This window comes from Physella acuta, unplaced genomic scaffold (genome assembly GCF_028476545.2).
Source record: "Physella acuta isolate Inbredline_101_S28 unplaced genomic scaffold, ASM2847654v3 ptg000822l, whole genome shotgun sequence".
Classification (NCBI taxonomy): Eukaryota; Metazoa; Mollusca; class Gastropoda; family Physidae; genus Physella; species Physella acuta.
The window spans coordinates 235632-307720 of record NW_026732340.1 but is presented as its reverse complement, the minus strand read 5'-3'; the positions used below and the strand labels follow the sequence as shown (position 1 = coordinate 307720).

General features: G+C 33.6%; 3 protein-coding genes across 3 annotated transcripts; all 3 read left to right on the top strand.

Annotated features, from left to right (window-relative positions):
- The first annotated feature begins 11054 nt into the window (after positions 1-11054).
- LOC131951688 (kelch-like protein 8) lies at positions 11055-17167 on the top strand. Its single transcript, XM_059314047.1, has 2 exons — positions 11055-11134; positions 14916-17167. Exon 2 carries the CDS (start codon positions 14929-14931, stop codon positions 16729-16731), a length of 1803 nt encoding a protein of 600 aa, XP_059170030.1. The 5' UTR covers positions 11055-11134; positions 14916-14928; the 3' UTR covers positions 16732-17167.
- A 20699-nt stretch (positions 17168-37866) lies between these two features.
- On the top strand, positions 37867-39684 carry LOC131951708 (kelch-like protein 41). Its single transcript, XM_059314066.1, has one exon. It carries the CDS (start codon positions 37867-37869, stop codon positions 39682-39684), a length of 1818 nt encoding a protein of 605 aa, XP_059170049.1.
- A 10511-nt stretch (positions 39685-50195) lies between these two features.
- Positions 50196-53840, top strand: LOC131951690 (kelch-like protein 2). The gene is made up of 2 exons (XM_059314049.1): positions 50196-50327; positions 51777-53840. Exon 2 carries the CDS (start codon positions 51790-51792, stop codon positions 53560-53562), a length of 1773 nt encoding a protein of 590 aa, XP_059170032.1. The 5' UTR covers positions 50196-50327; positions 51777-51789; the 3' UTR covers positions 53563-53840.
- Positions 53841-72089: the final 18249 nt, after the last annotated feature.

The following is a 72089-nucleotide window of genomic DNA, read 5'->3' as shown; positions in this document are numbered from 1 at the left end:
TTATCCTGCCGCGATTACATTTTCATGTATCTAAGACCGAAATCGAAATCGTTGCTAGTTGAATGAAATGATAATCATCAGCTAGGCAGATTGGGCCTTGACCTTCGATGCAACTTCCCGTTTCAGGGCGCGGATGTTCAATCATTTCAAATAGAATATTAAAAAGAATTTTGAGTTAGAGTAAAATTATCAGATTTAAGCTTACTTACATTTTAGATTGTATTAGTGGTGGAAATGCAACGAGAAAAGTGTTTTAATGTGTATATAAAACAAATAATTTTAAACTATTGTGCTAAAGGATTTGATAAGTAACAGTGTTACTTTTATTCAAACCGACAAATACTCTCAAACGTTGGCCAACGTAAATAGACTTTATATATACATATACATATATATATATATATATACGTTTTGTTTAATAATTTAATATGGATAATCAATTACTCTACAAGGGAAACCAACTACTTTATATGCCAAGATATCAACACCTGTTTATGTTACCAGTAAGTCTTTTAAAATTTCTAATCTTATACAAATACTGATGTAACTAAAAATGTATATTATCACCCAAAGTTTCATTTAAGGAAGTAAATAATTCATATGAAGTTCATGTTTCTTGACCTCGGCATATGAAGGGATAATGTGGTCAGCACTTTGCCCAGCCGCCATTACTTTCCCTAACATGAGTTAGGTACCCATCAGAGCTGGGTGGACTCTCTATTGTCGGACTCGGATTCGAACTCGAGATTTCCGGGCTAGGAGCCTAGAGCTGTACCGCATAGGTCAAGCCGTTTCAGTTAACCACTCAAAATTGTTAGATGGAGTTTAATTGCTATGATAAGCTAACATTTTCTGTCGATTAGATACCGCGTTCTCTATAATATGCAGTAGCTTTTATAACTTAAAAAAAAAAAACAATATTAGTATGGTGCACAAAGTTTACTTCTGCTAAATATATTTTTTTATTTACACCTGGTGCTGATTTTTTAAAATAAAATATTTTAGCCACAACAGGAAACTTATCTACAGGTTGGTATTTATTTTTGCCTTATTTAATCAACGTTTTTAAATTATCATTTTTTCCCTTATAACTAGGCATTAAGTTTAACAATACAAATTGAGTTTGAATGTATTAAAACTGATTTAGAGATATTTTTTAAATTATCCTATTTTTTCATAAAAAGAATCCAAGGATTGTATTAAAAATTGAGTATGCAGAGAATATACATAATCCATTTATTGGAGCTGTAAAAATAGTTCCAATTTTTACTTACATTTTGAATATTAATTATGATATTGATCGATTATACTAGAGGATTATATAAATACGAGCCGACCCGCTGCGTATCATACGCCGCTATTTAGTTTTTTTTTCTACTTTTCAGTAATTTATAAATTGTGAATTCGACAGTACCAATGCTGCCACTGAAAATATTTGCTTTAAAACACTAAACCCCCCTCCCCCCCACGTGAAAGCAGCCTCCTCTTAGTTACCTCCTCTAAGTTTAAAATAGTTTCAAACTAAATTATCTGCCCCTAATAGCCGTCACCAAACCCGTCTCTATGATTGTAAAATGTAAACAGCGTGACCACAGCTCACCAAACAATGTGGGGTGGGGTGGGGGTGGTAGTGATAGTGATAGAGAGAAAGAGAGGGGACTGCAAGGAGGCGCTTGCAGCTTGTTTTCTAACGGCTCCCAGAAGAGAATTATGTATATAGATAATTGTTACTTTTTGAGAAAAAAAATTATCAGTGCAAAACCACTGACTTTATAGATAAAATCATTAGATAGTAATGTATTAAAAACGTGAATAGAAGCACACACATTTAACTTATCATAGTAATTTATGTATGTTTTACGACATTTAAAATGTTGTATAAATCAATTTTTACTAACGTGTTACTTGTTGTTAGTTCATTGCCATTTGAGTTTTTTTTTTTTACAATTGCTGTGTTGTTCAGATAAAATCAGTTGAAGTAGTAGTATAGTAACGTTTTCTTTATTTTCACTTAAAACATTTTGGATTGTTTAGGTATTATGTAAAATTTTAATTTTTGTTGAAAACAATTTTTTTTCAAATTTAGCTTTAATATTTGTATTAATTAATTCATATATTTTAAGAGTTTATGTCGTCATTCTAATTGATAATTAAAAACTGTATAATTTGTGCTATTGTTTAATTTGTGAAATTAAATTTCTACACTATAAGAATCACCAATTTCTTCATCTACAATGGTTACCAAGCCTGTCAATCTGACCAGTAAGTCTTTTGCTAACTTGCAGGTGCATAAAAACAAAGATATTTTATCAATTATAACCTATAGATAGGCTAACTATTATGTAATAGACAAGTTGAATTTGTATAGAATGCTTTAATTTAATTTGCATGGCTAAACAATTTTTATTCTATATCTTTATTTTTAGCCCCACCATTGATAACATCTGAAGGTAGATATGTATTTTTAAACATTCAAAATTTCTATTTCATTGTTTCTTGCTTCAGAACTACTGTAAGTTCAAAGATAATAAGCTTTTATTGGAATAATTTTCGTCACTGTATTTTTTATCACTTCATCGTTATCACACTCTTCCATTATCTTATATTTTTCTGATGCATTTTTTTTTATTTTTTTTAAAATTGAAGACTCAGGCCTTGATGCCTTCCCTTATGAAGGTAAAGAAGTTAACACATCTGTAGTTTATTTAACTTAATTTAACGTATCGATTTATTTATGTTCTACATCTATACAACTATACATGTTGAACACATCTTTTATTTTACTAACGTGTTACTTGTCTTTAGCTGCAGTCATTGGAGTTTTGTTTCCTTTGGCAGGAGCCATTGGGATCGTGGTTCATTTTTGTATTTAAGGTGAGATTTTTCTTGAATGCTTTTTAACTTTGTTTTTACATTCCTTTCTAATGTCACTAATAATAGAGCAATAATAGAGCACTAGTTTGAATTGTAAACTATTAAATAATTAATATACAAAGAAATGAACTCGGTTTTTAAATGTGTACAATTGCAGGTGCAGAAACAAGTTCTGCTCCAGTATGATTAAGAGTGGTGTTTGCTACAACAAATTTCATTTGCCTACTTAATTATTAAAACATATTTGATTCTCAATTTAAAATTGCAATCTTATTGTGTTTTTTTTTCCACTGTGCTTGTCCTCATTTCTTATATTTTTTCTTAACTTTTATTTTTTTTTGTTCTGTTGAGAAGTCAAAACTGGAATTTAAAAAAAAACAAAACATGTTTATAATTGAAATATTTTCTTAATTTAAACAGTTACTTCCACTTTATAAGGTAAGATTTTTTAAATGCTCAGTCCAGAGTTAAATAGAGATGAGTGCTTGGCTATACTTAGTTATTATTATTATTTTTAGGCTAAGCTAGAAATAGTTAATAATTTCTGGGATAGTGAGTTTGTGAGCTATGTGTTAACCCGTGATGTTGTATAATAAGACGCTTGAACGATAGTAAGTGGGCAGATTGTAGACAGGTTGGTTGTAGTGTGATAGCTAAATTGTAAGAGATGTAATACAAATGTTAGAAACAGTGTATCCAATGTTGTGTTTTGATGTTTATCTTCTTTAACAACAACAAAAAAAAAACGTGGTAAATTTGTGATCAGGTGTGAGTAAAAATTAAACTCAGTGTGTTTCATTATTTAACTTATTAAAATCTACGTTAACAGGTTTGCCTGATGCTGTACCTGTCGCTGTTTGCCTGATGCTGTACCTGTCGCTGTTTGCCTGTGGCTCTACCTGTCACCATTTGCCTGATGCTGTACCTGTAGCTGTTTGCCTGATGCTGTACCTGTCGCAGTTTGCCTGATACTGTACCTGTCGCAGTTTGCCTGCTGCTGTACCTGTCGCAGTTTGCCTAATGCTGTACCTGTCGCAGTTTTCCTGATGCTGTACCTGATGCATTTTGCCTGATGCTGTACCAGTAGCAGTTTGCCTGATGCTTTACCTGTCACCATTTGCCTGGTGCTGTACCTGTCGCAGTTTGCCTGATGCTGTACCAGTAGCAGTTTGCCTGATGCTGTACCTGTCGCAGTTTGCCTGATGCTGTACCTGTCGCAGTTTGCCTGATGCTGTACCTGTCGCAGTTTGCCTGATGCTGTACCTGTCGCAGTTTGCCTGATGCTGTACCTGTCGCAGTTTGCCTGATGCTGTACCTGTCGCAGTTTGCCTGATGCTGTACCTGTCGCAGTTTGTCTGATGCTGTACCTGTCACAGTTTGCCTGATGCTGTACCTGTCGCAGTTTGCCTGCTGCTGTACTTGTTGCAGTCTGCCTGATGCTGTACCTGTCATCGTTTGCCTGATGCTGTACCTGTCGCAGTTTTCCTGATGCTGTACCTTTCGCAGTTTGCCTGATACTGTACCTGTAGCTGTTTGCCTGATGCTGTACCTGTAACTGTTTTCCTGATGCTGTACTGTCGCTGTTTGCTTAATTTTGTACTGTCGCTGTTTGCCTGATACTGTACCTGTCAGAATTTGCCTGATGCTGTACCTGTCGCTGTTTGCCTGATACTGTACCTGTCACAATTTGCCTGATGCTGTACCTGTAGCTGTGTACCTGATGATCCACCTGTTGCTGTTTGCCTAATGCTGAACCTGTCCGTTGTAACCTGAGTACACACAGTGTGTACTTAACATTGTTGTCATGTAAACAGTTTGTTGGAGAAGAGAAATAACCATCAGCAATTGGTAGGGATATCCGCGTTAGTAGGCTTAATTATTTTGAGAGTTTTTAATACGTTTATGGCATGTAAATATGGTTTCAAATGTTGATTCAAATTTTGAGTTGTAGTTAATGTATTTATGTGGTAAAGGTAATGCGTTCGTTTATTTGTGAGTTAGAAGTTTGTGTTGTTAAATATTAATCATTTTTGCAATTACTTGTTTGCAGGGTAGTTGTAATTTGTTTTCACGTTTAAAACTGGCTAAACATATTGTAATTCTGCATGCTAAATTAGTTGAATCATCATTTCCCGTTCGTGCCCAAGACACATGGGGCAGATGGAGTAGAGTTCATCTGCTTCAGAGACCTCGTCACACGAAGGGGTAGTGTGGTCGGTCCTAAGCAAAACCGCCTCTGTTTCCCTAACATAAGTTAGGTACCCATCAAAGTTGAGTGGACTCAGGGACGTTTTACTGATTTCACCCGGATTCGAAACTCTCGGGTTAGTAATCTAGTTCTCTACCGCTAGGCCACGCGTCCCAAATCAGTTACATACTTTTATTTAATTATTTCCCTTTATCAGCCAATATATTTAGCTATTTTATGAAGGTCCATCTCAATATTTATATTCCTAGCATCTGATAGAAAGGGACTAAAATGTAAATGTAAAAACAAATCCTGATAAATTCTTAAGATTAGTCTTAAGATTTTTTAATTATAATTTTATAAGATTAATCTATGTGATATTTAATACAGCAATATAATTAATTATGACAGTTTCAGTGTTAAGTAGGCCTACTTATTTCACCTGTGTTTTGATTCTGTCGTAAATGATGCCTCTGTAATCTTTAAGACTTCTGATGTTGTTGGTTGTGTTTTTTTTCTTTTTTTTAAAATTATTTTCGTTTTGCTGGAACGTGTACAATAAATTTTAATGTTCTAACACACTTCAACATTTCCTCAAATTTTTAACTTTAGATTTTATTTAAATTTTCTTCATTTTACGTTAATTACTAAATATTCATCTAAACATTATACATATAAAACCAATAGGGAAAGAAATTTTAAGACTTTTAAACGGCGAGATACGATATCAGATTTCATAGTTTTACATAGAGATCTAGATCTGTGGTAAGAAAGTGTTAATTTTTTTGTTACTTTAGCCTGATTATTTGAATTAGTTGTGTGGTCAGCTCTATGAATTCTCAAGCTTATCAATGAGCTGAATGAGATCCTACGGTCTTAGTCCTGAAAATGAAGTCGTTACTAAAGCCCATGAAAACCAGTGTCCGATAATAGAATCTTCTTAAAAATAGGGTGTTAGGTTACTGGTTGTTAACTAAAATACACACACGTCTTGCTAATGTCAATAATAATCCTATCCCTAACCCCAACCCTAGTCCTACCCTACGCATTACCCTTATTTCTAACCATAAAACTAGTCGAGATTACAATATTACCAACAACCTACCACACCTATTTTTGGAAGAGTCTATTATCGGACATCGGTATCTTAAATCATCAAGTGAACTAAACGTCGTGCAAAAAATCATTATGGTCTTGGAGCGTACAGCTGATGTTTTGCTATTAGTATTTTGACATTACTAATTATTTCTTGACCTGGGCTTGTAATTTTTTCATTCAGACTAATAATCCAACGTTAAAGCTGTTAAAAAAACGGTTACACTCGAATTTATATCAAGGGAGACTGAAGACTATATTATGGTCTAAATATGTCGAATTTTTCTGCTTTCTATGTCACTTGAGAGCGATTTTGTTATCTGTTCAATACACAGCCAGGAAGTCATGGAAGTCCTACAGACTCCTACTGCTTACTTCAGTCAGATATATCATAGTTTTTAGACTCATTAATATCCTGCTTACTTCAGTCAGTTACATCATAGTTCTTAGACTCATTAATGTCATGCTTAATTCAGTCAGTTACATCATAGTTCTTAGACTCATTAATGTCCTGCTTACTTCAGTCAGTTACATCATAGTTTTTAGACTCATTAATGTCCTGCTTACTTCAGTCAGTTACATCATAGTTCTTAGACTCATTAACGTCCTGCTTACTTCAGTCAGTTACATCATAGTTCTTAGACTCATTAATGTCCTGCTTACTTCAGTCAGTTACATCATAGTTTTTAGACTCATTAATGTCCTGCTTACTTCAGTCAGTTACATCATAGTTTTTAGACTCATTAATGTCCTGCTTACTTCAGTCAGTTTCGACATAACTGGTGGACTCATGAATATCATGAAAAAAATATTTCTCGTTGCTCTAACAGTTTCTTTTCACTACTGTAACATTTTTAGAAACTTCTGTAACCGTTTGATAGGTTGTAGGTCGTCAATCTGTTTAATAGATATGATGTAACTGACTCTGTAAGACGTCCATAACTCTAACAGCTATGATGTCAATGACTCCATTCTATAAGAAGTACATGAGTCTACTAGCTATGATTTAACTGACTCTAATAAATAAGACGGCTATGTATAATGCAACTGACTCTAAGACCACAACGGGTTTGTCAGAAGTGATCATCATTTCCCGTTCGTGCCCAAGACACATGGGGCAGGTGAAGTAGAGTTCATCTGCTTCAGGTTACCTCGGCTTATGCCCAGCCGCCTTTGTTTCACTAATGTTAGTTAACTAACGAAAGTTAGGTAACCATCAGAGCTTGGCGGACTCAGGGACGTTCCACTAATTTGAACCCGGATTCGAACTCGAGACTCTCGGGTTAGCAGGCTAGCTCTCTACCGCTCGGCCACGCCGTTCCCTAACCGACATTTAGTCCACTTAAATCTGGCATTATATATATTATTTACAGTGACAACACCTCTCGTTTCATAATTCTGCCTAAATAAAAGAAACATTTTGTGCAACGTAATATAATGTAAAAAAAATTTCTGACTCACAAATGGCGCACGTTTATCTTATTGTGGATGTCAAAAATGGTTGACCCCTTAGGCCACTATCAGAAACCAATGTGTATGGCGCTCTTGAAGTTTAGGGAACTTGAGAGGTATTCAAAAGATTAAACACTTCGTCAACAGTCACATCTCAGTGAAGTATTTGTTATTTTTTCTAATTGAATTCTATTTGAATGTTGTTTCATTCTCATTGTGAACAAGTGTAAATGTAATTGATAAACAAGGGTTGGAAAGGCGGGTACATAAACACTTAGATAATTTACATAATAAGGCATTATCAATAGAAGTTGAATAATGGTTCTAAATATGAAAATTTAAAAAAACACCAAGCCATATTTCATAATTTTCAAAAAAACTTTGAAAAACAATATTAATTGCAGCAAACATGGAACAGTGTAGAGCACTAGACTGGTAACCCAACGTCTCGAGTTCGAATCATGGTTTAAAGCATGCAACAACCCTGAGTCGACCCAGCTGTTTTTGGTACCGAACTCATGTTAGGAAATGTAGAGGCGGCTGGGTCTAGTGCTGAGCACATTATTCCCTCATATGCCGAAATCACAGAAGCGGGTGAACTCTACTTCACTTGTCCCATGTACCGTTAGCTTCGAAAAGAGACGTTCATTTTACTATTACACCTGTTTGGTTTTATCCAAGAAGTTCTAATATTTTTTTTATCTCATTCGTGTTACGTCCCTTATTATTTTGTGTATCGTAGTTACGTCCCCTGTATAACTGATCAGAGGCGTAGCGACCCATTCCGGCACCCGGGGCGAACCATCCATTTTGCGCCCTCTCGCTAATGTGTATATATATATATATATATATATATATATATATATATATATATATATATATATATATATATATATATATATATATATATATTGTTATTCAAGTTAGTGAACCCCCCACCCAGTTGGAAAGGTAGGTGGCGTTTTTAACCAGTCACTATGTTTAACTGTTTATATTATGGTGCCTCACAGTTGATGTACAATTGTATATATAATTCAATACCCTACTTAAAATCAGCTTTTTTTTTAACCTTACTGGCGCCCCCTTAGGGGCTCTACATGTCGAGCCAGAAACAAGACGTGCCGTCTAAGCTGTCTACAATAATTAAGTACCATGGTTAACTCAGAGAAATGTTTAAGTCATGTACCTTGATACCAAACGTATTCCATACCTCTTCCGTCATTTCAATTTAATGTACATTTTTTTTAAAGTTACAATTTTTAATAGGGCATTTGAAGAATTTTAAATCATATTTCAGATTTGTATACACGGTCACTAAACAAGTGATTTATCTCCGAATGTCTGGTGAATGTGTTGAGAACATTTTGTATCACTTCGGTGCTACTTTTAAGCAACTATTACATTAAATAGAGACAACATCACCATCAAATGAGATGAACATCTATCATTTTGTACCGATGACGATACTTTAAATTTAAAATAAATATTACTCCAGTTTTGTCTGTTCAAGAAAATAAATGCATATATATTCTTGATCATAGAACAGCGTAAGGGCGATAACCGTGTAAAAATGCTTTATCTTGATAGTATAAACTAATAGCAGTTGTCTCTCTTGAAAATATTTCAACCCTTCCTTTTATACAATACTATTTGTTGTGTAGACCTTAGAAAAATCAGAGGGGAGTAGTAGTTATATCATCACATACTACAGCTGCTATTTATTTGCATTTCCTTGTCGGATGTTTCTCTTGCAATACCTTGATGTGATAATAAGCTCATATTTAATTTTCAAAAAAAAAAAAAATATGACTAGCCTTTTGCACTTAATATTTTTATTATTTCAGACAGAAAGATATAAACTTCAAATAGTCGCATCATAAGCTGGAATTTTTTTTTTCTAATCTTTTCAAAAAATCAACTAATTAGAATTAGTTTTTTTTATAGCATGGCACATATGTGTGTCAATCTATATATATATATATAATCCTCTACGTAACCCAACCATGCGGAACACCACACACACACGCCGACTCTCTAACCCTCCGCTCGCCCCCCTCCCTCGCTCTCCAGGCATGCGCAACAGTGTGTACCCACCCACCCCATTTGGATAACTGTGTCTATCATGAGGTCTTCACCCCGTCACTACATAGCGGCGTATGGTACGCCGCGAGTCGGCTCGTTTATTTTAATCGTCGTAGTTTTCACAAAGGAGAGTGCTGTGATGCAGAGGCGTAGCGAGGGGGGGGGGGGGGGCGGGGTGTTGCGGACCGCACCGGGTGACACCATTTAGGGGGGGTGACACCAAGGCAAAAATAGTAAAATATGTAGAGAAAAATTTGAAGGGGGGGGGGGGGTGCAAATCGAAAGTTCGAAAATTTGAAAGTTTGTCGCTACGCCTTTGGGGGGGGGGGATGACACCATCAAGTGCCGCACCGGGTGACACCCCACCTCGCTACGCCACTGCTGGGATGTAAGATGAGATGAGGACAGGGTCGACGATAAACAAACACGAAGTCCGTGAATGATTGACTTCATTGTTTGAAAGTACGTACGAGACCTAGGCTGCCAATTAGAGAATAGATCCACAAACTTTTCCAATCCCACATTTTATACCCTAGTTAACCTCTAAGTTTCCTTTGCTATTTATCACTACCCTCCCAATCGTTCCTATGCTACATAATTGTGTGTACTGTTTGTTTACATTCTTTAATCTCAATATAATTAAAATAGACTATAGTTTGAAGGGTAATGAAAACATGTAAACAAAAGGGACGCTACTCTAAATCTACGCTTATATTTATACGTAACAATCCTAACAGTGAGCTTTGGTTATTTAGACTGACCGGAATATCCAATCGCGTAGCGATTGTATAAAAGATGTTTTAGTAGCCCGTCCCTGAGTACACCCAACTCTGAGGGTAGCATACCTGACGTACGTTAGGAAAACTAACTTTCTATTACCCAACAGTCTAAAACACACAAAGTAATAGAGCTGGTAAGTATGTCACCAACCAGTTCTTTGGCTCATGCAGGTTTTATTGAGCCGTATAACTGGTTGATGACCTACTTACCAGCCCTATTACTATAATAATTACCCCTCACATGAGAATACTTATCATATTTGAAGTTGGTAAAGTGAGATTTAATATCCTACACAACGCCTAAAATGAGTTGAAACAGATTGTAAAATAAATCCTATTTCGTACTGGTTACGAACAGGAAAAAAAATAGTTACACATATTAACAATTAAATTGTGCCAAAATTTATCCCTTGTAGAATCTAGTTTCAATGAAACATTTGAAGTGAGAAATACATATGTAACGTTTTCGTATGTATTCAACAAGGTTGTCGTAAGAATGTTTAGCTATGCCTTCCCTTTTTGCGCACCGTTCATTATTGTAAATGTTTTATTTTAGTCGTGCAAGCCGCGCACATTCATCTTGTCAGTAGTAAACATCACTGTTTACTTCCGCCCTTAAGGTTTCAGGAAAAAGGAGAGTAGTATTATCCATCAAATTAAACAGGTAAGTTTGACAATATTAGAAAAAATAGTGTCGCAGCTAAGATACGCTGTTCTTCTTCTTTTTTTATTGTAATGTTGGAATGGGTTCCCTCCAACACGATTTAGTATACGTGTCAACTTGTTATGTGCCATTTAGACTTTAGACCGTTGACTCCGATTTCAGCCTTCTTTTCTTTTTCGGATTTGCTTCCATTTCCATTTGGCAAATCAAGAACAAACTACAAGGCAACAGTTGTTTGATTTTGTAGTCGTCTCTTCTAGAAGGGTTGCTATCCCAAGCTATCCCAAGCTATTAAGCCTCCTCTGCCCGGGGGGGGGGGGGATTCGAAAACAATACTTTTCGGATTAGCAACCACGAGCTTAACCGACTCGACAACGCTAATCCCAAATCGTAAGATTTGAGCTAGAAATGCTAAACACTCAGCTGTCTATATCAGTGTGTCGCAGCGTTATAGATTCTAGAAATAACAACAGATAGACACAACTTTTAATTAAGTTAGATTATCCGTGAGATTAGCCGTAATCAACTGATTTACACAACTTTTGATTAAGTTAGATTAGCCATAATCAACAGATTAACACAACTTTTGATAAATTTAGCTAAGCCGTTAGATTAGCCGTAATGAACAGATTAACACAACTTTTAATAAATTTAGCTAAGCCGTTAGATTAGCCGCAATGAACAGATTAAGAATTTTGATTAAGTCAGATTAGCCCTTAAATTAGCCGTAATCAACAGATTAACACAACTTTTGATAAATTTAGATAAGCCGTTAGATTAGCCGTAATTAACAGATTAATAATTTTGATTAAGTTAGATTAGCCGTTAGATTAGCCGTAATCAACAGATTAAGAATTTTGATTAAGTTAGATTAGCTGTTAGATTAGTCGTAATCAACAGATTAACACATCTTTTGATTAAGTTAGATTAGCCGTTAGATTAGCCGTAATCAACAGATTAACACAACTTTTGATTAAGTTAGATTAGCCGTTAGATTAGCCGTAATCAACAGATTAACACATCTTTTGATTAAGTTAGATTAGCCGTTAGATTAGCCGTAATCAACAGATTAAGACTTTTAATTAAGTTAGATTAGCCGTTAGATTAGCCGTAATCAACAGATTAACAAAACTTTTGATTAAGTTAGAATAGCCGTTAGATTAGCCGTAATCAACAGATTAACAAATATTTTAATTAAGTTAGATTAGCCTCTAGATTAGCCGTAATCAACAGATTACCACAACTTTTGATTAAGTTAGATTAGCCGTTAGATTAGCCGTAATCAACAGATTAACACATCTTTTGATTAAGTTAGATTAGCCGTTAGATTAGCCGTAATCAACAGATTAACAAAACTTTTGATTAAGTTAGATTAGCCGTTAGATTAGCCGTAATCAACAGATTAACAAATATTTTAATTAAGTTAGATTAGCCTCTAGATTAGCCGTAATCAACAGATTAACACAACTTTTGATTAAGTTGGATTAGCCGTTAGATAAGCCGTAATCAACAGATTAACACATCTTTTAATTAAGTTAGATTGGCCGCTAGATTTGCCGTAGTTAACAGATTAACACATCTTTTAATTAAGTTAGATTAGCCGCTAGATTAGCCGTAATGAACAGATTAACACAACTTTTTATTATTTTAGATTAGCCGTTAGATTAGCCGTAATCAACGGATTAAGAAATTTGATTAAGTTAGATTAGCCGTTAGATTAGCCGTAATCAACAGATTAAGACTTTTGATTAAGTTAGATTAGCCGTTAGATTAGCCGTAATCAACAGATTAACACATGTTATGATTAAGTGCGACACTTAGACCTAGACACACCACTATGTGCTGCTCCCCACGATTCTAACAAAGGATAATTGAGATTTAGATCAGAGGTGTAGCTACCCTTCCCGGCGCCCGGGGACAAACTTTCAATTTGGCGCCCATTTCCCCCCCCCCCCCCCCTTCCCCATCGGGAACAAACTTTCAATTTGGCGTAATATAAAACGTATACGTTTGTCAAGGAAGTTAACTCTTGTAAGACTTAGGTGGATTATCTACACAGTACACGCCCATCACTTATCACTGCAGGTTAATCAGTGGCCCATGACTAGATGGAACCTGATACAGCTCATACTAGCACCGCATTGACAGGGGCTATTAAAAGAAATGTTACAGACAAATAGGCAGTAATAACCAAAGAGCAAAAATTGACAGGGTCATATATAGAAATACTGGACTTTGACAACACCACATACAGAAATATCGAAAGTTGACGCGAACACAGGGAGTTTTACATGGAATACCGGGAAACTAAAAATTGACAAGATCTCATAGAACAAAAAATATGGGACGGCGTGGCCTAGAGGTAGAGCGCTAGAATGCTAACCCGAAGGTTTTGAGTTCGAATCCGGGTTCAAGTCACATGAACGTCCCTGAATCCCTCCCCCCCATCCCCCCCCACTCTAATGGCTAACTCACGCTAGAGAAAGTAAAAACTGCTGGGCATAGTGCTGACCAAACTCTCCTTTCATAATCTGAGGTCAAGAAACACGAAAGCTGATTTATCTGCCCAATGGAAAACAATATTTGTAGAGGAATGTTTACATAGGTTATAAGTCCAAGTTAACTTGACACTTTAATATTTATTTCATTTTTTGCTAATTTTTCAGAGCACGTTTTAAAATCCCCGCGCCGTTTTGCTGTTAGTCTTGATCATGTATTGGTATAGAATGCCGACATCACACACTATAATGATCTATATCACACGATATCACACACTATACTGATCTATATCACACGATATCACACACTATACTGATCTATATCACACGATATCACACACTATACTGATCTATATCACACGATATCACACACTATACTGATCTATATCACACGATATCACACACTATACTGATCTATATCACACGACATCACACACTATACAGATCTATATCACACACTATACTGATCTATATCACACGATATCACACACTATACTGATCTATATCACACGATATCACACACTATACTGATCTATATCACACACTATACTGATCTATATCACACGATATCACACACTATACTGATCTATATCACACACTATACTGATCTATATCACACGACATCACACACTATACTGATCTATATCACACACTATACTGATCTATATCACACGATATCACACACTATACTGATCTATATCACACACTATACTGATCTATATCACACGACATCACACACTTTACTGATCTATATCACACTCTATACTGATCTATATCACACACTATACTGATCTATATCACACGATATCACACACTATACTGATCTATATCACACACTATACTGATCTATATCACACGAAATCACACACTATACTGATCTATATCACACGAAATCACACACTATACTGATCTATATCACACGGTATCACACACTATACTGATCGATATCACACACTTTACTGATCTATATCACACAATGTCACACACTATACTGATCTATATCACACGATAAATCACACTATATACTGATCTATATCACACGATATCACACACTTTACCTGATCCAGCTGTTTAATTTACTGACCGAGATTAAAGCTGTTTTGTGAAAAGGTTGCTGTTCCATCAAGACAATTAGTCCAAATCCACACAACGTTGAAATAAAATCTTAAAAGCCGTTCGCGAATATTTTTTCTAAAAATGTTTGGCACGTATTGTCTCATGTGAATATTTTCTTATCATTCAATTCTGAATGCGTTTGAGTTAATTTTAAATTTAAATTTCAGATTTATAAACACAATGGGCAAACAAGACGTTCGTGCCCAGATATTCAAAGGTCTGGAGAATGTGTGGGATGAAAACATTTTATTTGACTACGCTGTGAAAGTTCAGGATGAAACCATTCAATGTCATCGACTCATCCTAGCGGCGTGTTCAGAATTTTTCAAAGCGCTGTTTAGGTCTGGTATGAAAGAAGTCACAGAAAACTTGTGTGTTTTAAATGATGTTTCGTGTGAAATTTTCCGGATGATACTCAACACACTGTACAGCGGTGAAATTGTTTTAACTTTAGGAAATCTCTTTGAGGTTTGGCGATGTGCGAACATGCTGCAAATACGTTTTTTAGTCGATTTGTGTGAGAGCTTTGCTATTGAAAATACAACAGTAGATACATGGGTGAACATGTATACAAATGCTAAGCGTTTTAACATAAAACGAGTACTCGATCACCTCCATATATTCATGTTAAAAAACTTCGAACACATTAGAAATTCAACAATATTTCTACAAATGTCTTTTAATGAAGTTCGTGATTTGATAAAAAGCCAAGATCTAGTTGTCTACAAAGAAGATTTAGTTCTTAAATCAGTAATCAAATGGGCCGAGTACTCACCTGATACGAATTCTGATTATAATGAGAGTATCGAAGGACTTAATGAAATTGTTTGCAAAAGTGTCAATCAAAACCAAAACAAACACCCTAAGCTTGATGCAGATAATACATGTTCTACCACAACACTTCATCCGTGTGTTACTGAGCGTTCGACCAGAATAGAAAAACTTGCAGAGCTTTTGAAGTTAGTGAGAATCAGTCTTGTAAGTCCGGCTGTTTTATTTCACGTCTATAACTTGGACATTCTGTCGGGAAATAATGACTCAAAAAATATCATTTCCAACGCTTTAACCTATAACCTGCAAGATTTTAAACACGGTCAGTGGCCATCATCAGCTATACAAAGATCTTGTAGCCGGTACATAAATGCTGGAGTTAATACAAGTAATGGACGGTTTGAAGTTCAATGCGCATCCGACGAAAAGTTGTATAAAATGTTAAAATGTACACTTTTACAGCACAATATTCAGCTTGTTTGTTTTGAGGGTGAGTTATACGCCACAGGAACAGAAGAGAACCTGCCATTTGAACCGTGTCGAATGTTTGTGTTTAGTGACAACAATTGGAATAAAGTGATAGACCTGCCAAGTGACAATTTGTTGTTAGCTGCACACGGAGACTTTATTTACATTTTAAACATAGATGATAAGTCCGTAAATACCATCAACCCGAAAAGGGAAAATCCTAATTTGGAACTATTAACTGACTTCCCAGAAAATGTAGATGTTAAACACGCCATGTTTCTAGAAAATTATCTCATATTGTTTTCAGCCGAGTCTTGTAATGGCGTTAAACAAACATCCGTTCATAAACTGGACGTTGTGTCTAAAGTGTGGACCAGATTAGACAATCTAGAAGGACCAGCAGAACAACTCATTAGCTTTAGGAACGACAAACACAGCTACATTTTACAGGCCGATGGCCGCCTGTGGCTGGTGGTAAATTTACCCAGCAGCATTGAATTTAAATTCCTGGTCCAGCTCTGGCATTTTGAATGCGAATTGTGTGGCGGGCTGACGTACGAGAAGCAACTGATACTTTTTGGACAACACCCAGTGGATGACCCGCCTGATGAGATACGATTGAAGAAAGTTCCTGGCCACTTTGATCGTGTTACATATTGGGGTGGCGATGGTGTTCATTCTAATTTTATTCCAATCACTCTACCTATATCATGCCTCACTGAAATCATACAAAAAAAGCTTTAACATTTGCAAGGGTATATTTATACAATTACAATACCTCAGCTATGGACAGAAAACGTATTCACTTTTCTAATTTTGCTTTTATGTTTCTCGGAGCCATTACTCATAGAATGAATGTCTTATTTCATGAAATTTTTGTTCGATAAAATAATAGTGGAGACGTTCATTTAATTAAGTCATCAACACACAATAAAATCGGAACACCGCGGGCGTATCTTAAAAAAAAGAAAACATACATCAACTATGCTAGACCTACCCTGTTCACTGGTGCCACATCAAGGGTTTCAACAGGCAAAACAAATATTCACTAAATTTATAAAGACCAAACTTATATTTGCGAATTATGAAAAGGGCAATGAAATAAAACAACGTTAAGATAGTTGAAGAAACAACTGTTCTTATTTCATAAGAATAAAGCAGATTAACAAAAATTCCCACACAGTAGGCCCCTATTCAACACAGTACATCATGTTCTAAAACAGAAACTCACATCTCCTAAAACACAATCAAAGAAACACGCATTCTAAAACAACAACAACAAACTCACATCTCCTAAAACAGAATCAAAGAAACACGCATTCTAAAACTTCAACAACAAACTCACATCTCCTAAAACAGAATCAAAGAAACACGCATTCTACAACTTCAACAACAAACTCACACCATAGTTGAAACATGTCCTAAACAAAAGTATGGTCTGAATCTTGCTTTAAGTTAGAGGTCAATTTTGGCACATTTATTGTCCAAGTGTTGCCTCTTACAGTTCACGTACATCGAATAAAGCGAACAAGAAATCTATGATTTAATGTTTTAGCTGAAAACGGTGAAAAATTATACAACATTCAAATATTTATATTAACATATACATGTTATTTGATAGTGAACTATACACAATTTAACAAACAACGGATACCAGATTTATGTTGAATGTATGTTTTTTGTGTTAACTTCTAAAAAACATGGAATAAACATGTCCGCATATCTTAACTGGCTACCATTATATTTATTTACAACTGTTCTTCATAGAAACTATGTTTTGAGAGGTGTAGTTTTTGTGTAAAAAAATCTCTTCCTGGTTGGATTCAAAAGCATTAAAAAAAATGATCTCGAAACAGTCTACATAAATTAACGCCCGAAATTGGGGAAGCATTGACAAAATGGTAAAAGCTGACAAAATAACGATTTATTCGGGACGTTATAAAGAGGCGCAATCTGAAAATGCAGACTCTTATTGGTATAATTTAGTATTATTTATTATTTAGCACCAGTTGGTTGGAGTTGAGCATAACGTAGGATGTTTATCAACGCTCTAACTTTAAATTATGACTGGTGTAAACGTGATTTATTATTTAATTTTCCAGATATTAAGACAAAGCTTGGATGATTATTTTTGCCTGAGTTTGGGTATTTTATGGAATGAAGATTTCATAATATTCAATTAAAAAATGAATGATACCGAATTGTAAATAATGACGATTTTATAATACTAAAATTAGAAATTGGATGCAACAGAACGGCAAATAATGAACATTTAATAATATTAAATTAGAAATTACATGACACAGAATTGCAAAGAATAGAGATTTAATAATATTGAATTAGATTTTAGATGATATCAAACTTCAAATAATGAAGATTTAATAATTTAAATTAGAAATAGATCATACAAAAGTACATATAATGAAGAAAAGCGTGGGTCTCTTCCTAAAAATTATTAAAGGTATCCAATAGATAATAAAATGACCCACGCTTTTGTTTATAGTTATTTAAAGAGTACAATGTTAATATATTTAACGAAAATCAATTATATTCTACATTTTAGTGCATTATTACATAAAAATTGTTATTAAAATGTTTTTTTTATGAAATTAAAATAAAATCTAATTATTAAAAAATTGCATTATGACGTTTTAATAAAAAGCTTTTATTTAATAAAGAACTTAAAAGGAGAAAATAAAAGTGTATTATTACATAATAGCCTGATTTTAAAACTTTATGCAATTCTTTTTTCAGTACTTTAAATTTCTATTTACAATAAAGTTGCATGACTAAACAATATTGCGCATCAAATGAACATGATTACGCGCGTATTGTAGTGCGGAAAGAGTAAAACAAGACTGCCTACTGATTTCAGAAAATCATCAAAAATTAATTAGGCATTAAAAAGGGGTGGGGTGACACGATGAGGCGCCGCACCAGATAAACCCAACGTCACTAAACCTCAACACTTTCTCCATCCATAATCCCGCAACTATTACTGACCATGACTATAGATCTGGTAGGCCCTACTGACGTTAGTCCCTAATTTAAACATTCATTGCGCACTTTTTATTATATTATTTAACGCACCAATGAAGCGCGTTCATAGGAAGTGATTAAAGAACGCACATTTTTATTTCCTCCTTCCCAAGTTAAAGAAACATCAGACTACTAAATACTTCTAACTGGAAAAAAAAATTAAAAATAAGGGTCTAAAGTTAAGGATGTAGTTAGAATAATTATCGAATAGATTAATCTACTAAATTGTTTTTACCCTATCGCTCAAACAAACATTTTATTACATCTTTAAATAGTTTTAGGGACTTAGGAAGTCTTAGGGTTAATCATCAATGGCTTCACTTGATTAGGGCTACGTGTTTATAGATCTAGTTGGTTTAGCCATTTTCGGTTTCATTTATCATTTCTGCCAGAAACAAGTTTTAAATTGAAAAAGGCATGCATTTTGTGTGAGGTTTTCTAATTAGATAAATATTTTATCTTCATTTCAATTATTCTACTATTAGGGCTAAGTTTTTATTAATATATATAATTAAGGCAAGGAGCGAGTGCCGACGTATTGATCCATCCGATATATAAGGTAAGAATATAGGTAAAGCCAATTTATTATTGACAATAACTTTGTAGAAGATTTTATATCATAACGTATTATATTAATTTTAACAGTATTCCACAACGTTTGTCGACGGGATGCTAATATATGTATGCTGGTGTGTAATGGCTCTTCCGGTAAACCGGGCTATGGAAATGATAAAAACCGCAATTTAGAGGGAAAAAATAGAGGTGGAATGTTCTTAAAATATGCTGCTTTATACGAGTTTGATCGAAAAATCACCTTTTGAAGGTTTTTGAGAAATCGACTAAAATATTAATTGCCGTTATCTAAAAACACTGAAAAGTTTAGAGAAACATTATAATATGATCTAATATGCATACATTACATTTCGTCCACTTCACTGAAATGGTAGTCGAAATGTCCGTTTTTGAGAAAAGGAAAATAGAATGCCAATAGCAGTTACCTGAATTATGTTAAAGTGGAAGAAACCTACGAGTACGATCTAATACTTATAAACTAAATTTTTTCAGTTGAAACATTATCGTGTTTACTCAGGGACACACGGAAACACAAACACACACACACACACACAGACACAGAAACACACACAGACACACAGAAAAACAAACACACACAGACACACAACCAACTGTACTGGTTAGATTACTAAACTGGTATTTTTGCACGATTGCAAAACATCCTCTATACTTAGTAGAGGAGAGGTCGAAATGATATACATGTTAAAATAAAAAATGAAAGAAAAATACAACCAGTTAGCCGTAAGGTTGTCGTTGGGGTTGAAGTCAAGATAGCTGTGTTTAGCCGGTGATTCGAACTAGAAACATTCTTGAGATCTACCTCGCAGTAATGTTATGTGTATGAACTAGATAAATTATATATATATATATATATATATATATATATATATATATATATATATATATATATATATATATATATATATATATATATAATTTATATGTAGATATACTCAGCGTTTATTTTGTTTTAAGGAATATGATGTTGGTAAAGCGCTTATATCCTCTAGAGGACTCTGTAGGAAATTAACACTTCGCTTAATTCATGACATGGACTAGAGGCAATAACAATTGTTTATTAAAATACAAATATTAAACAACATCTATACAGGCGTCATCTTACACAACTAGAGACCACAGGTATACCACGCCATGCATACCGTAGAAATCTGCACGAAAATCTTCAAGTGTCTGAACACTATTTGGACAGAGAAAATCCTGGTGGACTTTGTAGTTAAAATCGCAGATGAGACCATCGAATGCCATCGGCTCATCCTCGCAGCTTTTTCTCAGTTTTTCCAAGCGCTTTTTCGATCGCAGATGCGAGAGGTCACAGAGAACTACTGCGTCCTGAAGGATGTGTCCTGCAACATTTTCCGTTTGATTCTAAACACGCTTTATACTGGGGAGATCAATTTAAGCTTAGAAAACCTCTTTGAAGTTTGGAGAGCAGTAAATATGCTGCAGATAAGTTTTTTAGAAGAACTTTGCGAGAGTTTTGCTGTTGATGCTCTGAGTACCGACACATGGGAACACATTTACACAAATGCAAAGCTATTGAATTCAGAGAGGGTTCTTGCTGAGGTTCATACATTTATGTTAAAAAACTTTGATCGAATCAGTCTTTCACCAACGTTTCTACAGCTGTCGTTTAAAGAAGTGCGAGATTTGATACACAGTCAAGACCTGGTTGTTGTTAGTGAGGATTTCGTCCTTGAGACCGTTATAAGATGGGTTAAACAAGTTCCTTATCACCCATTTTCCACGCAGAACTTCTCCCCTGTTCAGTCTATTCCAGAAATAAAAAGAAACTCTTTTTTAACAAAAAGTATATCAGCTAACTCAAATCGAGGAGTTTTACAAGATATTGATGAACTTAATCCTCAATCTGCTACAGAGATGAATTCTATTATGGAAACACATTTTGAGGCAAACGAGGATTGCTATACCAAATTGTGTGAAAACCTAACAAAATATTTTTCTCGAAAATACAAACTCACAGAACTTTTGAAGCTAGTGAGGACGTGTCTTGTAAGCCCGGCTGTTTTATCTCGTGTCTACAAAATGCAAATGGTTTCGGAAAACAAAGTTTTGAGAGACATGATGTTTAATGCTTTTTTTGATGTCCAAAACTTCAGACACGGTCAGTGGCCAACAGCCGCCGTACACAGATCGTGTAGTGAGTACATAAACGCTGGAATACTTGAAAAAAGCGGCGGAAAGTTTGAAGTTTTAAGTGCACACGATGAAAACTTGTACACTATTTCAAAATGTGATTACTTAAAAGAAAATATCCAGCTGGTCTGTTTTAACAATGAACTATATGCAACAGGAAAACAACAAAACCAACCAGACGGACCTTGTAAACTTTTTGTGTTCTGTGACAACAGCTGGGATGAAATTTTAACAATGCCCGGCCAGAATTTGTTGTTGCTGTCACATGAACAATTCATTTACATCTTAAACAAAGACGATAAAAGTATTTACAAGGTCAATCCAATGAAAAGGAGAGCACCTTTAGAACGGTTTATAGATTTCCCAGACAATGTCGATGTGAAAAATGCCATGTTTTTTGAAAACTGTCTCTTACTCTTCTGTTCTGAATCTCACAACGGCACCGAAGAAACCTCTCCCTATAAACTCTGTATGGCATCTAAAGTTTGGGTCAAATTAGACAATCTTGATGGACCAGCAGAGCAGATAATTAGTTTCAGAAATGATGAAAACAACTACATTTTACAGACGAATGGCAGTTTGTGGAGTATTTCAAAAGCACAATTTAGTCCAAACATAGATATAAAGTTTGTTTTCAAACTTTGGAATTTACAAAAGAAGTTATATGGTGCTTTAACCTACAGAGGCAAATTAATTGTTTTTGGAAATACCCCCAGAAAAGATCCGCCAGGTACTAATAGAGTAGAAAAAGTTCCTGGACACATTGATAAAATTAGCTACTGGGGATGTGGCGTTAAATGTTCAAACTTTATCCCAATAACACTGCCGAAAGCATGTTTGTATTGCATTAGAAAATAAGTTACGCAATGCTAAATATTTTCAAAGTTAAAACTTACCTTTCTTTTTAAATGTTGTATTCAAATGTTCAATTTTTATCTCAATAACACTGTCGAAAGTATGTTTGCATTGCCATAAATAGTAATTAAGTGCTAAGTATTTTTCAAAGTTAAAACTTTTATTTCTTAACACCTACATTACAAACAACAAATAAGCGCTCCAATAGTTCCATATATATATATATATATATATATATATATATATATATATATATATATATATATATATATATATATGTATGTATGTATGTATGTATTTATTTTTACGTCGATCCGTATCTGTGATAGTGTGTTTGGTAATTAAGATCACAAATTTGACAAGCCATAAAATTTTCCGTTTCTTATGTTTCTCGATAATTGGTGATAATAATAGGAAATGGCATACGCATATTGCTCTATATTCAGTTAAAAGATTCCAAAACTACTATTTGAGTATTTTAAATAATAATATGTAATCAATCTAAAATGAATTTTCTTTTTATATTTGTATATACATATACATATATATATATATACATATATATATATATATATATATATACATATATATATATATATATATATATATATATATATATATATATATATATATATATATATATATATAATTTTATATATTTTATAGAGATAAAATTTTATTTATAGATACATTTTTTTTAAAAATAGCAATATACATTAACCATATGATTATAAGGTAAATATAAATTTAGTTTGTTCTACTTCTTGAGCTGTGAGTCTTTTTTGTGTCTGTTAAAATGTTTTTATCTTTTACAATGAAAATATATCTTTAGAGAGTTTTTCTATAGCTATTTACAAAGAGTCATAATTGAAGAGCAGAGATGGAATTGACACATTCAAACACAATTTTACATGGCTTAGGGTTAGGAAAAGCCAAATATTGTTTTAATAGTTATAGAAATACTAACGTCAAATCTTCACCATAAATGAAAACAAAGATAATACCATGTTACTGCAAAATACAAAATAAAAATATTTCTTAAATATTTGATGCATGTAATAATTGGGTGTTCGTAAACAACTACTTCCTTGCAAAAGTATTGTACATTTTTTGATAACTATTAAAATATGAATATGTTACTAAAATATATTTTACTGTTTACTGCTGTGAAATAAATCTTCGCTTCACCTAATCATTCAAATCACATTTTACGTTTAACTACAATTTACAAGAAGCATTTTCAAGAAAGGATATACGTATTTATATGTAGTATTGTTGATCCTATTACTAAAAATATTATTAATTGATTAGAAAAACTAATGACACATAATACAATTTTGGTTACAGCTTTTGCCTTGAAGAATAGTAGCTTCGATAAAAATCAAAGTCAATTTACATAAGATAAAATAAATGAAATACTTTTATAAATTTGTTTATTTGCTATACATAAACATATAAAACTGCTACACTTTACGTAATTGATTAAGTACTAGCATTATAACAATATAATTTTTTTAGAAAGCAAATAGGTGTTAAGTATTTATATACTATAGATATGCATATTCCTCTTGTGCACACAAATGTATAATAAAGAATAAAGTCTGCTTTCAAATACTTTTTAATTATTTTGCATTTTATCTTGTTTCTATTATTTTTGAAATAAGTATTCTAAATAAAAAACAAAACACATTTTTAAAGTTTCATTTTTATATTTTAGTCAATTTGAAATTGTTTGCTTTTACTTTGATTTCATTTTTAAAACACAAAAAAGCGAGATGATATTTTTAATATATTTTTAAAGATATGTTAGTTTCCGATACTTTTTTAATAGTACTTTTTAAGTTCCCCATAAGGATCAACATGTTTTGTTTGCATAACGTATCAACCACAGTCAGTAGTTTACCATAGATGTTGTTTCGGTTTCTGTAACTATACTTTGTTTTATGTGGACGATTAGTTAACCGTTGCAGAGCCGTTACTGTGGAGGTCAATGGCACAAGGTCTAATCTGGCCCCTACCACACAAAGGTGACACAATTAATGACCAGGACACTTTAGTCTGGCCCCTACCCACACAAAGGTGACACAATTAAGGACCAGGACACTTTAGTCTGGCCCCTACCCACACAAAGGTGACACAATTAAGGACCAGGACACTTTAGTCTGGCCCCTACCACACAAAGGTGACACAATTAATGACCAGGACACTTTAGTCTGGCCCCTACCCACACAAAGGTGACACAATTAAGGACCAGGACACTTTAGTCTGGTCCCTACCCAAAGGTGACACACTTAAGGACCAGGATACAAGGTTTAGTCTGGTCCCTGCCCACTCAAAGATGACACACTTAAGGACCAGGACATAAGGTTTAGTCTGGCCCAATGTCACAAGTCTAAAAAAAAAGACGAGAGGTAGTTTGTTAATGAAACTCTTTCAATAGTTATTGACATCCTGATCAAAACCTGTTTGCAGCGACGTGCGACGTTTCCGCTAGGGTTAGGATAAAGAGATAAAGGTACACTGGTGATGTATAAAGTACTATATAAAATTAGCATTTTTTAAATGCGCAACATACACAGGTAAATAAACAGTCACTTCACCCTCTACGCTCCACAGCCACAAACGCCACACTTTTCTACTGCTTGCAAGTGCTTTCTCGGCTTCAATAGTAATTTTGTTTGGATCGATAATGTACACACCAATCTCTAACAAGAGAGCTGAATAAGGCTGTGTTAAACCCTAGCCTAGAGGGAAGGAAATGTGCAGTCAATGTTTTGTAGCTAAAATAAACGTATTATGTAAAGTGTAATGTAGAAACTCCTCTGCTAGCAGGAAGGAGGGGGGGGGGGGGTAATTTGGCTTTAGGTAACTTTCATACACCAAATATAGAATTAGCATACTACTACGTAACAAAAGCAGCCACGATATTTATTTAAATATAAATAACCAAAACGCTTTATTTCTTAATTAAATACAAAAACAGACTCATTGCCTTAAATAATTCCATTAAAAGCTTGTATCACTTTATTTTTGCATATTGTGCCAGTTTTTTTCACAGGCCAGTGTTAGATTTGAATTGGAAAATAAGTCGCAGGTATAGGCCTATATTTTACATAATTGTGTTTAGTGAATTGCATATTAGACATACCATTTTATAAGCCTATGACATTTACTTTTAAAACAAAACCTAAAAAAAAAAAAAAACAGCGTGTGGGCAATTTAAACCAGGAAGAGTAATGTTTAGTTGCCTAATACAGTTCTCAAAGACAACTACTCTGTCAGAACGAGCCACTACGCTGCAGAGCACACATGTAGTCTATGCAAGTAAAATAAAAACGATATAAACATGTTTACGGCCTCATTTCTATTTTTAAACGCTCGTGTCGACTTAACCTTTTGTTGAGTTTCAGTTTTCTGTTTTTAACAATCAATTCTTAGGTCATTACAGTATGATTACAGGAGCTAGAATCTATAGTCTTTACAAGAGGATATTTTTATTTATTTTATAGTTAAGGTAAGGAAATTAAGTAATTATTTTGTTCGATCTTTATAAAAGCAGTATGTACACGTATATGTTTCAACTCTGAAAATGGTTGTTAGTGGATCATTGATTTTATTTTCATTTTGCACTAGCTGTAAACTTGCCTGCTGTAATAGATTGAGATAATTGTGAGGTCAAGGGAACTCACTCTTCTGTATTAGTATTATATTTATATTGTTATCTTGAGTGATGTCCCTTGTGCATTGTACTTCCTTCCTCATGCTGGTACCATCATGTAGTTAGACCCAATAAACGTTTTATATACAACCACATGGTTCTATCGTCAATCTATTATATCTGACGACGAGGATAAATAATCTACTAGAAAGAGCACCTACTTACGCAAAAAAGAGGTTTGCTAGAGCTTATTAGCTAAGTATTTCTAGAATAATGGCGCTGTATGGCCAAATAAAAGAATTTGATTCGAATGATGAAATCATTCAAGATTACCTAGATAGGTTAAGCTTTTACCTTGAAGCTAACGACGTGACGATGGAAGCCAAAAAGAGAGCTGTTTTGTTAACAGTCATAGGGCCTCAACAATTTAGGCTACTAAAAGACTTATGCGCACCAGCTAGTCTAACTACCAAGAGCTTTAACGAGCTGAGCAAATTGCTAACAGACCACCATGCGCCTGTACCATCAAAGTTTCTATGTAGAGCTAGATTTGACAGTAGGACTCGTCAACCAAACGAGTCAATATCAGAATATGTTGCTGCTTTACGTCATTTAAGTAGATTCTGTGAATTTGGAGAAACGCTGTCTGACAGACTATGTGAAAAGTTTGTGACAGGTGTAAACAGCCCTGATATTCAAAGAAAGTTGCTGCTCGAGTCAGATCTAACATTGGAAAAAGCAATACAACTCGCAACTTCATTCCAGCAGTCATCAGATGCGGCGAAATCTCTAACGTCTTCAGAGATCCATGCAGTAAACAGCAGGTTAGTCAACAAACACCAACCCCATCAGAGCATTCCAACTTATGCTAAACAGCCTGCACGTTTAAAGCCTAGATCTAAATCTAGTAATAATTATCAAAAATGTCATCGATGCAAAGGTCCCCATGCATCTCATCGGTGCAAGTTCAAGTCTGCAACTTGTTATAAGTGCAGTGAGCAAGGTCACATTGCCAAGGCCTGCTTTGCAAAGTCTTCGTCTGTTGCTAAATCTAGCCAGTCAAGACAGTACCGCAACCAAAGGCAGCACTATGTTAACTCTCACCAAGACTACCTAACCCAACCAATGAACCACTCTACCTGTGAAAATGCTCAAACTGATTCGCAGCCGGATTTCAACCTGTTCTCTGTGAAATCAATAAGTCATGCTCCCATCAATTTACCAGTTAATATCAACGGTAAGAGCATCAGCTTCCAACTTGACACTGGAGCATCTCTAACAGTCATAACAAAGAAAGATTTTGACGCTGTCACAGGAGGATCAGTGCCTCTACAGCCATGTCACAAGTGTCTAACAACATACACTGGTGACAATGTTCCGGTAATAGGAGAGTGTATGGTTCATGTAAGTTATAATGGTCAAAGTGTTAAACTTCCTCTTCTTGTGGTTGAAGGAAATGGACCACCATTACTAGGTAGGAACTGGTTAAGTAATCTTAAGTTAAATTGGGAGAGTATATGTTCATTGAACAATGGAAAAGAATCTAGTCTTACTTCACTAGATAAAGTAATATCTGAAAATAAAAGTGTTTTTGGCAATTCTGGATTACTAAATGATAGAACAGTGAAGATAAGCATTAAAGACACAAATCCAAGATACTGCAAAGCTAGAGTTCCACCTTATGCAATGAGGAATAAAATTGAAAATGAGCTAAGTAGATTGGAATCTAATGGCATCATAAAGAAGGTAGACTATTCCGATTGGGCAACGCCCATTGTGCCAGTGTTAAAGAAGGATGGTTCTATAAGAATTTGTGGAGATTATAAAACTACACTGAATAAGCAAATAGAGCTAAATAGGTACCCTATTCCTAACATTGAGGAAATTTCTTTGAATTTGGCAGGAGGAGACAAATTCACTGAATTAGACTTTAGTCATGCTTACACTCAACTAGAACTGCATCCAGATTCAAAAGTCTATACGACAATAAACACACATAAAGGACTCTACCAATATGAAAGACTATGTTTTGGCATATCATCTAGCCCTGGAATTTTCCAAGCTGTCATGGACAGTATTTTTAAGGATATTCCAAATGTTTGTGTGTACTTTGACAATGTGTACATAACTGGTAAGAATGACACTGAACATCTTAAAACACTTGATAAAGTATTGAAAATTGTTGGTGAAAAAGGTTTAAAGATAAACAAAGATAAATGTCAATTCATGCTGACAGAAATTAGTTTTCTTGGTTATATATTAAGCAAGCAAGGTATCAGACCTCAATCTGAGAAAACAAAAGCCATTAAAGAAGCACCCAAACCTGAAAATACCCAACAACTAAGAGCTTTTTTGGGCTTGATAAATTACTATGCAAAGTTCATAGGAAATCTGTCTGGTAAACTATCACCACTGTACAAGCTGCTACAGAAAAATGCAACTTGGCACTGGGGTAAACAACAAGAAGCTGCTTTTAATACAGCAAAAGAGGCTTTGTCTTCTGACACCTTACTAACTCACTATGACCCAGGGAAAAGACTTATATTAACATGTGATGCTTCACCAGATGGTGTAGGAGCAGTCTTGTCCCACATGGATGAGAAGGGTGACAGACCCATTGCTTTTGCCAGTAGATCTTTGAACCAGACTGAGAAAAATTATTCTCAGTTAGATAGGGAAGGCTTAGGCATCATTTTTGGTGTTAAGAAATTTCATAAGTTTCTGTTTGGTAGGAAGTTCACCATCTTTACAGATCATAAACCATTGCTAGGTTTATTTGGAGAAAACAAAACCCTACCTGAGCATGCCTCACCAAGAATTCAAAGATGGGCTATCACACTAACTGCATACAATTATGAATTGAAATACAAACCTGGATCTGAGAATAGTGCAGATAGTCTGAGTAGATTACCTTTAAAAAACCAAAGCCTGAGCTATGTACCAGAAGATGTATTTGTTCTCTTCACTATCATGGATAACTCCAATATAAATGTGAATGATATTAAAAGAGAAACACAAAAAGATGAGTGCTTAATAAAAGTATATGAGTACTGTAAGAATGGTTGGCCTGAAGAGTCTGTGAATGATGACTTAAGGCCATATAAAATAAGAAATAAAAACCTTTGTGAAGATAATATAAAAGATGGAGAAGATGCAGTCCATTATCAGTCAGAGTTGCCTAAACAAAGTATTTGTAACTTAATAAATGATTATGGTGATATGGCAATTTCAAATACATTAGTAAGAAGGAATGTGATCATCAAACAACTTTGCTAACATCATTAGCACTTAAAGAAACTAAAAGGGTAACATCAAAAGTAAATACCAAACAGAAGAAGCTAAATGTGACAATGAAAGAATAAACAGGTTATTAGCCAAATACCGCACAACTCCTCATATAACAACAGATGTTGCACCATGCGAATTGCTATGTGGTAGGAAAATTAAAACTCATCTTGACCTACTACATCCAACTGTTCAAAGGTCTGTTTCCCAACATCAACATACACAAAAAGTAAATCATGACAAATCATCCATTGAAAGAGAATTTGCAGTTAATGAGAATGTGTATCTAAGAAATCATGGGAGAAGGGAAAAATGGATACCAGGTCAAATTGTTCAATGTACAGGACCTGTGTCTTATAAAGTAAAAACAAATGATAGACTTATTGTCCGTAGACATGCAGATCAGTTAAAAATAATGCAGATAATAAGTGTGAATCTGTCAATCCCACCAAATCTGATCAGTTCACACCAACTCAGTTTGTTCCACAACCAAGTTCTGTTGATATGAGTGAACCAAGTTGTCTGGAGTCAGAAAATGTAAATTCTGGAGTTAATGATTTAAATCTTAGACCTCCTGAGATAGAGAATCCGAATGGTCAGAATATTGAGTCACCAAATCAAAAGCTACTGAGAAGGTCAAACAGGACAATCAAAGTCCCAAATAAGTTAGACCTATGATTTTAAAGGTCAAAAGGACTTTGACATCATTGTTTTGTATCTTGATTATGTTGTAGCATATTGTGCATTGTTTGTAAGGATGTAATCTACCATAGTGTTCATGTTACAATATAATTGGTGATTTTAGGATACTATCAATTGTTCTATTGAGAGATGTGTTATTGTGTTCTAAGGGTAAAGGGATGTAATAGATTGAGATAATTGTGAGGTCAAGGGAACTCACTCTTCTGTATTAGTATTATATTTATATTGTTATCTTGAGTGATGTCCCTTGTGCATTGTACTTCCTTCCTCTTGCTGGTACCATCATGCAGTTAGACCCAATAAACGTTTTATATACAACCACATGCTTCTATCGTCAATCTATTATACCTGCCCTGACCTACCTAGATCTAGATCTAGACTTGGTCCTAGTACAAAATATATGGAGTCAGTTTTATTTGTTTACGTCGCTTAATTCGTGTGTATTCATCGTCGCTTTACAATACATTAAACAGACTTATGTATCATAAATCATATAGCTAGTCACACACAAAGTTTTTTAATCAACTAAAATGACAAAATAATATATAGATCTACGTTGTATTTAGGAGACAAAATGATGCAAAAAAAAATTATGTTGGAAAAATAGTTATCGAGAAATGACGTTTTTTTAAGTGTAAAAAATCCTAGGACAACTACGGCTATGGAAAATGAAACAAAACATTTGTTCTTCGAGAATAAGTAAAAAAGCGAATGAGAAAATCTTCTGAAGTAAAAAGCATAATTATAAGTTCTCAAAATGATTAGATTCTCGCAGTCTAACTTTGCGCTCGTGTCTAGACTTAAGAGTAGGCCTACTTATTATTAAAATTCATGCCCAGAAGGGTATTTTTAACATTAAATCTATCAAAAACGGTCACGACTGTGAATAGCCCCAATACGGCTATTCACAGTCGACTGTGAATAGACACTTCGAAATAAATATTTAACACTCATTAGCCTATTCATTAGAAAATAGAACTAACACTAACAACCTTCTACTCTAAACTAGCCTATCTAGATCTAGATCAAAATGAAATTCCCGATTATTGAATTTTTTTTTTTACTTAGGCCAGAATGGTGCGTTAAATTTATTTAAGACAACAATCATAGTCTAGCTCTATTCCACAATTCAACCCTGATCTACGATGAGCCCTGGCCTATCGCGAAACTTCTTACGGTCTATGTTTCAAGACAGGTTGATGGAACGCGTTCAGCATCAATGTTAAGGGCATGGCAATAGTATTATTATTAATTTTGTCCCACCTCGCGCAAATCGTGTTCATCGGGAAAAGACCCTGATTTTCCAACTCACATCGTCACATCTGCCTTTTTATCAGAGTAAATCGCCAAGAGAGAAAGGAAGCAGTGAGTAAGTTCTATGCAAGCGTAAAAAGACGAGGGGAACAACAAACCGAACAACTTAGATCTAATACTTAATACAGTTTTGAATTTGTTTCAGAAATAAAACACTTAGACAATTGAGCAAAATGGTTACATTTATCTAGATCTAGACTATTTATTAATTATTTGGAGACAGTTTAAAAGCTAAAATGCATCATGATAAACTTTATTAATTAAAAATAAACATGGATACTATTATTAATGGTTTAAAAATAAATTATGGCACAATATTAAAGAGTAGTTTAAAAAAGGTAAAGAAGCAGAACAAGTTACAGTATTAATTAAAGCATACATGGAAACTTGTGCCTTTATTACAAAATAGAATAATTCATTCATAAACAGAGTGTCTATTTTATTAAATAGTCTAGAACTATATGGCAAAGACCCAAAGTGTACAAGCTTTTAAAAGTCATGTATGAATAATAGAAGTAATAATTTGGCTAGTTTTGTGTAAAGTGTAGGATATGTAGTCTTAAAGTCAAATGAAAAAGCACAAGACTGATCATGAATATAATAATATATGCATCTGATTAGCAGAAAAGATCAATTATAAAATTATGATAATGACAAACATGAACTTACAATTTTATTTTGTTGAACAATGGGCAGACACAAAAATTCAAATATAATTTCTTGTGTTTTATAAAGAGACTAATTTTGTACATTACAATGGATAAAGCTTTAATTTATTGAAATTGTGCAATATAACTTCTAAAGGAACTTATAAATTAAAACTCAAACACCAGATCCATACAATATAACTTCTCAAGGAACTTATAAATTAAAACTAAAACATCAGATCAGAACTAATCATATCAGTTATTAAAGTAGCTACATTGAGTTCTGAGTCTTCACTATTTTCCTCATCAATTGACCAATAAGGAATAAAAAATCTATCAAGTTTTGCCTCAGTATTCTGTTCTAACAAAACAAAAAAATTCTTTCTTTTTTGTGTTCTTTCTTCTTAATTGATTCTTCTCTTCTCTGTATGATTTCATTATCAAATTCTCACTATTAGGTTTTGTGTGATCTTCGCCTGCGAGCTCCTTCACATATAATTAATTAGCTGATTCTGTTCATTGATACTTTTTGCATCAAGCCATTCCTATTGTCTTATTTAATTTAGCTTAAACTTTGCAATCCACAAAACCTATGGTTGCAATTGGTGCTCTACTTATTTAAAAAGTCAACCATTCCTAGTATTCTCTCACAGTGTATATTGTGTGGAGAGACAGACTTGGTGGCCTCGAGAATTTCATCAGATGGATCAGATAAATAAATGAACATCTGCCTTTTTATAACAACAAGAGTTTCTTGCAACAAACAAGACAAAATATTTTCTAGTTTAACACTGTCATGTGCCCTATTCAAAAGTGCTGCATGGACATCATCATGTCTGAGGGAGACTTCCTCAAATATTGTTGTGTGGCATTTAATTAGCACTGGACTAGCAATCAATTTCTCCAACATACAAACAGCATATTGAAATTTTAGGCTCTGTAAAAAAATAAAGTATAAAATACAATTTATCAATTTAGCAAACAATGCACATACTGGTTGAAAATTTGTCCTGCCCATTGCATTTTTGTACAAAAGAGTCATCCAAGGCCTAGTAATAACTTTTCCAACTAACCCAAGAGCTTGTACCTTAAATAACAAGTCTTCTTTACTTAAAACTTTGTACAGATTGTTACAAATGTTATTGTGGTTATTTCTGTGAACAAGAATATTATTTTATAATTAAAATGTGGTGTCAACATTAAAAATTTTTAAACACAGCAAATTAATTGTACACTAGTTTTAGTAGAAATATTGGAGAATACCTTTTACATAACTTCTTTAATAGTTTTTCATATTTAATAAGTACTCCTGCCATGTAAAATAGCACATGGTGCCTATTTCCCACATATCTAACAAAGCTGCTAGGTGTTACATTGTTGTCTTTTAAAAACAATTTAAATGCAGCTACTTCAATTTTTGAACTGTATCTGGAAAATAAAGTTCTTGTAAGTAATGCTACTCTAAAAAAAATTGATAAAAAGCATATGATAGTTATTAAATATTGTTAAACATAATATTTAATAATGTCTTTATTTATGAAACAGTTCTCTTACCTTAATTTTGATATATTACATAAAAATGAGACAGCAGCACAGTCTTTCCCACATGCTGATGTTATGCCAATAGTTTTGTCCAGTTTTAAAAGATATTTTCTACATTGTGAAGCTATTGTGTCCCAGGAATGAGTATTGGATATTTATTTAATCAACTGGACATTTAAATCATTTTCTTACATTTGTCAGACACATTTATTTACAGGCACTCCATCTGATTAAAACACTTTTCATTTTTGTTGACAATTTTCAGTAAAATCAATATAAGAGATCTTTTTAAATTCAGAAAATAGTGAACCTACTCCTCTCAATGCAGATAAAATTGTTGTAGAGGAATCATAAGCTTTTCCCTCTGCCACTCTTTGTGAGGATATAGTGTAATCCTTTCTAGCCTGTTTGGTTGAAATACTAAAAGCATTTATATGTTTCTCCCCTGTAGTAGTTGCATGAAATAATATTTCATTGCGCGACGATTCCTTATGGCTACACCAATTTGTATTAAATATAGAACTGCTGGCTCATAAATCATTCTTGATATATATGTATAATGTATCTACATTATCTAAACTTGTGTTATGCACTGTGCTGGAAAATGATTGTAAAATTTCACCTGCTCCTCTAACTGGGCAATGACCTAACAATGATTTAGAAATTTTCTAAGTTTTGGACAATACCTATTGCCAGTTTTTGTTTCTATGTTTTCATCTTTGTTCTCTAACTCTAAGTATAGATGAAATAAATTGTGATGATCTGCCAGAAGTTTACTTAGTTGCATATTCATAGAACTAAATTGTTTTTTTTAAAGTTTTCAATGACTACTTGCTTATTGCCAATGATCATTTTGTGATTCAACAATGATTGTTTCATTTTGCTTCTTAATTTTGTGTTCTTATTTTTAAAAACATAATTTCTTTTTTAAAACCTCTTGTTGCTTTTGTTTTTTCATCTGCATTTTCTTTTTTTTTCCATACACTTGATTTTCCAATTTGTGACAGATTTTTCTTTTTGCTTTAGCTTTAGAGATCTTTTCAAATGTCTAATTTGTACAGTTTTTGTATTCCTGGTTCCTTTCCTTAAGGTTTTTTTTTATGGTTTCCAAATATTTTTTTAAAAAATGTCTTTTTTACAACACTGTGAGCACTTCTTTCTACATAAAGGTTTGGTAGATACTTCCATATCAAATCCTTGTGTACATGTTGCAGCTTCATTCATTGTCATTGTCTTTTCACTCACAGCAGACAGCTATTGTGTAGGTTGTCGGTTGTTTTATTTTCTCACAGTTAGTGGCGTTGCCATGGTGTGTTTATTCCTACATATAAGGTTCTGTAAAAAAAAAAAAAAAACTAACTAACTGTTGCCAATTTCTTTCTGGGTTTGATTATCGGGTTAAAAATAAAGTTAATGAACTTTAATAATATTAAACATATAAATATAGTTATAGTGTCATTCAAAGACTATTTTGTAAAATGAAGTTTGTCGCCTGCTAATAGCATTAGAACAAAGGCAGATAATTTTCATACAGAGCTCTAGACTGATTTTTCAAGTTTTGTTTTTTAAATTAATATCATATTAATTTCCAATACACAAAGTAACTACATTTTCAAAATTCCCTGAGGTTCAGCTATAACCTAGCGCAATTACTTTTCATTTTCTTTCATTTTTGCCTTAAATAAAACTAATCTGAAAACAATATATGCTCTAAATTTACTTTTTTGTAATTTATAAACACTTGCCTGCACACAAAACTATACAAAATGAATTAAATAAACCACTTGTGGTTCTTATTTTATAAAGAAATTTTGATTTTATTTATAAATACATTCTTTATGAATTTTTTAAGATTCAGACCTTTATCAGCCACGTTGTTTTTTCCTGTATAATTAATCATAGTAAAAATGTACATTTTTAAAAAATAAAGCATAACAATTAACATCAAACAGAAACAAGCCTGCACAATTATTAATGCAAATGTACACAAAGGAACCACCCCTGATTCATAATTTATCATTAGAATTCAAAAAAATTTTGAAAACATATTTTATACAATTTTCATTTTTGTGTCCTACTTGTTTCATTTTTTACAGAGCTTATATAAGACCATTCATTTTAAATAGAAAAATAATTATTTCTCTTCTCCTATTAAAGCTAGAAATATCAATTTGGTACCAATGGAATTTTTAATCCTTCCTCTTACTAACTCATATGATTTTAAGATAAAATACTAAAAAATTCATTTTGTATGCTAGATCTAGATTCTAGATCTAGATCTAGATCTATTGCCTACTAAATTACTAAAGTGTCAAATAAATATTACAAAAAAAAAATAGACTTGAGCAGAAAAAAATGATAATAAAATAATCCTAGCAAAAACAGAATTAGTCCGAGTTTTTAAATATTTTAATACAATTTATGAAAACTTACCTTTTTAAGTGGCATTTGCTTTGACATATGGGATCTAGAATCTAGATCTAGATCTAGAAAATGGTTCTTGAAAAAAAAATTTAATCTGTAGTAAGCGGCCGCGTCCACTCGTTCCGACTAGGGTCTACAGTTAAATCGGGTCACAGAATCACGTGATGTCTATTCTATTTTAAAGCCGTTTGTAGCGCTATGCATAGACGGCTGTTGACGGAATCTTTTTTTTTTTTTTGTAAACGAAAGGTTTTTGAAACAGTGACGTCATATTTTCTATTTTCGTGCAACTAGCGATATATATATATATATATATATATATATATATATATATATATATATATATATATATATATATATATATATATATATATATATATATATATATATATATATATATATATATATATATATATATATATGTATATGAATAAAAAGAAACACATTAAAACGTACTATGTAGCCGAATCGAATAGGATGTTCAACTGCATTTACCTACATTATCTTTGCATTATAAAAATTCATACAAATCTCCTATACCTATATGCTGTGAAAGCGCAGTAAGTTACTACAGATTGTATTTGAGTTAGCCAGTTTAGATAGTTGTTATGGTAAACAGTATATAATTGAGAGCAGTTATTATTTTCCTCAAGTGAACAGTTAAATATCGGCACAGTATAATGGTTTCCTTTTCGAAAGTGCAAGGGAAGTAGAGTTCACCTAGGCATTTAATGGGATAGTGTGGTCAGCACTATACCCCATTAGCGTAGCGAGGGGGGGGGGGGGCGGGGGGGGGACATATGTCCCCGGGCGCCGACCTTAGGGGGCGCCAAATTGGGTTGGAAAGATAAATTGAAAGGTTGAGGGTGGTGTAAATCGAAAGTTTGAGGGGGAGGGGGGTGCAAGTGGGAATCTCGATGGCGGGGGGGGGGGGGTGCAAATCGAAAAGTTTGTCCCCGGGCGCCGGGAAGGGTCGCTACGCCTCTGCTATGCCCAGCGGTCTTTAGTTTATCAAACATGTGTTAGGTACTCAGCAAAAATTGGTGCACCCAGGGACGTTCTACTAACATGGGCCCGTATTCGAAAACTTTCGGGTTAGCATTCTAGCGCTCTACCCCGAGGCCACATATACATATTTTTTACACCTTTTTAAATAATAGCCCCTGCTATTTTCACAATCACACAAGCCTTTACTTACTGGTAAATATGCATCTGAGATTTGTTGTGTGCTTGATCTTCAACAATTTCACTTAATTCTGAAATTTAAATGTGTATTTATATGAATTATTATCAAAGTATTTAAAAAAAAAACAACTAATGTTCCCCTTTTCAACTTGACGATTCATAAAGCAGGTCAGACAGAGCTCATGATTCTTGATCCCGAAATATCAAGTGGCGGTGTGGTCAGCACTATGCACATTCCCCTGTACTTTCCCTAGCGTGAGTGTGGTATACATCAGGATTGGTGTACTCATGTGTGAACTACAGTCGAATGTTTGAAAAACGGGATCCGAACTCGATACTTTCTTGTTACTGTAAGCAATCAATCGCTTGACCACGGCCTCCCCTCATCATCATATGAGGTGCTTTAAATTTACTTGATTGATGAAAATTTCAAAAGTATATTATTCTTTCTTATAGATTTGAAATCGCAGTGCTCTCAAGATGACTATGTCAGAAATATCAATGGGTGTGGTGAGGTCACTTGAAAACGTATGGAAAGAGAAGCAGCTTATTGATTTTATCGTCAAGATCAATGATGTCTCGATCGATTGCCATCGACTCATACTAGGGGCCTGTTCTGATTTCTTCCAGGCACTTTTTCGTTCAGGGATGAGAGAGGTCACAGAGAACTGCGTTGTTTTACAAGGAATTTCATGTCGCGTTTTTCGGTTAATTTTAAAATCTTTATACACCGGTGTTGACATTCTGACTTCAAAAAATGTTCTAGAAGTTTGGCGAGCTGTTAATCAGCTTCAGATAAGTTTCATGGTCAAGGTATGTGAAACCTTTGTTATAAAAACACTGTCAGCAGAAACGTGGCAGGATACTTACACAAATGCAAAGCTTCTAGACTCTGCGGATGTTCTTGAAGAGCTTTATTCGTTTATGTTGAAAAACTTCGACCGAGTTTGTCTCGATAAAACATTTTTAGATCTTTCTTACAGCGAGATTCATGAGTTGGTCAAATCTCAGGATCTGATAGTCAGCAGTGAAGATTTGGTGTTGGAGGCTGTTGTCAAGTGGGTGGAGTTTGTTCCTCAACTGGATCAAGACTACACCATGGCAGGTGTCAATTCTAACATTAATTCCAAAAAGGTCAATAAATCCACGACTCCAGGAAGCGAAGTAAAGAGAAAAGAGAGGAAACAAAAAAAGATAATTGAAAATTCTGGGAAAGATCAAGAAGAGTTGTCAAAGATATCAAGAAATGAAAACCTGACACAACTCCTAACTGCAGTTAGAACTTGTATTGTAAGTCCAGCCACTCTTAAACGGGTCTTCAAGTATAAAATCTTCTCAGAAAATAACGATGCAAAAGCTGTTATTTTCGACGCTTTGTCCTACCATGTATTGGATTTCAGACACGGACAGTGGCCTTCGTCAGCTGTCCACAGATCAAATAGTGAATATTCACATTTCGGTGTGTGTGCTACAAATGCTGGAGAATTTCAGCTAATGTGTTTATCCACACGACAATGGCAAAGTATTGCAGATTGTGCTTTTTTAAAACTAGAAATTCAATTAGTAGCTTTCGATAATAATTTATATGCAATAGGGAAGGAAGACAATCGTCAAAACGGAACTTGTAAGATGTTTGTTTTTTGTGGTGACGTTTGGGAGGAAGTAATGACAATGCCTAATCCAAACCATGCATTGATGATGTTTTCACAAGGACATTACATTTACATTTTGGACAAAACCGACAAGAAAATATACAACTTTAAACCACAGATGATGTCACGGAAAATGGAGACTTTTGCAGACCTACCCGGTGAAGCGGATATCCAGCATGCCATGTTTTATTCCAATTCACTTTTGCTATTTTGTTCTGAAACTCACAACGGCATCGACGAGACATCGGTTTTTATGTTGGACATTTCGTCCAATGTTTGGACTAGATTAGACACTCTAGATGGACCAGCGGAACAGCTGATTAACTTCACCATCAACGACAACGTCTATATACTTCAAACCAACGGCAGCTTGTGGAGGCTTAACTTCTTATACTCTTACCAGAAAATTAAATTTACGTTTATCGCGAAACTTTGGAATTTTGAGAAGAAACTGTATGGAGCAGTGACTTACAATGGTGAACTTATTATCTTTGGAAACAACCCTGCCGAGGACCCCCCAGATGAGCATCAACTCTCTGTGGTTACTGATGTGCTCCTAAACATTTCACATTTAGGAATGGATGAATTGGGTTCTAATTTAATTCCCATTACGCTGTCGAAAAAATTCTTGCTTCCAATAACATAAAGAGCAATGATTTCATAACATAATTTAAATAAAACTTACATTTGTTTATATTTGTTTTTAATTAATGAAACGTAGTTGATTAATCAGATTTATGTGTATTTTTAAAATCCTTTCGAAAGATAAGGTTGTAAAAATCTTAAGCTCTAAAAAAAGCTACAGATTGAACACATTATTATTTTTTAAAGAAAAATAAATGTAGGCAATCATATTTGTAAAAACGCAACTTTATATTTCATCACTTTAATATAATTATACAATCTGTTACTGTAGGGCACTTTTTGAATATAGATTATTCTTTTGTTTGATAAATGATATCGAATAGTTTTTTCATATGTCTATTAAAAAATGTTATTAATTGTACATGCAAATATATTATGTTTACCAGTACGTATTAAAAGATTTAAAATGTTTGATTTTAAAATTATTTTTACAAATTACATTATGATAGTTTAAAAGAAAAGGTCAATGTTAATTTCAGGAAACTGTTCTTGCAATATTTATTTACAAAAGTTATTGCGTATAACTAAAACTAAATAATTTAGGCCAAATTAGTAAAGTTTTGTTTGTTGAAATTAATTGGTTAGTTATTTGCGCGTTTTATTTAGCTCAAAATTGAGCGTTGTTTGGCACCAATCTAGAACGCTTATGGTATGTTGTCATATAAAATCTAGATCTAGTTCGAGATTTTCATTTACTTCCGATCTTAAAGAAAAAAACAAGTTATCTACAAAGTTAAAGATGAATTTTGAATAAATTAAAGTATTCCGGCGTAAATGGGGCAGGTCTGTTCTTTTTTTTAAATTCTGTGTGCGAAGTAATTATGGTCAGCGTTATATCACGTTATTGTGGTCACTGTTATATCACGTTATTGTGGTTAGTGCTATATCACGTTATTGTGGTCACTGTTATATCACGTTATTGTGGTTAGTGCTATATCACGTTATTGTGGTCACTGTTATATCCCGTATTGTGGTTAGCATTATATCAAGTTATTGTGGTCACTGTTATATCACGTTATTGTGGTCAGCGTTATAGGGCTGGTAAGTAGGTCACCAACCAGTTCTATGGCTCATGCATTTTATTGAGGTATAGAACTGGTTGGTGACCTACTTACCAGCCCTATATCAAGATATTTGTGGTCAGCATTATATCAAGTTATTGTGGTCAGCGTTATATCAAGATATTTGTGGTCAGCATTATATCAAGTTATTGTGGTCAGCGTTATATCAAGTTATTGTGGTCAGCGTTATATCAAGTTATTGTGGTCAGCTTTATATCAAGTTATTGTGGTCAGCGTTATATCAAGTTATTATGGTTAGCGTTATATCAAGTTATTGTGTTCACTGTTATATCAAGTTATTGTGGTTAGTGTTATATCACCTTATTATGGTTAGCGTTATATCAAGTTATTGTGGTCAGCGTTATATCAAAATATTGTGGTCAGCATTATATCAAGTTATTGTGGTTAGCGTTATATCAGGTTATTGTGGTTAGCGTTATATCACGTTATTGTGGTCACTGTTATATCAAGTTATTGTGGTTAGTGCTATATCACCTTATTATGGTTAGCGTTATATCAAGTTATTGTGGTCAGCGTTATATCAAAATATTGTGGTCAGCATTATATCAAGTTATTGTGGTCACTGTTATATCAAGTTATTGTGGTTAGCGTTATATCAAGTTATTGTGGTCAGCGTTATATCAAAATATTGTGGTCAGCTTTATGTCCAGTTATTGTGGTTAGCGATATGTTACGTTATAGTTTGTTCAGCATTTTGTCAAGTTATTGTCGTCTATGTTGTCATGTTATTCAGGTCAACGTTATAACAAGTTATTGTGGTCAACATTAATTTAAAAAATCATGCCTATTAATTACGGGGTTAGAATCATTTCATGTTATTATGTGTATTTAGTATTACGTCGATATTTTGTGCTCAGGACTAAATAGTTACAAAGCTCGTATAGAAGACAGGTACTTAATAAAACTGGGTCGACTTTGTGTTGTCCTACAGACCTAAGGCCACATTCAAAAACGACTATCCTGTCTCATATTGAATAGAATCAAACGAGTTAAAATAGCAATGCTTGTGTTGTGTCATTAAAACACAACATTTTAAGCAAATTTTCCGTCCATCTTAACAAAAAGGATTAGCGCACTCTCATTAATCCTGTCAGAGACTACTGGATTAAGGACTGGTGTTAAAGTATGGGATTATTAACTGGGTTAGGACAGATTTTAGGCTGTACAATTTGGCTTATTATAAAATGGATAATTATCGTGGAAGTTAATTTACCCGGAAGGGTTAAGTTCGGATGTTGAACATTATTTGATTTACTCAGTAGCTGATGCTTTAGTTTCCTTTGGGACTTTGGTATTGAATTTCGAGGTTATATGATATCAAAGTTTAAAAAATCTGAGGAAAACGCGTTTGATGCTTTGAACACTTCAGTAAACATTCTTTTCCTCTAGAAAGATATTTTTCTTATTTTTTAATTCGTTGCCTAAAATAATGTGTAAGTGCATCTAATTACATGTAGACAAGACTTTAGGCCACTGTTTACACATTGTAAAAATAAAATAAAATAAGTTTAAGCAAGATATGTTTTGAAAGGTTCTTGTGACTTTCAGGTTTTCTCATCATGAATGCACAAGATCTCCGTAACAGTTTGTTTAAAAGCCTAGAGTCTGTGTGGACTGACAAACTATTGTTTGATTTCACTGTCAAAATTGAAGACGAAACTTTCGAATGCCACCGGCTCGTTCTTACGATGTGTTCGGATTTTTTCGCGGCACTTTTCAGATCAGGGATGAAAGAAGTTCACGAGAACATCATCACTCTTCACAACATTTCTCCAGAAGTTTTTCAATTAATCTTGGAAACGGTATATACCGGTGCCAATCTTTTAACAACAGAGAATTATATCGATGTGTGGAAAGCATCCCATCAGCTACAGATTCAGACAATTATTCAAATGTGTGAACATTTCGCTAATAAAAATATTACAGACGAAACATTGGAAACATTGTACAATGTTGCCGTATGTTTGCAGGCCAAAAGTGTTATCACCAGCCTTCATCAATTCATGTTGGAGAACTTTAACGCCGTTTGTAGTTCACCAACATTTCTACAACTCACATTTGAAGATCTACGGGATCTAATCCAAAGTCAGGACCTCGTAGTCAGCAGTGAAGATCTGGTCATGGAGTCTGTGATTAGATGGGTCACGTATGACCCTAAAGTGAAGAATGAGAGAAATGAAGATACTAAAGAATCACATGAAGATACTTCCACAAATGAAAGACAAAGTATAAACGTGATGTTAGATAAAATAGGTTCCAGGAAAGTCTATCTGAAGAAATTGTTTAAAAAAGTAAGGACATGCCTTGTAAGCCCTTCACTGTTATCCAGGGTACGCAAAATGGATTTGTTATTGGCAGATAAAGATTCAAGAGATATCATCGACTATGCTTTATCTTATAACGCTAAAGATTTTAGACACTGCCAGTGTCCGTCAGCGGCACTTACTAGATCCTGTAGTGGGTACATACTTGCTGGCGTTTATGCCAAATTTAATGGATGGATCAAAGTAAGAAGCGCAATCGATGAAATAGTGTTTGCTAGTTTTGATTGTGATGGACTAATGAATATTCAGTTAGTCACCTTTGATGGTGAGCTATGTGTTACCGGTGGTGATGAATCATCTAGGTCTCTAATGTTTTTCTATTCTCATCATAAGTTGAAAAATGTGACGAGAATACCAAGTGATAATGTGTTATTAGTGTCTCATGGGGACTTTATTTATATACTAAACAAAGATGACAAAATAATATATCAAATAAATCCTAAAAAGGAAATACCCAGTGTAAATAAATTTACAGAATTTCCAAAATGTACTTTTGTTACGCATGCAATGTCTCTTCAAAATATTATTTTACTGTTTTGTTTTGATAAGCCTACCGAAATTGGATTTGACAAGACCATTGTTTATAAACTGGCGATTTCTTCCAAAGTTTGGACCAGATTAGACAATCTAGAAGGACAAGCCCAAAGTTTGATTAATTTTAAAAATGACAAGCATGACTACATTTTACAAAGAAATGGCAACTTGTGGCTGGTACTTTATTCATCTGACACAGGGAATGTTAAATTTAAATTTCTTGCCCAGCTTTGGAATTTTGAAAAGAGGTTGTATGGTGCTCTAACGTTTCAAAGTAAGCTGATCATTTTTGGAAACAAACCCGATGCGGACCCACAAGAGGCTAAAAAATTAAATAAAGTGCTTCATCACTTTAAATGCATAAGTTATGTGGGAACCCGAGACGATTTTTCCTCCAATTTTGTTCCCATCAACTGGAAATTTTAAAAATGTTAATTAAAAGTAAACAATTTAAAATGTTAAACCAGTATCATACCAAAATAGACGATTATTTACTATATTGGTTAGAAAAAATGTTTTTCCCCATACATTTCAAATAGCACAAGAATGTGTAACCAACACATGCGACTGTATAAGCAATATTTGTAGTTTATACTATATTGTTTTGCCTGCAAGTAGTAGGCTTACAAGCTACCAGCCTTGCTAATGTGAAATGGCACTGTTCGCTTTAATATTATTATGTATGAGAATATAGTTATATGTCTGTTTGAATCCTCAAGTAAAAGTTATTTGTTTCTCTGAATAAAAAACACCAATATGAATTTAACTTAAGATTTAAAAGCCCTTTAATTGACTGAGAATTAATTTCTTTTATGATTTCCAAGTCCGAAGTGTATGCTGTCTTGTTGCTACGGACTTTATGTTAATTACTACCCAAAATTTTAGGCTTTAATTACAATATTACTTATCAAACATAGTAATATCACTGTTGGCATAATTTATTAAGTTTTAGGCAATTCACCAGAAGGAAACTTCAGTTTTTAAAAAAAAATTGATAGGACTTTATATAGTACATATTATAAAATTAAATTTTAAAAAATATATATTTGTGATATAAATTTTATATAAAAATGTATTATTTTGTTAAATAAACATTCATATGAAATATAATTCTAGGTAATTTGTTTATTGTTTGTAGTTCTAATGCACGTTTTGTGTGCGTGCATGATGTGTATAGAGTACATTTTTATAATGCAACATTTTAAGGGGGTAGGCTCCAGAAAAACACAACTTCTTAATTATTACGTTTTATTTATTTATTTGTGTAAAATATTTGCAAGCACCAGAGACTCTTTTAAAAATATGGTTGCTTTGGCAACAGCGGCCATCTTGAAAAAACAACTTTGGTGGAGTTCTAAAATTTCATAAACGAACATATTAATTGGCCATTTAAGCATTGGTTTTTTCAATTAATAATACTAATAGAGTCAGCTGGCTAGTTTTTGTAACAGAAAACACTAATCTATTCTTTTTTTCTGGTACACTTCGAACATAACTGTTTTTAAACATATTCTTGATAATTGTTTGACTCTTACGATAAAATCAAATATTTTTTAAGAACAAATGTTTATTGTTACTTAACAGTCAAATACATTGTCCAACTCAAAAACAAATATTGATGTTTACGTGATGCTTTAGTTGTTATAATAATAAAATGTATGTATTTTACTGCTTAGTTCTTGAAAAACATGGTCAACGATATACTTTATATCGCGACATATATCCAACGAATGGCATCTCGCATGCCGGTAGGTCGCTGAAAGAGAACTTACTCAGATATTAATTTAAAAAAAAAAACCGTCAGATTCTATAATTGTTTGTCAACATCATAAAATCTACATAAAGTTATGAAAAAAAAAAAAAAAAAAAAAAAAAAAACATTATTCATATCTTGTGTTCAACAAAGCCTTACTCGTGTCATACATGAGTTAGGAAAGGCTTTATTTAATTGTACCTGTTTATGATGTATGTTAATTCTAAATGTCTGAACTAAACTAGAAATGACAAAAAAATGACGTTGTAGAAATAGGAAGTAGGCTCCTATTTCTAGACACTGAATTCGTAGTTGTTATTGGGTTAGGTTGTTGTTTGTTGTAGGCTTTCTTTTGCTTGCATTTCGGGGCTGAGCTATTTGCTAGATGGTATCTGCAATGATGCTGGTTACTGGATTATTGTGAGGTATTAACGTATTGGTGATTCATTTCTGGTTGGGTAAGGGATTAGCGGATGTCTGGCTGGGTGTTGGATTAGCGAATTTTTGGTTTGGTGAGGGATTAGCGGATTTCTGATTGGGTGAGGGATTAGCGGATTTCTGGTTGGGTGAGGGATTAGCGGATGGCTACTAATTGCTTGTTGGCTTAGGGAAAAGTGGATAGCTGGATGTGTGAGGGATTAGCGGATTTTTGGTTGGGTGAGGGATTAGCGGATGACTAGTTGGGTGAGGGATTAGCGGATGGCTAGTTCGGCGAGGGATTAGCGGAATCCTGGTTGGGTGAGGGATTTGCGGTTTTCTGGTTGGGTGAGCGATTATCGGATGGCTGCTAATTGCTAGTGGGTTTCCAACCGGTACGCTGTTGGCTAATTAGCTGGCGGCTAATTAGATGGTCGTTGGTTTGTTGTTGGATAAAAGGCTGGCGTCTTAGTTGTGGGCTGGCTGTCAGTAGCTACTAGTAAGGGTTTTTAACTGGGTGAAGAGAATATTGGGTCGCACAATCGTCATTATTTATAACATTTAATAATTATCGTGTAAGTTAATACACGAGGATGTCTGATATTAAAAGCTTGTTATTGTCAACAACTGTAACTTCGAGGCTTTATGGAATAAAATAGCAAAATATAAAACGGCCTGACCAATCAAACGTTTGATGCATTTTGAATCACCGATTAGCGAAATGTTAAATACATATTTTAAATTTTTTGTGTGTAGCTACTAGTATATTAAAAGACTTATGACTGCGGTATTAACTTTTTTATTGAAAAATATCTAGGACTATTATTTTGTTTAATTTTCATAAATAATAAATATGATTTTCAGGTTTTCTCATCCTAAAAATGCTAGATAGGGGAAACATTTTATGCCACAATATTGAGACTTTGTGGAATGACTAAACATTGGTTGACTTTATTCGATTGTCACCGACTCGTTTTGACGATTTTTCGGATTTTTAGCGGCACTTTATAGATCAGGGATGAACAAAGTTCACGAGAACAGCATCTCTCTTCACGACATTTCTCCCGAAACCTTGCAGTTAATACTGGATGCAATATACACCGATGCTAATTCTGTTAAAAAAGATGAGAATATACCTTGTAAGCCCTTTACTTTTAAATCGCGTGCGAACCATGGATTTGTCAGTAGAGTCAAGGGCTATAATTGACGATGCTTTATCGTTTAGTCCTAAAGATTTTAGACATTTCCTGTGTCCTTCAGCAACACTGACTAGATCGTGTAGTGGGTACATACATGCTGGTGTTATTGCCAAAAGCAACGGATCGATTAAAGTTATAGATTTATCCGAAGAAAAATCTTTCCATATTTGTGATCTTTATAGAGAGAATATTCACCTAGTCACACATGATGGCAAGCTGTATGCTTCAGGTCAAAACTTAAATCGCGGAATGGTTGCGATGTATGTGTTTTCTGGACAAAGTTGGAAACAAGTGAAGCACATGCCAAGCGACAATTTGTTATTAGTTTCACACGAATCGTTTATTTATATTATAAATAAGGATGACAATACGATATATAACATGAAACCTAAGACGAAAAGAAAATATCTAAACATGTTAACAGAATTTCCAGAAAATATTTTTGTGAAACATGCAATGTTTCTTCAAAACGATCTTTTACTGTTTGGAAATGACCAGATAGGTAATAACAAGACAGTCATTTATAAAATGGAAATACCTTCCAAAGGGTGGACCAAGTTAACCAATCTTGATGGACCAGCCAAACAGTTGATTAGTTTTAAAAATGACAAGCACGACTACATTTTACAGACAAATGGCAATTTGTGGCTGATAATTTATTCACCTGATACTGGAAACATTGAATTTAAATTTCTTTCCAAGCTTTGGAATTCTACAAAGAAGTTGTATGGTGCTCTAGTAAACTGATAATTTTTGGAAACAAACCCGATACGGACCCAATAGAAGAAAGAAAAGTAATTGAAGTTCCTGATCACTTTAAACGTATTCGTTTTCTAGGAACAAATGACAAAAATGCTTCTAATTTCGTCCCGATCAAGATGCGCAGAACGTGTATTTTTGCGAAGAATGCATGGCATTTATCTACTGGATATTTATAAACAAAACTTTCTTACCAGTTCGCTGACTACCCCAAAAAAATATATTCTATTTAAAATACCAAATTAAAAACACTACATTAGTTTCATGAGAGATATTTTTGTGTGTATGTGCTAGAACATACATTTTTGTTTTTAAATAATTGGCCTTCTTGTTATTTTAAAGCGAATTGTAATGTAAACGCTCTCTCTTCTAATATTAAACGGCACACATTGCATCAGTATTCTATAAGAGGTGAGAATATACGTATGTGTATAAAGATATATTGATTTATATTTTTTTTTCCTCTATAAAAACAACACAGCTATGCACAATGATTTTAATTTACCAGGTGTTTTTTTTTAAAGTATTGTTTTAGAAACTTTTTGCTTTGATAATTTTAATGTTCTGTGTGTAAGCTGAGAGTTAGTATCCTGTGAATTCAGAATAAATATATTACTTATAACTAGACATTTTAGAGCTTTAAGTACAATAACTCAACAGAAAAAGTAAATTCACGTGCTGTTCTAGTTTGCTATGGTTTTAGTCACTTCAGCAGCAAAGTACATACGGTGTTCAAATTAATAAATAATATATCCCTGTTGCTTATATATTAAAATATGTGCTTTTAATATTACATTTTTAACTATTTATTTTATTGCAATTTAACATTTTTAATCAAAACAGATAACATTTTAAATAAATATGAATTTTACAATTACATATATATCTTTTTAATGTTTTGTATCTGTGCGTTCTTACGCGTATGTGTGCGTGCGTGATTGTGTGTGGTGATTGTATTGGTGTGTGTGTACAATGCAGTTTTTTAATGCACCAATTTAATATGATTTTTTTACTTTGTCTTGTTTTCTCATATACATCCAGCATATAAATTTTAAATGCATTCTGGATCAAACTAGTTTACCTCCACAAACAAACGAAAATATCGTGTTATTCTCAAATAAAGTTCAATTTATTAAACAATTCAATCAAGTTGTTCTTTAAACACAGATGTTTGACGCTTTGTTTCAGAATTATTATGGAAAGAAATATAATATCTTCTTGCAAATACTAAAATTAATTTACATTAAAAAATACAAGTATTTTACGCATAAATTATATAAAATGTAGGCAGCGACATACTAATTATATTGACATTGTATGATAGAGAAGGTTTCTACCTGTTAAGAAGTATATTTTGTCATAAATAACATCAAATATGCCGATAGGCCGTAGAACTACATCAGAAACAGTAGCAACCTGTTAGAACATTTCCATTAAATTATCAGATTCCATGGAAGTTGGTCAACATCACAACCATATACAAACACGATTAACTTGTGCGCATGGAGGGCAAATGACAAGCTAGCTCAGTTACCCCTCGAGATGGCTAATACTAATAATTCAGGAGCTAGTTATTGATTGTAAACGTTAGTTAAAAAAACAAATATTAAAATTCAGGAAGCAGATTAAAGAAATGTATGCTAGGGCTGGGAGTGGATTGTTAATGGGCGTTTGTAGTTGTGTCTATTTTACAGCTGACAGGCGTGACAAAATGGATAAATATTTTTCAGTTATAACCTAAAAGTTAAAATAACTTATTACGATATCAGATGAACAATACAATTTCTTTAAATGAGAGGTAGTATGTGAAGGGGTAGGATGGCAATGCGAGTCGATTTAATGATTAGACAGTTTTTGTAATGTGGGGTGGAGCTTGTTCAGGTTGCTGCTTAGTAAAGGTGAGGTTTGTATATCTTTTAACATTGTGTTCATTAATGCTTTGGTTTTCACTGCGCGTTAGAATCAAATTGAGTCTACTAGATTACATATTTCGCACCAATCAAGTGTGTATTTCCTGTCAGCATATTTAACAAATGTTTACTTCCGATCATAGAATAGAATCTACAAGGTATTAGATTTAGAACTTAAAAAGAAAAATATTTACAATAAAATATTTTCAAGTGACAAATAGATCTAATATAGTAATGCATTGTTATGCATGTTGCGATAAATGTAACTTGCAAATTGTTTTGTAATCAACTACTTAGCTTTATAATTAGATTTTAATTTCGATAGAAGATCTAGCTCTGGTCTAACGACTTGAAATAAGGTAATGGTTTGTTGTAAGCAAAGTATTTAAAGAAAAACGTTGGGTTTGATGCTTAAATGTATGTTTGCTTAGTGATTTGTGAATGAATTCTCGTTAAAATCCTTACAAATGACATACGTTTACAAACGGTAAATTAACATGTATTATTGTCAGAAGGTGCAAAGACTAAAGACATTGCTACAGTAGTATAGAGAAGCACGAAGTGCGTACATTCTCACGCCCTGAAATATCTCGGGAGGAAGTCAAACCTTTGTGTTTTATCGGATAGATAAGCCAAATTTAGATCAGCACAGTCGTGTGGTTCTAGGTAGGTAGTCCAGCATGTGTGTAGCTTGTCGTTGATGAAAATAATATCCATGAAATTACAAGACGAGACACTAATAAAAAATCTATATCTAGCAGAAATAGTCGGTAATCAAATTTCTCGGAGCTCAAAAATAAGTTGGTTGTTTTTACGAAGTGAGTTTAAGGACGATGCAGAACACATGAAAACATTGCAGCAATCGAGTAACACAAAATCTTTAGATGTTTCTACTTTCTTTACTACGATTGAAAATACATTACTAAACGACAACTGAAGTAAGACTTCACTACGATTGGAAATACATTAACTAAACGACAACGGAAATAAGACTTCACTATGAAAGAAAATACATTAACTAAACGACAACTAAAATTTGACTTCACTACGATTTGAAAAAAACATTTACTAAGCGTCAACTAAAGTAAGACTTCACTAGGATTAAAAATACATTAACTAAACGACAACTAAAGTAAGTTTTCACTAGGATTAAAAATACATTAACTAAACGACAACTAAAGTAAGACTTCACTACGATTGAGAATACATTAACTAAACGACAACTGAAGTAAGACTTCACAACGATTGGAAATACATTAACTAAACGACAACTAAAGTAAGACTTCACTAGGATTGAAAATACACTAACTAAGCGACAACTAAAGTAAGACTTCACTACGATTGAAAATACACTAACTAAACGACAACTAAAGTAAGTCTTCACTAGGATTAAAAATACATTAACTAAACGACAACTAAAGTAAGACTTCACTAGGATTAAAAATACATTAACTAAACGACAACTAAAGTAAGACTTCACTACGATTGAAAATACGTTAACTAAACGACAACTAAAGTAAGACTTCACTACGATTGAAAATACACTAACTAAACGACAACTAAAGTATGACTTCGCTACGATTGAAAATACATTAACTAAACGACAACTAAAGTATGACTTAGCTACGATTGAAAATACACTAACTAAACGACAACTAAAGTATGACGTGACTACGTTCACGACGAGGGACGAATACCTCCATTCCCTAACAAGACAAGCAGAAGACTGCCTTGGCCTACTTGCCATAGCAACAAGCTCCTACTTTAACACAGACACAACCTTTTACTACTGTAAAATTATTCTACAACACACATACTTTCATTCATTTGAAACACACTGAGATAGCATTCATAACAGAAACATGTTGTTTCCATATATATATATATATATATATATATATATATATATATATATATATATATATATATATATATATATATATATATATATATATATATATATATATATATATATATATATACATACATATATATATATATATATATATATATATATATATATATATATATATATATATATATATATATATATATATATATATGTCGTTATAAATGTCCACTTTTTAACAAGCAATACATTACAATCCATAATAGGTTTGTTGCCAACATGACCACACCAGAAGTCTGTACCCGAATCGTCAAGTGTCTGCAGGATGTGTGGACTGACAAAATGTTGTTTGACTTTGCCGTCAAGATCTCTGACGAAACAATACAATGTCATCGACTCATCCTAGCGGCGTGTTCTGATTTTTTCAAGGCACTTTTTCGTTCTGGTATGAGGGAAGTCACAGAGAACTGTGTTGTTTTACAAGAAGTTACTTGTGACGTGTTTCAGTTAATTTTAAAAACTATATACACAGGTGAAAATATTTTAACTTTAGAAAATCTTTTTGAAGTGTGGCGAGCAGTAAATCACTTACAGGTAACTTTCATGGTTGATTTGTGTGAGAATTTCGCGATTAAAGCAATCAACCTAGACACTTGGGAAAATATTTACACTAATGCACAATTTTTAGATTCAAAAAACGTTCTTAAACAGCTTCGTACATTCATGTTGAAAAACTTTGATCAAGTATGTCTTTCAACAACATTTCTACAGCTGTCTTTTGATGAAGTCAGGGATTTGATAAAAAGTCAAGATTTGATTGTTGTCAGTGAGGATATAGTCCTTGATTCAGTTATAAGATGGGTCGAACAAGTTTCTTATGATGCATGTACTGACACAAATCGTGGGGAGAATACGGACGTTACTGATGAACAAAATCACGAAACTGTTAAAGAGAATACTTATATGGAAAATAGTAAAGCGCTAAACAAAGATTGTTGTACTAAATCGGTTAAACGTTTTACACAGTGTACTTCAAGAAAAGATAAACTTTCAGAACTTGTGAAGCTAGTGAGGACGTGTCTTGTAAGCCCGGCTGTTTTATCTCGCGTCTATGAAATGGAAATGGTTTCGGAAAACAATGTGTTAAAGGATATTACGTTTAATTCTTTATACTATATCCAAAACTTTAGACACGGTCAGTGGCCAACAGCTGCTGTACAAAGATCATGTAGTAAGTACATAAATGCTGGAGTACTTGCACAAGGCAAGGGTACATTCAGAGTAATACATATACTCGAGCACAAATGGTTTGATATTTCAAAATGTAAAAATTTACAAGAAAATATCCAGCTCGTCTGTTTTGACAATGAACTTTATGCAACAGGAAAACAACAAAACCAACCAAATGAGCTTTGTCAACTTTTTGTGTTCTGTGACAACAGCTGGGTGGAAGTTGTAAAAATGCCTTGTCAGAATTTGCTGTTAATTTCACATGAACAATATATTTACATCATTAACAAAGACGATAAATCTATTCATAGGGTAAATCCAAAGAAAAAAATTCCAAATTTAGAAAAGTTTACAGATTTTCCAGAAAATGTTGAAGTTAAACATGCAATGATTTTCGAAAGATATATTTTAATGTTTAGCCCTATAACTCACATTGGTAATGAAGAAACAGCTGTTCATAAATTGGATATTTCGTTCAAAATTTGGACCAGGTTAGACAATTTGGATGGAGAAGCAGAACATATAATTAGTTTTAGGAATGACAAACACAGCTATGTTTTACAAAGCAATGGCAACTTGTGGTGTATTTTAAATGAACTTTCCAGTCTCAACACTAAACTAAAATTTGTTTCCAAACTTTGGAATTCACAAAAGAAGTTATACGGCGCTTTGACCTATAATGGACAGTTAAATATTGTGGGAAATTTCCAAGCAGGAGATACAATTAGAAGAGCTCCAGATCATATTCAAAGCTCTTTTTGGTGGAAAACTAATGAAAAATGTTCCAATTTTATTCCAATTACAATGTTGAAAATACGGTAGCTCTAATTAATTAACATGCATCATACTACTGAGTATTTCAACAAGTTATAAACAACTCAGTACTTCGACATGACGGTTCAAGTGTTTACTATTACCTGTCTCTACACAACATATAGGATTTTACCGAAACCAATCGGTAGATTTAAAACCATGATTTTTTGAAATTTTTTGAAAAGAAACGAGTTATCGAATTTAAAAATCATAAACACGCTATTTAACGACGATAAAGCTAATAGTCGGACTATAAACAGGTTTGGTAGTCTACAAATATATTTTGTTCGTTAGTTGCATTTTAGTTTTGGAAAGAAAATATGATATTTTACTTTTTTAAATTTTTATTTTAGAAGCAAGGACAAATTATACATGTAGTATCAACCTGATTATCAAAGCTGTTATTACACTTACAAACAGCCAGTAATTAAATAATTTTTCAAATCTCAGAATTTTTATTTTAGAAGCAAGGACAAAATATACATTTAGTATCGGCCTGATTATCAAAACTATTAATAAACATACAAACAGCCAGTAATTAAATAATTTTTAAAATGTCAGTAACATATAATGCATGTTCAAACTCTATGTACATCGGTACCCTTATTTACATATTAAATATAATGCTAATTTATAATAAAAACATACATTTGATAAAATGTTCCATAATTATATAATTTTACATGTGTTCAACTATTTTACCTGTGTTTTAATACATGCTTTTTTTACCTAATGAATTACAATTTTTACAATTTAATTTGAAAACATTATATTTTTATATATTAGATATATTGTAACTGATAATAAAGTTGTAATAAAATTTACATATTTAATTCTATTATACCATCATTATATACATTTTAATATATATACATATATATATATATATATATATATATATATATATATATATATATATATATATATATATTTATTTATTTATTTATTTATTTAATAATAGAGGAACAATGGTAATGTAATATATGTATGTGAGAAAACAATGCAGATGAGGTGAAGTGTTAAGTGATGGTGAATTCAATGGGGAATTCTAGAAAAGTTTGTCATTTTTTAGTTATCCGCATAACTGAAACGGTACTCAAGTTATCGGTATTTTATAATCCGGTAATAAAGTTCAACTTCCGTTTATTTTTTATCTCTGAAAATTGAATAGAAAGTAATTCAATTATAAGATCTTGTACTTAGACACAAAATGTCGTCTAAATACCTGGAACAGTGTGCAAGTTATATTCTTCATACTTAAATAGAATAAATTTCATTTCTGTTTACCGGAAAGCGTTCACAATTTTACAAAAGCATGTGCAGCTAACATAAACAGTGCTCAAGTTATTGGCATGTTATAATTCAGAAGTTGAGTGAGTACCAATTCCGTTTACCGGAAATCGTTCAATAGTTGAGACAAAACTACACTACTAATTTTATATAATACCTATACATGAACATACATGAACCTATCAACATAACTCAATAGGTATTCAATTACTCGTGTTCCCAAACTATTTTGAGTGGCGACCCCTTTTTACTTTCTCGTATATACGAAATATAGAGAAAGTCTTATAATCGTGCAAAAAAATCGAGATTTAAATCGAGATTTTTACAAATCTCGACGTTTTACACCTCACTGATACGGAAAAACATAATTTTGCAATTATCGCTGTGTGTGTGTGTGTGTCTGTCTGTGTGTAAACACGATAACTTGAGTACCGTTACAGCTAGGTTGATGAAATTTCATATATAAGTATTTTATCAAAATCGTAGATCCGTATTAACTTTTGAGCGATTTCCAATAACTGAAAGTAGTATTTTTTTACTTTGAATTTTTCAAAAGCCTATACCTTGAGTACTATTTCAGATAGATAAATGAAATTTCACATGTAAGTAAAAGATCTAATTCTCTACCGTCTGTCAAATTTTGAGTAATTTCCGTTTACAGGAAGTACTAATTTACGCTATTTCCGATTTCTCAAAAACGCATGTAAATTTATAAACTACTAATAATATCCCGCACTTTAATGCACATTTTATTAGAAGTTCACTTGGTGTGGGAAGGAGTGGTCTAGCGGTAGAGAGCTGGACTGCTAACCCGTTAGTCTCGGGTTCAATGCAGTAGACTGTCCCTGAGTCCACCCAACTCTGATGGGTACCTAACTCCTGTTAGGGAAAGTAAAGGCGGCTGGTCATAGTGCTGACCACACTATCTCTTCATATGCCGAGGTCACAGAATCAAGTGAACTCTACTTCACTTGCCCCATAGACCGTCAGGTTTGAAAGGGAAACTTTTCATTTGGTGTAATTCTTTTTTTTACGATATTTTATTCTATTATAAAAAGTTAAAGTAATTATAAATGGATAAAAAATATTGTCGATGTCCTGAGTTGCCATCCCTCGTAATTTTATATTAGAATATTCGAGAAAGTTTAGGGGAGATCACTCCCGGTTTATTTTAAATAGAAAATGTCAAAGGTAACTCCAGTTGGGTCTGATTTTTATTAAACATTCTTTCAGGCATTTCTTTGGTGGGCACCGCCCCTCCCCCCACGAAGCAGGTTTACCACCTCCCACCCCCCCACCTGAAATAAAACAGAATCAATATAGGCCTAGGCCTACATAATACAAAATATATTTTAACCAGTGTCCGCCCCCTTCCCGGAAATTTAAATCTGCCTCCCTCCCCCTCCCTGAAAGTTTCAATTGCATCCAGTGGCGCAGCTACCGTAAAGCAAGCGTAAGCAAGGCATAGGGGCCCAAGGCAAATAGGGGCCCTTTTTCATCTTTGAAAAACTAAAATTCTTATACTGAAAGTGCTAATCGAAAGTCTGGGGGGAGGGGGGTGCAAATCAAAAGTTTGTCCCCGGTCGCCGGGAAGGGTCGCTACGCCTCTGAGGGGCCCACTAACACTTTTTGCATAGGGGCCCGAAAATCCTAGCTACGCCACTGCTAGAAACTAGAATAAAGCCTTTTGGGCCTCAGAAAAATACAAATACAAGTTAATAAATGAAAAATAAAAATAAGAATAAAACCTTAAATTTATGAGATGTTTTTTTTTACTGAAATAGCTGTTTATTAGCAATCATAATTTGGAAATAATTTAATCATTAATGAAAAAATAATATCAGGCGTAATTTTTCTTTAGGTTAAGCATGACCTCCCATCAAAATAATTACTTAAATTAAGTAAAATAACAAAAAAAAATATACCAACTGTATTTCCCACGTGCTTTGTTACACGAAAAATCATACCTATCTATAAAATGTATTCCACCTAAGTGAAACGGTACTCAAATTATCGTTATTTTAGAAACCGGAAATGTAGTTAAGTTCCAGTTTCGGTTTTTGGAGGTTACTTACAAATTATTGAACGTGATCAAACAGTACTAACATTGTCGTATCTACATTGGAACAGCGTAAAGTACCATTTTCTTTTACCGGAAATAGTTCAAAATTAATGTGAACATTCGTCCACCTAACGTAAACTGTACTCATGTTATTAGCTTTTGAAAAACCAGAAGTAGATTAAGTACAACTTTCAATTATCAGAAGTCGCTCAAAAGCTAATGAAAACATCAAATTTGATATAATTCATATATATGAAATTTCGATATTCAAGTAATCATGTTTAAATACACACACACACACATACAGAAAGGTTGACAGGGTTGGAAAACTAAGCTTTTAAGGCTCCGGAAAGTTATAAAACATTTATCAAAATCTCAACGTAGACTTTTGGCACAATTACAGTACATTTTTTATATTTCGTATACGATAAAGATAGTGAGTTGTAAGACAGCGAAAACTGTCAAGATATTACGTTAATTATTCATCACGATCATAAAAATTATTTCCTCTATACTCTGTAGGCTATACGACAAAGTAAAAGGAATAGCATTTTAAAAGAACGCAGTGTGTTTATAATAGCGTGAAATATATTTGTGTTTAGAGAAGAAACGTTAATTAATTTAGATAAAAACTAATTTAGCAACTAAATCAAGTTTATAACACGCTGCAGTGTCGTCGTTCCTTGACCTATTTTGTAATCGCTATGTTAAAAGTGGGCTTGCAAGTTTCCGCCCATGATGGACGACAGACAGAGGCATCAACTTGTAATATTGACATTAAAATTATCAAGCCATTCACGCTATGACGTTATTACGTCTATTTTCCAACCAGTTTCTTCCAGGCATCGGCGGGGGGGGGGGGGGGGGGCTTTGAATTTTTTTTACCGCCACCCCCCCCCCCCCCCCGAACAAAATGAAATTTATATAATTTATATAGAAAATATATACTTTTAACAGTGTCCCCGGAAAAAGTATACCGCCCCCCCTCCCCCCGAAAATTTCAAGTGCCCCCCCCCCCCGGAGAAAAAAGTCTGGAAGAAACACTTTTTCCAACTAACAGGTGCAGTAAAGATGCTAAAGAAGTATCAGCTCGAACATATGTAATAAAATCGATAACATTCTTTTAGTAAGTTGTTGCTTGTATATGAATGGGCAGGACGGGACTAGTTGTTGGTCTAATATTGGTTTAAGTTAACAATTGTTCAGATAGGTTATGTAATGTACTGTGAGGATGTCTCGACTTGCCAGAGCATGGTTACCGTGAAGGGTGCAGTTTTGTAGATTCAGATTAGATTTTTATTTTTTCACTTTAGACGGCTTTATTTTCATTGCGCACTTGAATAAAATTTGAAATAGGGCCACTACAACTTTTGCACCAACGAAGTGCGTTTATTTACACATGTTTACTTCCGATCATACAAGACTTTACAACCCTTTTACACATTTATTGCAATAAAAATTATTTTCAATATGTGCTGGCAAACTTTGTGAAAGTGTATATTGGTAAGGAGCATGAATAGAGCTGAGAAAATGCGTTTTAAACAATAATCAGTAGCTATATACTATAATTATTATTTCGAAAGAGATCAAAATGTGAGCATTTTAATACAGTAATGTTAAGTTGTAATCAACAAGGTTACTATAAATCTGAATTGATTTTGCTTACGAATATTTTGAAAGGAGTGTTTACTTTCGAGTCCTTACACAATTTAGATCAAAATGTTTACACACGGTAAATAGACGGGTATGAGCTGATAACTTAGATAACGTAGAGGCATATCATGTTACGAATCATGTAGAGCAATCATTTAAACCTCTAATAATCCTTTGAAAAGTCAAGCATTGTTTGGAAATGCAACGGAATATTGAAACAAAAGTGGGTTTATAAAGCAGTGTGTGACAGTATTTGTAGTAAAAAAAATGTGTCAATAGTCTTTGTTAAATATAATTTCCAGTAGGTGTACTGAAGATATAATAAAACCAATAGTGTTGTCTGTGTGCTATAAATCGATGTAACTTATATAGCTGTGAACCCCAACTCAGTGGCGTTGACTACGTTGACAACGACGGACGAATACCTCCACTCCCTAATACATCAAGCTGCAGGCTGCCCCCGACTACTTCTCCCTACTCTAACAAAGTCACAGACTTGTATTACTGTAAAATTAATCTACAACACACATACTTTCATACACTTGAAATACACTGAGATACTATTCATAACAGAAACAAGTTGTTTCCCTGTATATATATGTATATAAATGTATATATATGTTAAACTTATCAGCTTATATTCTTCACTATAATCATTGCAAGTTCTTGTTTGCTGAAACAAATTGTTATAATATAATTTTTAGTAACACAGTCATTACGCCTAACCTAACTTTTATCCTTAATACCGGTCAATAATATTTGGACAACAATCATGGTGGAAAAATATTAGATCTATAAACTTAACGGCAAAGTGTGAAAAACGAATGTTATGATCAACATAACTCAATTGGTTCTCAAGTGATCGTGTTCACAGACAGACCCACGGACATACTGACACAATTGCAAAGCCCAGTCTTTCCGTAACATCTCTCTCTCTCTCTCTATCTCTCTCTCTATCAATCTCTCTTTCTATCTCTCTCTCTATCTCTCGTTCTATCTCTCTCTATCTCCCTATATATATCTCTCTCTCTTTCTCGCTCTCTCTATCTTTCTATCTCTCTCTCTGTATCTCTCTCTATCTCTATCTCTAACTATCTCTATCTCTCTCTCTATCTCTTTATCACTCTCACTCTTTATCTCTCTCTCTCCCTCTCGCTCTCTGTCCCCCTCTTTCTCTATCTCTCTCTATATCTCTCTCTATATTTCTATTTCTCTATCTCTCTCTATCTCTCTCTATCTCTCTCTCTCTCTCTCTCTCTCTCTCTCTATCTCTATCTCTATCTCTATCTCTATCTCTATCTCTATCTCTATCTCTATCTCTATCTCTATCTCTATCTCTATCTCTATCTCTATCTCTATCTCTATCTCTATCTCTATCTCTATCTCTATCTCTATCTCTATCTCTATCTCTATCTCTATCTCTATCTCTATCTCTATCTCTATCTCTATCTCTATCTCTATCTCTATCTCTATCTCTATCTCTATCTCTATCTCTATCTCTATCTCTATCTCTATCTCTATCTCTATCTCTATCTCTATCTCTATCTCTATCTCTATCTCTATCTCTATCTCTATCTCTATCTCTATCTCTATCTCTATCTCTATCTCTATCTCTATCTCTATCTCTATCTCTATCTCTATCTCTATCTCTATCTCTATCTCTATCTCTATCTCTATCTCTATCTCTATCTCTATCTCTATCTCTATCTCTATCTCTATCTCTCTATCTCTATCTCTATCTCTATCTCTATCTCTATCTCTATCTCTATCTCTATCTCTATCTCTATCTCTATCTCTATCTCTATCTCTATCTCTATCTCTATCTCTATCTCTATCTCTATCTCTATCTCTATCTCTATCTCTATCTCTATCTCTATCTCTATCTCTATCTCTATCTCTATCTCTATCTCTATCTCTATCTCTATCTCTATCTCTATCTCTATCTCTATCTCTATCTCTATCTCTATCTCTATCTCTATCTCTATCTCTATCTCTATCTCTATCTCTATCTCTATCTCTATCTCTATCTCTATCTCTATCTCTATCTCTATCTCTATCTCTATCTCTATCTCTATCTCTATCTCTATCTCTATCTCTATCTCTATCTCTATCTCTATCTCTATCTCTATCTCTATCTCTATCTCTATCTCTATCTCTATCTCTATCTCTATCTCTATCTCTATCTCTATCTCTATCTCTATCTCTATCTCTATCTCTATCTCTATCTCTATCTCTATCTCTATCTCTATCTCTATCTCTATCTCTATCTCTATCTCTATCTCTATCTCTATCTCTATCTCTATCTCTATCTCTATCTCTATCTCTATCTCTATCTCTATCTCTATCTCTATCTCTATCTCTATCTCTATCTCTATCTCTATCTCTATCTCTATCTCTATCTCTATCTCTATCTCTATCTCTATCTCTATCTCTATCTCTATCTCTATCTCTATCTCTATCTCTATCTCTATCTCTATCTCTATCTCTATCTCTATCTCTATCTCTATCTCTATCTCTATCTCTATCTCTATCTCTATCTCTATCTCTATCTCTATCTCTATCTCTATCTCTATCTCTATCTCTATCTCTATCTCTATCTCTATCTCTATCTCTATCTCTATCTCTATCTCTATCTCTATCTCTATCTCTATCTCTATCTCTATCTCTATCTCTATCTCTATCTCTATCTCTATCTCTATCTCTATCTCTATCTCTATCTCTATCTCTATCTCTATCTCTATCTCTATCTCTATCTCTATCTCTATCTCTATCTCTATCTCTATCTCTATCTCTATCTCTATCTCTATCTCTATCTCTATCTCTATCTCTCTCTTTATCTCTCTTTATCTCTCTTTATCTCTCTCTATCTCTATCTCTCTATCTCTATCTCTATCTCTATCTCTATCTCTCTCTCTCTATCTCTATCTCTATCTCTCTCTTTATATACATATATCTCTCTTTCTATCGCTCTATCTCTCTCTATCCCTCTCTCTCTATCTCTTTCTCCCTCTATCTCTTTCCCTCTCTCTATCTCTCTTTCTCTCTCTCTCTCTCTCCATCTCTGTCTCTCATATTTTTAGTTTGTTTACATAAAAATTAATTACTTTGTTGATAAGCATTAAATAAAATAAAACTCTAAAAAACAAGTGACAGGACAAATGATCTCAGGACAAATGATCTCAGACAAAATATCTCAGACAAAATATCTCACGGACAAATGATCTCAGGACAAATGATCTCAGGACAAATGATCTCAAGGACAAATGATCTCACGGACAAAAGATACCAGGACAAAATATATCGGGACAAAAGATATCACGGACAATGATCTCAGACAAAATATCTCAGACAAAATATCTCACAGCAAAATTTTAAAAGTGTATTGGATAATTTTAGTTGATCTGAACATTTTTTTTATTGACTATCATATAGTTTTGTTTACTATGTTTAATATTGTTTATAGGCCCATATAATAATTGTAGGAAATGTTTGCCGTATAAATTTGACATATTGTACTAAGCATTTAAAATTAAGATTTCTTATATAGTATGCGAAGATTAAAGAAACTTTTTCGATAGACGCCGTAGGTGTGCCTGACAAACATGAGACAATTCTACCACGTCAGGTGGACGAAACAATATCAAAGGGAATGAAATAACAATAAAGACACACCATCGTATCAAGGTGGCCGCCCGCTTTGATTGCATAGGCATGCCTTAATGGAAAGACATCCGCCCTCCATGGACAATACAACTAGTATCCAAAGTCAATTGTTATGCGTCGGTCACACCTTAGTGATCAGGTGACAAATGCTTATTTAAACGACAGCGGTCATCGCGTAGCGAAGTTTGTCGTAGCGTACAAGAAAATAAAGCAGTATTCGTGGTGGTTACTCTGCTAAGGCCTCTTTCGTTACCTTGCAGATAGGGTATAGGGCATTAGTTTCTAATGAATTTCTGTTTATAAAAGCCATAAGTAGAGCAGCAGGAAAAGAGATTTGGAAATGTCAAGAACATGTAGGCTACAGCGAAAGTTCACATAATACATGATCACATAGTATTCGAAATGTGTTATCATAACGATGTACCTGCCAGCAAAGTAACGTAAACTTTTTTTTTTTTTGTTGATGATGCAGTAAAACAACAGTTTTAAGTTAAGAACCTGAAGACCCATTCACATTTGTTTGTTAAGTTTAACAAATTCATTTTATAACAATCAATTATTATGAGTAAAAAGAGTAAACAAAACCATATTGACAGTCAATTTAAAAAAAGTTCAAATCAACTAAAATCATCGTAAATATTATTAAAATTTAGCTGTGAGATATTTTGTCTGAGATATTTTGTCTGAGATCATTTGTCCATGATATCATTTGTCCTGATATATTTTGTCCTGGTATCTTTTGTCCGTGAGATCATTTGTCCGTGAGATCATTTGTCCTTGAGATCATTTGTCTTGAGATCATTTGTCCCGAGATCATTTGTCCGTGAGATATTTTGTCTGAGATATTTTGTCTGAGATCATTTGTCCTGAGATCATTTGTCCTGAGATCATTTGTCCCGAGATCATTTGTCCGTGAGATATTTTGTCTGAGATATTTTGTCTGAGATCATTTGTCCTGAGATCATTTGTCATGGAACCGGTAGGGTATTTAAAAAAAAAAACAAGCATGTATTTTGTTAACATTTTTGTTAACAATTTTTATTTGTTTGTCGGTAACTCTTATAATCAGAACATCTGTACTATGAGTAAAATTAGATAGAGAAAGATGTTGATTTTCATAATGCTATAGGCCTACACATTTATAAAAAAAACTTATTACAATGTATGACATTTTTGATATAAAAACACACATTTAATTATATATTATACAACTGGAGAACAATGCTTGAATTATCAAAACATGACTTGCAAAAGGCTACGTTGCCGATTGAAAAGTTCAATAAATTATAAAGTTAAAATTCAAACTGCTATAGCTTTAACGATATGTCGGTTTGTTATTTTTATAGCTTGCAACACTAGTACCAATTTTCAATAGGATACGCTAGACACATTTTATAACTCGAGAAAATAAAGTATTTATTTACTTATAAACTATAAACTAGAACTCATCCTTTTTGGCCAGAGAAAAAGCAGCCAAATACAAGTTAATAAATTAAAAATGTAAAACCGATCCTAAACTAATCCAAAAACTTTAGACCTATTTCTCTCCTGAACACTGATTACAAAATCCTAACCAAAGAACTAGTCTCCAAAATTGAACCGCACTTGCATAAAATTATACATGTAGATCAACAATGCAACATCACAGGTAGGAACATATAAACTTACAATCACTTAGAGACATGATCCACTACACACACGAGAAAAACACACACGCATGCATGCTCAGTTTAGAACAAGAAAAAGCCTTCGACCGGGTTGCTCACAAACACCTTCACAAAATCTTAGAAGCAAACAATTTAGGACAATACTTTACGACATGGATAAAAATAATTTAATTTAATGCACATAGTCACCTACTGATAAACCATAATATTTCCCAACCCTTTAGAATAAAAAAATCAGTCAGACAAGGTTGCCCTCTATCTCCAATCCTTTATATACTAACACTCAAACCCCTGTTAAAATGCATTAGAAACACTAGAGACATCAGAGGAATCGACATTCCAAACCAATTAAACAAAAAATTCTAGCGTAAGCTGATGATACAGCCTTTACCCTCCAAAACCGAAAAATCTATTATTCTAATAACAGACACTTCACCTCAAACCATCACACCCAAAGCCAGGGAAATAACATACAGACTCATATACAATTCAACACCCCTAGTAAAACAACAGAAACCCTATTGTTAACTATGCAGACAAAATACACCAGAAACCGAAACGCACATCTATTTAGAATGCCCCGACACTAGAAACCAAAATAACAAAAACAAGTAATTAAAAATGTCTAGTGACAATTTTAGCGCAATTTCCTTATGTTATCTAAAAATAGCTCTGTTGTAGCGTAAATCAAGAGCAGGGTTAGTAAAACCATTGGTTAGTTATTGAAACGTTTTTTATTAATTTTTTTTCAGTATTTTACATGTTTTATTTACAATAGAGTAACATGACTAAAAACCATTGCGCGCCTAGCTACCCGAACGTGATGTTGCAGCCATTGAACGTGATGGCGCAGCTATTGAACGTGATGACGCGTGTGGTGTGGTTGCATAAAATGCCTACTAATTCGGTCCAAATTTTAATTAATTCAAAAAAAATTTTGTGACCAAACGAAAGGATATTTTTGAAAACTGTTCTAAATTATGGCAGGAATCGATTGGTACATGTTTCAAGTCGCTAAGTGGTCTGGTTGCCGAGATATGGGCCAAAAACTGAATTTTTTCGAGGTTTTTTGGCTTTTCCGGGAAATCCATGAAAGAAACCCGGAATTTGTATGGCCTATGTTCATCCTCGTAACTTGCTTAACATAATTGTTTTTGTAACTAGTCATCGATATTGCTTCGTTGAGGAGGAGATACGACTTAAAGCTGCGGACACATATCCATACATTCATCCATCCATCCATCCAGAAATGACGGGTTAATAAACGCAATTCTCCAGAATGGAAATTGCGCTAAAAAAAACGAGACCTTCAACATCGATATAGTTATAACCCTAAACAAAATCCCGAAACAAAGAGACAGGACGGAACTAGAGCAAAATGCAAGGACGGTAGCTATCTATAGACAGACTGTTTGGACCAGTAGAATAAGAGCAAAACACGACAAGGTACAGTTCACGGGACACGTACTAGACTTGATTTATCATGATCCCAATACCATATTGCCCCTTAACTGCATCCCCTTCGTCCCCATGAACCCACCCCTGTGTAGAAATACTATGTTAAATACTGAGGATGATTTATAATCAAAATTAATTTCTAACAACATTAATTTGATTCCTACCCCCACAAACCCTGTCCCTAGCTTGTTTCACATCATATATTATTTGTCATTCAGTTTCCTGATGTTGCTTATTTGTGTATTGTTTTATTTACATCGCCTACAAACAAAAATTGTAAAGACATTATTTGACACTATTTTACTATTATCATATAGATCTATGTACTGAACTTTGGTTCACAACGTACAAAACGACCCCAATGACCCCTCCTCCTTTTGTATTTATTTTATTATCCCTGAATAAATACTTAACAGTTGTTATCTTAACTTTTATAACCAGTGTTTCTTCCAGACTTTTTTCTCCGGGTGGGGGGGGGGGGGAGGGGGGTGGGGGGCACTCGAAAATTTCGGGGGGGGGGGGGGGTGCGGTAGACTTTCTTCGAGTGTGCGGACACTGTTAAAAGTATATATTTTCTATGTAATTTTCATTTTGTTCGCGGGGGGGGGGGTCCTCATTTGAACTATTTTATGAGAACACTGTTAACCAAATTATGACCTTCAAAACTCCACTGTATCCCCACACAGCTACACGCCTACCAACCCCTAACCTGTCGGTACTATACATCCAAATAAACGTAAACACCGATTTGAACAAAGCAACCTTTCACTTTCACCCTCCCGCTAAATCACCCACGCAGCAATCTGTTCGTCAAACCATCCCCCCCCACACACACACACTATAAATAGTAACACCTCAGCAGTTAAATCACACAGCACAGATTTTGACGCCTGGCTTGCCTTAAACACAAACAGACACTCTCTCCAAGCCTCGTCAGATACATTTACCCGCTCCCCCATCTGTCCACTTCCCCCTCAGACATGATAACCCCACATCCCCTTTAACTGTTCTAACGACCCCACCACCCACCTCAACATCAATTTCGAATATCTATTCATTTACTTGTTTAAAGTTTTAAATCTTGCTTCTTTCCCCTCCTCGTTCACGCAGCAACCTTTTGAAAACTCAACGCGACCAGTACATAAATAAACACTCCTTCAACTAGTCAACCTAATTTGTTTCTCTACATAGGAAATACTTTACTGTCCCATTGACTCTCCCCTGCCCCCCCCCCCCCCCCCCTCTTAGTACAATTTCCTTTCCACCAGGACTCCGACGCTTTCATTTGACCTTTACCCCTTTTACTGTTCCCCCTTTCGATTTTGTATAATCACATATATGTTATCATGTAAATATTCATTATGTTTGGTAAAACCTTTCGTTTTAATTTGATGTTCGAAATTATGTAAAGAATTTGATGTTAATGCACTTGTTTTAAATTGCAAATAAAAGTATTAAAAATATATATTGAAGTTTAACGTTCGCTTATGTTTTCGTATTCTTTTTTAACCAGCAATGTATGTATATTTATACTTGTATTGTCGGATAGAAAACTTTTCTGACTTTGCATAAAATAGAATATGTAAACAATTAAGTAGTTATCAATGTATTAACAATTATAATAAACCGGGAGGGATCTCCCCTAAACTTTCTCGAATATTCTTTTATAAAACAACAGGGGATGGGAACTCGGGATATAGACATGATTTTTTATCCATTTTTAATACTTAAACTTTTAAAAATAGAATAAAATTTCGTAGAAAAAAGAATTGCACACCAAGTGAACGTCAAATAAAATGTGCATAATAGTGCGGAATATTATTAGAACTTTATAAATTTACATTCGTTTTTTGAGAAATTGGAAAAAGTGTAAATTACTACTTCCGGTCAACAGAAATTAATCAACATTTTACAGAAGGTCGAGAATTAGATCTTTTACTTACATGTGAAATTTAATTTATCTATCTGAAATAGTACTCACGTTAAAGGCTTTTGAAAAATTCAAAGAAGAAAAAGTACCACTTCCGTTTATCGGAAATCGCTCAAAAGTTGATACGGCTACGATTTTGATAAAATACTTATATATAAAATTTCATCAACGTATCTGTAACGGTACTCAAGTTATCGTGTTTAAACGCGCACACACACACACACAGACATACTGACACGATTGCAAAACTATGTTTTTCTGATTCAGGGAGGTGTAAAACGTCAAGATCTGCAAAAATCTAAAAAAAAAAATTTCCATGATTACAATACTTTCTCTATACTTCGTATATACGAGAAAGTAAAAAAGTTACTTTCTCTAGAAAAAGGGTTATGACTGAATATTATTAAGCAATGTTTTACAATCCGTCAGGAAAATAACTTAAAACATAAGATGTACCGTCATTCATAGGGCAGACTCGGGTTTGACAGCCAGATGAAAATAAAAACGAGTTTATCACTAAAGGAACTTTCTTGCTGGACTGTCTCAATCCCTGAGTTTCTTCCAGGCATCTCTTCTAGGGGGGGTGGCACTTCACCTCCCCCCCCCCCTAAGAAAATCTACCGTCCCCCCTGAACAAAAAAAAAACCTAAAATGTCTATATATGCGCATCAAAGCTTTGCGCGTGTTAAGTTTTTAATAAACTATTTGTCTAGCACTAATAAAGCACGTTTTTTATACAGTGTAATGAACACTTGGTTTACTTCTGATTTTTTAATTCATATAAAACGTTCAATCGTTCTACAGATTTAGTAAGGTATATTTAACGGTAACGTCCATTTTAACACAAATAGCACATAGGTAGGGTTGTCGTCATCTCTGTACGTTATAGCTGTTTATAAAGGCTACACACTGAAGTATGTCTTCAGAGTTTCTTTCCCGAACGAAATGAAATGTATGTAATTTATATAGAAAGTATATACTTTTAACAGTGTCCGCCCCCCCCCCCCGAAGAAAGTCTACCGCCCCCCCCCCTCCCCCCCCCGAAAATTTCAAGTGCCCCCCCCCCCCCCCCCGGAGAAAAAAGTCTGGAAGAAACACTGTATGTCTTTGTTAATTTTGTTTAGGTTATGCCTGTGACTTATTAATGGAGGCGACCGAGTAAAGTCCCAAAGGTATTCGAGAGACCCATTAAATATTTTAAAAAGTATACACGGCGGAGTTACAATTAATATGGTTATAAAATCCTGTCTGTCTTGTATTTTTTTTGTTGGACTTTACCAAAAATTGGATGTATTTGATGTTTTAATATTTTACGTAACTAAATAAAAATAAAGCAAAAATTTGGTTTTCGCCTGTAATTGTGACATAAACAATGGCATCCTGCTATTCGGTAGGCTACCGTAAAATTTTATTGAACACATTGTATGCGGAAAATAAGAAAAACTAGGTCATGGTGTTTAAATTTTCATTGTTAGGCCTATTTAAAAACTTTATATGCAAATGTTTGTAAAAAAAATAGCTATCGATCACAGAGTTCCTGTACAGCCAATCAACGTTTGTCTTACGAAAGTGAAACATCTTAAACTCAACAAATTATTTTCAAGTTCTCTCAAATTTCATATTTTACTAGACTACCCGTCATCCTTCTCATAACTGTGGGCCTCGGGGTCATCCATAAATGACATAACGTCTGTCACTTATCGTCTTAAAAAACCAGACCCCACATTCATAAAGACGTCTCACCTCAGACGTTTTTGTCTTTTAAAAACACCTATTTCGGGCGAGCATGGGTCTGACCACGTTATCCCTTCATATGCTGAGGTCATAAAAACAGGTCAACTCTACTTCACCTGCCCAGTGTCTCCCCCCCCCCCCCCCAAACTGAGACATGTTTTTGTCTTTTAAAAAACCGAAAAGAGTTTCTTCCAGACATCGCTTCTTGCCAAAAACACAGAAACAGGTGAACTCTAATTCACTTACCCCGTGTCATGCCAAGTCCCGATAGGCAAATTTATCATTCTCATCAATAAAAAAATTGAAAAAGAAATTACCATTTACATGATGTGTCTGGAACCCGTACCACACGCGTGGATAGAAATTACACTATCAACTCAGTTGTCTGGGAAGTTACAATCATATGCAAAATTAGCGGTATAAAGTCCTCGAAAGAAACTTAAGTTACGCAAATAGGCCCTAGATCGAGTATTATTTCAAATTAAATATTATCCCAAACTAGCCAATTACATAGCTAAACAAACAAATATTTATATAAAATAATTAGGGCCTGAATAGTTTAGTCGATCTGGATAGAGCTAGATATAGATGTAGAATTTACGTTAAGTCTAATTTTAGATTTTTCCCCGTATTTCCGGATTCTAGATCTAGAACCTAAGATAGATACATCCCACGTATTCTCGAATTAGATGATCCTTAAAGCTAACTAATTAAGGACTAACATGGTTTAAGAAAGAAACTCAAAAATTTATTTTGGATTTATAGGCCTAATGGTTTTTATTTAACTGATTGATTTCGGTTTGACCTAGATTCTAGATTTTAATATCTAGATCTTATATTGACTTTCTCTTCATCCGATAGCTGATCTCTAGATCTAGAGAAATTTATTGTATATTCAAATTAGAACTGTTGAAAATTGAAAATAGTGCTTAAACCTAATGAAAATAGCAAACGGACGTATCGTTAAAGCTATAGCCGACAGAAAATTAGCTTTATAATGCGTTTAACTTTTGAATTGGCAACACAATCTTCGATGGAAGCCGCCATTTTTGTTATAAAAAGAAAATAAATCATGTGACGTCACTATAAGTAAAGTCATTGCTCTGAACTTTTATAATTAATATGGTTAATCTACCAATGAATATATTAATACATTAATTAACGTCTTTAAAATAATTTGTGAATAACAGTTTGGTGAAAAAGAACATTATTCTCTACCTAAATACGATTTTACAGCTCTACAAATTGTGCAGATTATCACTTCTAAGCAAACAGACAAACAAAAAAACTAACAAAAAAATAAATATTCAAACATGTAAACAAACTTGAGTTTTAGTAGTATACTAGCTGTTTCCAGTGCTCCGCCACGGTTAATCTTTTTTAAATGTACCAACTTAAGAACAGAACAAAACAAAACAAAAACACAACAAAACACAACACAACACAACATAAACACAAACACAAACACAACACAACCACACACAAAACAAAACAAACACAACATAACACAAACATAAACACAAACACAACACAAACACAACACAACGACAACACAAACATAAACACAAACATAAACACAAACATAAACACAAACATAAACACAAACAAAACACAAACAAAACACAAACAAAACACAAACAAAACACAAACACCTCACAACACAAAAACAACTTAAACAGAACACAAACACAACGTAATCACAACACAAACACTACGAAAACACAACACAAATACAACACAAACCGGGACGGCTATATTATATAAAATGGTATATCTTTTTGTAGTTTGGTGCAGGTGTCTATAAAAAAGATTTCTGTTGCGACCGACAAAACGAATTCTCCTTCGTGCGCAAAAAAGGACAGACAAAACCGAATACACAAATAAAAAGACATAAACAATAACCTGCGGGAATTCCCGTTCCCGAAAAAAATGTCTTTTGTTACTTTAACTGTCTTTGATTAAAAATAATAAGAAGAAAACAGTACGTTCAGTGAGAAGAATAAATAAAAGGCAGTATTAAAAATACCTACAACATTGCACTTGATCAATCCCCGCTAATTATGTAATTATTTTTTTCCAACACGAAATCTAATAAATAAAAGGCAGTATTTAATATGCCTATAACTATTCACCTGTTCAACCCACGCTAATTATGTAATTTTTTTTCCCAACATCAAAACAAAGTAATAAAAAGTACATTGTTTTCTCACGATCTCATGTTTCTTATGAACGGAAGTAATTGTGTTTTCCCAATTTGTCAAGGGACGTACGGAGTGCTAAAGAGATAAATGTAACTAATTAGAGTTTATGTGAAATGTAATACATTTTTAAAAAATTGTTTAATGAATACGCCAAGAATTATTACCATAAGCTTGAGAAATGCAAATTAATTTACAACACCTTGAATATTAATTTTTTTTAAATTATGAATTTAGACGATAAGACCTTTATGTTTTTATTACAAGGCGATTTTTGCCTTTAGTCAAACACATTTTACAAATTACACACATACGGAATTGAACTTTATATATTAGATACATTACATTGATTATTTTCGTAGACTCTTGTGCAGGTGTTTGTGATATATATATATGTCTATAAGTATATATATATAAGTATATATATAAGTATATATATTTATATGTATATGTATATATATATATATATATATATATATATATATATATATATATATATATATATATATATATATAATACGCGCATGTGTGTATTAGCGTCTATACAACAAAGGTTTAATTGTTTTGCCTTTTTTACTCTGGTAGGTATTTTAAAAGCTGTTACAAGTTTGCTTACATTATGACAACAGCGGAAATCTGTACTCAAATCGTCAAGTGTCTGCAGGATGTGTGGACTGACAAAATGTTGTTTGACTTTGCCGTCAAGATCGCAGACGAAACAATACAATGCCATCGACTGATCCTAGCTGCCTGTTCTGATTTTTTCAAGGCACTTTTTCGTTCTGGTATGAGGGAAGTCACAGAGAACTGTGTTGTTCTACAAGACGTTACCCCTGACGTGTTTCAGTTAATTTTAAAAACAATATACACAGGAGAAAATA

Coding starts and splice junctions, on each gene's coding strand:
- LOC131951690 (XM_059314049.1), top strand. CDS start 51,790: ATGACCACACCAGAAGTCTGTACCCGAATCGTCAAGTGTCTGCAGGAT.
- LOC131951688 (XM_059314047.1), top strand. CDS start 14,929: ATGGGCAAACAAGACGTTCGTGCCCAGATATTCAAAGGTCTGGAGAAT.
- LOC131951708 (XM_059314066.1), top strand. CDS start 37,867: ATGACTATGTCAGAAATATCAATGGGTGTGGTGAGGTCACTTGAAAAC.